Source organism: Dioscorea cayenensis, chromosome 15 (genome assembly GCF_009730915.1).
Source record: "Dioscorea cayenensis subsp. rotundata cultivar TDr96_F1 chromosome 15, TDr96_F1_v2_PseudoChromosome.rev07_lg8_w22 25.fasta, whole genome shotgun sequence".
In the NCBI taxonomy this organism is placed as follows: domain Eukaryota; kingdom Viridiplantae; phylum Streptophyta; class Magnoliopsida; order Dioscoreales; family Dioscoreaceae; genus Dioscorea; species Dioscorea cayenensis.
The window spans coordinates 12,357,036-12,429,124 of record NC_052485.1 but is presented as its reverse complement, the minus strand read 5'-3'; the positions used below and the strand labels follow the sequence as shown (position 1 = coordinate 12,429,124).

General features: G+C 36.0%; 3 protein-coding genes across 7 annotated transcripts; 1 reads left to right on the top strand and 2 right to left on the bottom strand.

Moving 5' to 3' along the window:
* Positions 1–42,328: 42,328 nt before the first annotated feature.
* LOC120277953 (F-box/kelch-repeat protein At1g30090) lies at positions 42,329–44,425 on the top strand. 3 transcript variants are annotated; one of them, XR_005541527.1, is made up of 3 exons: positions 42,329–42,544; positions 42,871–43,165; positions 43,248–43,331. XR_005541527.1 is itself a non-coding variant. In XM_039284834.1 (2 exons), exon 2 carries the CDS (start codon positions 42,979–42,981, stop codon positions 44,224–44,226), a length of 1,248 nt encoding a protein of 415 aa, XP_039140768.1. In that variant the 5' UTR covers positions 42,356–42,544; positions 42,949–42,978; the 3' UTR covers positions 44,227–44,425. The 3 variants fall into 3 exon arrangements, 2 of the variants coding, with proteins under 2 accessions (XP_039140768.1, XP_039140767.1); XM_039284834.1 differs by having other exon boundaries at positions 42,356–42,544; positions 42,949–44,425; XM_039284833.1 differs by having other exon boundaries at positions 42,356–42,544; positions 42,871–44,425.
* Positions 44,426–44,654: 229 nt separating this feature from the next.
* LOC120277373 (BTB/POZ domain-containing protein At3g05675) lies at positions 44,655–53,139 on the bottom strand. 2 transcript variants are annotated; one of them, XM_039284190.1, is made up of 4 exons: positions 52,931–53,139; positions 51,098–51,148; positions 50,695–50,750; positions 44,655–46,253 (listed from the first exon to the last, which is right to left on the bottom strand). In XM_039284190.1, exons 1-4 carry the CDS (start codon positions 53,108–53,110, stop codon positions 44,987–44,989), a joined length of 1,554 nt encoding a protein of 517 aa, XP_039140124.1. In that variant the 5' UTR covers positions 53,111–53,139; the 3' UTR covers positions 44,655–44,986. The 2 variants fall into 2 exon arrangements, with proteins under 2 accessions (XP_039140124.1, XP_039140125.1); XM_039284191.1 differs by having other exon boundaries at positions 44,655–46,270; positions 52,931–53,021.
* Positions 53,140–63,674: 10,535 nt separating this feature from the next.
* Positions 63,675–68,693, bottom strand: LOC120276785 (kinesin-like protein KIN-14R). Of its 2 annotated transcripts, none has more exons than XM_039283482.1 (16): positions 68,560–68,693; positions 67,955–68,433; positions 67,709–67,877; positions 67,508–67,596; positions 67,219–67,414; positions 67,059–67,135; positions 66,826–66,925; positions 66,540–66,647; positions 66,288–66,467; positions 65,931–66,216; positions 65,685–65,846; positions 65,382–65,597; positions 65,252–65,289; positions 65,006–65,169; positions 64,778–64,903; positions 63,675–64,687 (listed from the first exon to the last, which is right to left on the bottom strand). In XM_039283482.1, the coding sequence occupies exons 1-16, from the start codon at positions 68,600–68,602 to the stop codon at positions 63,923–63,925; spliced, it is 3,198 nt and encodes a 1,065-aa protein (XP_039139416.1). In that variant the 5' UTR covers positions 68,603–68,693; the 3' UTR covers positions 63,675–63,922. The 2 variants fall into 2 exon arrangements, with proteins under 2 accessions (XP_039139416.1, XP_039139417.1); XM_039283483.1 differs by having other exon boundaries at positions 67,955–68,379.
* Between the last annotated feature and the right edge of the window lie 3,396 nt (positions 68,694–72,089).

The following is a 72,089-nucleotide window of genomic DNA, read 5'->3' as shown; positions in this document are numbered from 1 at the left end:
GGTAGAGTGTTAATGCAATCTTATGAAGTATGGATTAGAAAGAGATTTCAATATATGGCCATATATATATGATTAATAGCTAATCACCTTGAGAAAGAGAAAATCATAGTTCAAGAATTCTTAAAATCTAATTAGCACAATTACCAATCCCATACCTAGTCTTGGGCTTATAGAAATTCTTAGGGATTCCCTTCTAGATACCTCATTCATATGGTTGACTATCTCCACATTCCTTTATTGTTTTCATAGAGTTCTTTCATTTAGTCTTCTTAAATTAGACACCCATCATAATTTGGTCAGGCTAGATAATAAAAGAAGAGCTAGAACTAATACTTTCTGTCCTTATGCAATTGACAACCCCACTGTTTAAACACATTTTATTACTTGATATGACACATGTACTTGCAGATATTGGCACATGGCCGATCAAATTTTTTGGTGATATTGATGAGCATTTGGACATTAGGAGTGCTAGGACTTTGTTATTCTATCAATTTTTCTTTCTTTTGTTTGTTTTCTTTCTTTTATTTGAATTGAACTTTGACTTATTTTCTATCTCTTTTGCAAGGAATTTCTTACCATAACAGATGTGATTAGAGACCTTAAATCTTTGATGGAAGCCCTCGAAAGGAGGATTAACAGTATTACCATTGGACTACTTGATTATAGTCATCTATATGGGAATCCAATTGTGAATTACTCTGAGGAATGTCAAGGATAGTCTCTTGTAAATCCCTAGCAGTATTTTTTTACACAAGGCCAAGGGTCCAATCTAGAGGCCTTGTTGACCAAATTCAACTAGGCATTTTAGCCTTGCTCTGAAGAGCATGGAGAATTGAATTCAGAGAAGGGATTAGCTAGATTTGTTCATCCATCCAAAATCCGATCTCCAGTGAGTGGTAGTATACAGAAGGACCAATTAGACCTTTTTTGTAAAAATGATCAGTATATAATTGTAGTTTTTGGTGAATAAAATTCTCACATTGATTGCTTCCCCGCAAGTGTACGGGATCGCCAAGTAATACCTTGTGCAAGAGCGCAAGGATCGTATTCCACGGGCTAAGGAGCTCTTATTACTCCTCCATCACTTATTATCCAACCTCACCACTTAAACATGATGAACTACTCTAATACATGCAAGAAGGTAAACAAAGACAAGTATAAGAATCACAGAGCAAGACAAGTGATTACAAGAGCAACAATGAGATACAGAGGCCTATGGATGAGGATCCTCTTGAGGGGTCATCATGATATATGGATACATGATAATAGCATATCAAGGGTGATTTAGACCGAGGGATCTCAAGATTAAACCAATCCCAATTTCTCGGCAATTGGACCCTAATCCCATACGAATGTTGATAGAAATCTCTCTCTAACCAACATCCCTATGATTACATTAAGTACAAGGAGATCCCGAAATAAGGACACACTTACCCTAAGTCTATCCTTAAGATTCAGAGGGCTCCCGACATCCAATTTCTCAGCATGTTGATACAAGCAACCCCATTTTAGTACATTAGGGATCTAATACACGTGAGTAGGTCACATCTACATGTACAACTCAATAAAGAACTACAGATCTCTCCATTTAATAGTTCTAGGCATTAAGAACAATGAACTAAACCATAAATCAACCCAATGCATTTCCATTAAAGACAAAGCATTCAAAATACATGATGAACCCCCCAAGGTTCACCTACATCCGGTGGCCTTGGGGGTCTAATGTGCCATCATACAAACAAGCATAACAAGGTTCATAAATGACACTCCCTAGTCCAAATGATGAAGAAGAAGAGCAAGGTCGGCCGAATGACGCTTCCTCTAGCCAAATGAATGCCGAATGACCCTTGGTTCCTCCTCCCTTGGTAATGAATCTCTCCCCTTGAAGATCAAGCTCTTGATCACCTCTCTAGCCTCAAGGATGTTCTACTTCAAGAAGTCTTCATTCTCCTCTATCCTCTCCCAAGTAATGGCTACCAAGAAGTTCCTCTTTCATACCCTAGAATGTGTTTTTATAGCCCTCATGTATCCCGACTGTATAGGGGCCGTATAGGGATCAAAAAGAGGCAACAAACTCTCCAAAAGGAGCCATCACGGGGTCTATCATGGGGTCAATGAGGCCCTCATTGAGGTCGTATGGTTTAAGCCAAACCCTTGCTTCTCTTGCTATAGTATCAATCTCGGGGTCAATCCCGGGCTGCATTGAGGTTGTATGACCTAAAACAATTTCTGCCTCAAAAATTCTCCAGGTGCAATAGTGATTTTTACAGTGTCATTGCTACATTGCTCTAGTAATCTGCTGCATTACATATGCTACAGTACCCTGACCTGGTTTTCTTCTCTTTTTCACCCAAATCGTAACTTTGTTTCCTCCATGGCTCCTCCATGCCCTGTGAAGGAAATAATAGTCGATTAACCATAAAACGGGGCATCGATTCTTATGAAAATACATGCTAGATGATTAAAATACATATGCTAAATTACGTACATCTAGACACTTATCACACATCTTATTCATTGATGAAGTTTCTTATATAGATTTACAAGAACAGTGGAGAGAAAAACAAACCTTCCTGTAAAATAGGACCTAACAAACAGCCTACTCCTAATATCTTTGAATCAATTTAAAACTGATTCTTTTATTTGAAAATTAAACTTGTATACTTGGCTAATTCCTACACTCGCCCTTAAGTTGGGGTAAAAATGTCAAAATGCCTAACTTAGTAACTTAAGAATAAAACATAAGTTTAAACAACCCTTTGGTAAGAACATCTGTTATCTATTGAGAAGTTGGCACAAAACGCGTACAAATAACTCATGTTTCTAACCTTTCTTTGATAAAGTGATAATCCACTTCAATGTGTTTGGTCCTATCATGTTGTGTAGGATTTTGTGCAATACTCATAGCTTCTTGTTATCAGAATACTACTTTATGGGCATGTTGATTTCCTTCTTAAGTCCTTAAGGCACTAAATCAATAAAATCACCTCACAAACTCCATTTGCCATGGCTCAGAATTCTGCCTCTGTGTTGTTTCTTACCACAATATTTTGTTTTTTACTCCTTCAAGTCATCAAGTTTCCCACACAAAAGTTCAATATTTTGATATATATTTTCTGTCTGTGATGGAGCCTGCCCAGTTAGCATTTGTGAAGACTTCTACCTCTTATTTTTCTCTGTTCTTAAAGTAGAAACCTTTTCCATGATAGCTTTTTAGGTATCTAAGGATTCTGTATTCAGCAATAAGATGTTATTTACAAGATGAATGCATAAATTGACTTACCAAACTAACTACAAAGGCTATGTCAGGCCTTGTCTGAGATAGATAAATTAATTTTCCCATCAACTGTTGGTATCGAGAGGCATTAACTGGAACTCCTTGCTCAATCTCTCCTAATTTTTATTTAGATCAATTGGTGTGTCAGGTAATCTAAAATTAATCATTCATGTTTCTTCCAACAAATCCTTCCTTAACCTAGAAATTTCCATGCTAGGAAAGTAGAGTAGTTCACCAAGATCCTTTATCTCAAACTCCTTGGATAATCCTCACATGAGTCTTGCCATTTCTTCTAAATCATATCCTATAAGGACCACATTAGCCACATAAACAATGAGAATATTTATTTCTCCAAAGATTGCAAATCTCATAAACATTGTATGGCCAAGTTGAGCTTGGTAATAGCCTTGATCTTTTACAAATTGAGTAAACCTTTCGAACCATGTTGTAGGAGATTGCTTTAATCCATATAGGGCTTTCTTTAATTTGCATACTTTTGCCCCAAACTCTTTTTCAAATCCTAGAGGTGACCACATGTATACTTCCTCTTCTTTGTTACCATTTAAGAAGGCATTCTTGACATCTAGTTGTTGGAGTTATGAATCTAATTTACGGTAACAAATTTTAGAACTTTTACAGTGTTTCCAAATAATCAATACAATATTTTTGGTGAAGCCTTTAGCTACCAAGAGTGCCTTGTATCTCTCCAAGGAACCGTCTTCATGGTGTTTAGTGGTAAACACCCACTTACATCGCACTGTTGGTTTTTCCTTCGGGAACTCTTCCATAGTCCAACTTTTATTTTTCACAAGGTACTCATCTCCTCATGAATGGCTTCTATCCACTATGGACTAGCCAAAGCCTCCTAAATACTAGTAGGAATTTTAATTGCTGAAAAATGTTTAGTAAAGGCTGAAAAAGAAGAAAGTTTATCACATGAAACAAAATTAGATAGAGAATATTTACTAGAGGACCTCTTTCCTTTTCTAAGATCTTTTGGATGATCAAAGCTAATTACAATCTCAGCATTAGAAGGGTCTGATTCTGGATTGGATTCTTGGTTCAACAAAGGCATGGTGTTCTCTATTCTTTGATTTGGGACTTTCCAAATATAAACCTGCCCAAAATACTCATCTATTTGATTACTACCCCAGTATTCAATTGATTCATGAGACTCATATATGATTTGAACTCTTTTTCAGAAGGTAATATTTTTTTTTTGTGGTTCAATGTTGTTCTACATTTAAATTCATGTAAATTTGACCTATTCTCAGAAATTCTTCCAGATCATTCTCCTTGTAATTCTCTTCTAAATCTTGAGTATTACTCTCAAGATCTTTAAATTTTTTTCCTAGAGAATAAGAATCACGTGATGTTGAATTTTTGTTTTCTTGTTTTGTAACCAAAAAATCAAGTTGTGAAGTTGGAAAAATTGGAAGAGAAAAATTGGGTTGCGATTGAAGAAAGTTTAAATGAGTAGAATCAGGGAGTTTTTTCTCCTTAGATAAGTCAATGTAATCCTTAAAACCAGGTTTGGCTGACCTATCATCCAAATTTGAATTTGAAACCACCAAATCTGAATCTTTCTTTCCTAAATTCTCCCTTTGAACATGACTCCTAAAAATTGGCTTGTGTTAAAAAAATATAGTATCCATTGTGATAAATAATTTTTTTATTTTTTATTCAAAGCACTTCCATCTTTTCTGACTTGGAGCATATCCCACAAATACACATTTCATATTACTAGGATCAAGTTTGCTAAAAATGTTTTCAGGGTTTCTAATAAAAACTGTACAACCAAATACTTTCAAAGGAATGCTGGATAATAATCTTGACTTAGGGAATTCTTATTGGATACTACTAAGAGCTATTTTAAACTTTAAGAGTATTGAGAGTATTATATTTATTAGATGCACAGCATTTAACACTTCTTCACACCGCAATTATGTTAGTACATTATTTGAAAACATTTGTAGATGAGTGACTTCAAGAATGTGTTTATTATTTCTTTCTTCCACTCAGTTTTGTCATGGTGTATTATTACAAGAACTTTGTTGTGCAATCAGCTTTTCCTCAAGATATTTCTCCAATACTTTTGTGAAATATTCCCTACCATTGTCACTTCGTAGTATTTGAATATGTACTTGAACTTACCTTTGAATCATCATATAAAACTTCTTAAAATCAATTCTACCTTACACTTTCCCTCAATAAATACATTTATATTACTCATGAGTGGTTATCTATGAAGGTTACAAATCATCATTTCCCAAAACATGTGGTAACCCTAGAAGGACCCCAAATGTCACTATGAATCAAAGAGAAGGGTTTTGAAGATTAATAAAACCGTGGAGGGTAAGAAGCTCTATATTGCTTTGCAAATGAATAAATTTCACATTGAAACTGAGATGGTCGTTTATTTTTAAAAAAATCCAGAAAACAAATGTTGCAATTAATGAAAACTAGAATGTCCTAATCTGAAATGCCATGAATAAATATCAGGGTCATTGATTGCTGAAGTAGTTTTCAAACAAAAAGTTATTTGGACTAATTTATTGGAAGAACTTCCCTCATCAAAGACATAGATTCCATTATGTTCTCTAGCAGTACCAATCATCCTTCCCGAGACCATATCCTGAAACTCATAATGAGAAGTGCAATTAGCATGGCAATCTAGGTCTTCAGTCAGTTTACTTATAGAAAAATTTTGTAGGACAAATTTGGAACACAAAGGACATTACACAAGAAAAGAGATGGTGAAATCCGAATTTTCCATACTACAACAATTGTAGAGAGTATGCCATCAGCAATTTTAATTTTTTTTAATGCCTACACATGGCTTATAAGACTAAAAAAGATTAGAAAATCCTCTCATATGATTGATTGCTCCGAGTCTATGATCGAGGAGCAATTTGATTTAGTATAGAGAAAAGATGAAATATTATCATTTTGCATAAAAGAATAACAACAAGATTTTGAAGAGGAGGTGGAAACTTGAATTAACTGAAGTAATTTTTGGAGTTGCTCTGCTAGATCCTTGATAAGTGCTATATTATACATATCTTAATGATTGTATTTTGCACTTAAGTATGTCTCAAGAGTGTTTTTATGGATAATTTGGTACTTAGTTTGTTTTGTTTATACTTTTAGGGCAAAAGAAGCACAACTCAAGCCAAAGTATGAAATTAGGAGTAAAATAGGGCCAAAAAACATCCAGAGGAGAACATGAGCTAAAGCAAGACACACCCCTGTGCATTTTAAGAGGTGAGAAGTAGAACCATCCAGAGATATACATGGCTAAACAAAGAGATACTCAACCATATACACCCGATCCTGTACCCTGGGAATTTTGGTTTTGAGCAATCTAGAGATATACACGAGCAAAGTACATACCCGCGTACTAGCTCGTGTATTTACCTAATTCCTAGGAGTATAAATAGAAAGTTGAAAAAGTTATTCAATGAGCTAGATTTTGGGAAAGTGACTTTTGGATGACAGCTAGGGTTTCAAGATGAATCAAAGGAAGAAAAAGAAGGAATTCGAAGGAGTCGACAAATTGATGATCCAAGGTGACGTTATCAACTCACATCGATTCCTACTTTGAAGATGTTGAGAGGAGTATTTCTTCTATAATTAGTGTTCTAGGGTTTTATTTTTATCGCTTTGAGATGAACATACACCCCATAGAGGGGTAACTTCCTTGGGTGTTCAGATTTGATGTAACATGGGATGATTTTATCTTAATATTACTTTTAATATAGATTTCTTTTGGCTTGTTGGGCTCATCTATGTCTTTATATTGTTGATTTAGCATAACAAGAGTGGCTATTTCATTATGATTGTGTGATTGAGATCGAGATATTCATCAAGTGTGATCACTCATTGATGAAGGGAATCAAGAGTGTGTACTAGAGATATGCCACTTGTGATTCTTCCAAGTAGAGTCATGTAGTGAGAGCTCCGATTTCTATCAGGGATTTCCTAGATCTCTATAAAATCATGTGAAAGTAGGATTAGTAGAGATTCAATTCTACCGTAGCATGGGATTAGGTATTGGGGTGACTTGAGAAAGTACCCAATATATTTTTGAAATCTCTCATTCCAACAATACTAGGATCTATATTTAATTAAATTACTTCAATTCAAAATTCCCAAGTGAAATCTTATCTGAACACCTTCTTATTCTATTAATTACTCACTTCCTAGACTAGTGATTTTGGTCCTTTTAATTCTTGGATTTTAGTTGATTTGACACCCATTGATACTTTGTTGTTAGCTAGATAATGAGATTAGAGCTAGTAATAGTACTATTTATTCCATGTGGATTTGGCACTCTATTGGCATTCTATTACTTGATGACCCATACACTTGCGGAGTAATGTGCATAACACCACAAGCACATCGATCCCTTGTGAAAGGTAACTATCTAGAGCTGATTTGTGTCTCAAATGAATCTTCAGGCATGGTTTGGAAATCCTTTTTAGGTTTTTTCTTTCCTCTAAATGGTTTACCATGTATCTTCCAACAATTCTCTTTAATGTGCCAGAAATTTTTATAATGATCACATCATGGCTTTTTCTTTTCATCACTTATCTGTCACCACCTCAAACTACTAGTGTTGAGCTCTCATTCCCAGCAAGTCTCATTCATAATCTTCTTTCTACTTTCCTCCATTCTAACTTATGAAAAACTTCATGGATTGATGGCAAGGGCTTTCTGCCAAGAATAACCCATTTAACTTTATCTAAGCTTCTAGGGACACAAGCCAAAAATATGTAAACATGATCAATCTTCTCTCTTTAATTGTATCTTGCCAAATCATTAGTGTTTTCCCGTTTATCATCATAACATTGGTCTAACCCTTGTCATAAAGCTACCATCTCATTGTAGTAGAAGGTAACATCACAGTTACCTTGTTTGGATTGCTAAAGTCTAGTTTTATTACAAAAAATCTGAGAGGAATTTTCCAGATATGAGTAAGTTTCATGCACTTAGTCCTATACCTCCTTTGCAGTCTTCATAAACATATGGGGTTTTAAAATAGAAACCTCAATTGAGTTAAGCAACCATGCTGTCACAAAGTGAGTTTTTTTATCTCCAAATAGTAAACATTCGATCTTCCTCTTCTAGTTTCTTTGTTTCACTAGTCAAATACCACAATTTTCCATGCCCATCAATTCCCAATTTTACAAACTGTGACCACTCCAAAAAATTCTTTCCTTTTGAGTCAATGAATACTGATCTGTACAGAGGAGCAAATAGAAATATCCATAATGCTTCCAAGTGCATGAACTAATGCAGATGAGACATCGGACTAGCTTACTGATAAGTGCTTGAGTAAACATATTTCTCTATATTTTTTACATGCATTGAGCATCATTTTTACCATGTTTTATGTCTCATAAAGTGTATTTGGTATTCCTTTGTACAAATAGGTTATGAAGGCCTTCGGAGAAGAAAATCAAGCAAAGATAGGTTATGAAGGCACCTTTTGGGAGTTTTTGTGCAACATAAGGATTAAGACACAAGAGGAGCTCATGCACATAGGGGTGAGTGCCAACTTCCAAGAGAATTCAAGCTAGATTGTAAGTTGGAAGGGCACAAAGGCAGTCACACTCCCATGTCCCGACTGGTGTGAAGAATTCAAGAACCTTCCCAATGATGGTTAGACAATGAGAAGCCTGAAAACCTACCACAAGGACGTGTGCCTATCCATGTGGCCTTAAGAGAAGAGTGTGGAAGCCTTCTTATAAAAAGCACTATAGTATAATACTGTAGTAAATCACTGTAGTAGTATTGTATGGACGGTTATCAAAACACTGTTTACTCGACCGGGTGAAAATTCCACTCAGTTGTGTGGATGGTTCTGCAGCCCACATGGGCACGTGGAAGGCTCACACAGTTGTGTGGAGGCATGTGATAGACCATGTGTTAAGTATAAATAGTGCTTTTGCCCTATTTTTTGGAGACTTTTTTTATAGCGTTTGAAAGACAAAGCGGCTAAGGTTTGGAGAGGAGGTCTTTGGCAAATTTGGGGGGCGTTCTTCACCAATTTTGATAGATCTCTTCTTCGTCATAGTATAGAAGGAGCCATTGTCGACCTAGGTTCAACGAGGGATTCTTCAAGATGTTGAGCAATCCATCAAGGCCATCATCACAATTTCAAGGGGGTTTTATTCCATGGTTTTTATTGATTTACACTGCATTAATTATTTTATAATTTGCCCCATGGAGGGCTAAACCCTGGTAGGTATTTGGGCATGTGAACACTAGGATCTTATCTTTGTATTGATTTACTTTATGTTTTCTGTTAAATCCGAGGTTAATTGAGTTTTAATCTTATTTTCTCATTGCTTGCATGTCGTATTAATCTTTATGATTAATTTATTTGTATGATATGTTTGCTTTGGTGAGAGAGATGTCTCCATTAGGGCTACAACTCCAAGTTTGTTGAGGGTTCAAAGGGTGAGTCATGAAATAGTGGAGTGTCCCTTTTTTCCTCTGAATAGTACATTCTATCTCCGTATTCCCTATGCTTTATATGACCAGATTTGGTGTGAGGCGTGAGACTGAGATATTTCTCCACTGGGACCTTGTAGGGGGTTAGGGATCTTTCACTTAGAAGTAGGGTTATGTCTATCCTTAAGAATCGAGTGTACTCTTTGGAATCCCTAGAGTCTATTACGATCATACGTGGTGTGAGGTGTTGAGATTAAGAGATTTCTCCATCGGGACCTCGTAGGGAACTAGTATCGGTGGTCTGGAGGTAGGGATCGATTATTCTTGGATTTTCTCGGCTCGATTAACTCAGTTTAGAGACACTTCTAAGTCTTGCGCTTCATGTTAGATCCTATGGGGAGCATTACCCGGGTATATCATCTTTATCGATTGAGACTTTTCTCATTTATATTCTTCTTTGCTTGATTGAGATATTCATATTCTTGTGATTGAGTTCATTTCACCATATTCTTGATTCTGACTGGATAACTCAGAAGTGGTTACTACTAATACTTCCATTCCTAGTGGATTCGACTACCGACTCATTAGGTACTTTATTACTTCAACACCTGTGCACTTGCGGTACACGCACTCAAGAGGTGTTTCACTTAATCCTCTAGATCACATCATAGTCATGACGAAATTAATTTAAAAAATCATTGCTCTGATACCATATAGTTTTTAGTGAATAAAAATCTCACACCTTATTTGATAGGGTCGTAAGTGTACGTGCCATTGTGTAATACAATACTAAAAAGAGGAATGTCAATCCACAGGGAAGAATGAGAATACTAGTAATAACCCTAGTTCTGAAAATTAGCCTAACCAATTAAGTAATATTGTGATAAAAAAAAATTAAAAGCAAGGAATACAGAATAAAACAAGAAAAAAATTAGGGGAAGGATAAGATATCAGGGCATAGCATCTCTCTAGGGTTTTATAAAATACAAAATAAATGTTGTCTAAGTATGCAATCATATTTGAACCGAGAGATTTTCTGAATCATACTAAACCCCTCGGTAGAGGGTGAAGAGTAACTAAATCAATGCAGAGATAATACAATCATCGACATAATCGCATTTACACCCTGTAAAACCTCACCATGGTCTAATGAGAATCTCTTAAGTAGATAATCTCTCTTTTGAGGAGAAATTATCCTTAATTAGAATACATAGTAGAGATGTGATTTCTACTAAAATTTACTCCACATGATTGCAAGGAGCACAAAAATACTCATTAACTCACATGGGAGAATTGAGGGAGGCAGGGTCTCCAAAGTACCCTATGTCTAGGCTTATTCACGATTCCCTCTAATTGTGGCATGTCTATGCTATTTGGATGTTTCTACTCATCACAAAGCAAATCAAATATGATAATTATGGCTTTTACAACAATAGAAATTAAGCATTCAAACACTCAATTAGATTTAAATAGATTGGATTGCAATAAAGAAAACAAGTAAATCACATGAATCCAACAACCAATGTCAAAAGATAAACTCTAGAGTTCAACTATACCCAAACACCTACAAATTAGCCCTGCACTAATGGAGGGAAACCATTAAAACAACAAGACAGGATGAGAGACATTAAAAACATGAAAACTCCCTTCTCAATCGTACTGGAGATGAATCATCGAAGAAACCCTAAAAAAGCTTCCACAAATACTGCCAAGATGAACTTGACGGCTGTGATCGACTCTTCTTGAATGTGGATCCAAATCTCCTCCTAGAAGTACCTCCTAAGCCCTGGAAATTCACCTCCCATCTCCCCTAGTTTTACCTCCAAGAGAAAGAAAAAAAAATTCTAAAGAATGGCCTAAAAATCCATATCATATCTATTTATACTCAGCTACTTACATGTTGCTTACGGGCCTTAGGATGTGGTAGTAAGGAGATAGAGAAGATGGGTCATGAGCCTTATGGGAAAACTTACGGCCATAAGTCCCATCCATAAAGTCTAGCTTACTGACATAAGCATTGGACCGTAAGCTTCATTGTGTTGTACCATGCGACTGCCTTTATAAGCATAAGCTTTGGTCATTACATCCTCTAGATGGTCCTTATCGGTATCTTTACTGGCATAAGTCCTACTTGTAAGGTTATCTAATTTGGCTTTGAACTCCTCCTTACTGGCATAAGCATGCCCATAGGGTTCTGTGAAAAGTGCTTACGCCCGTAAGCTAGGCCGTAAGCCATCCAGTTAGCCTTGTCCTTGTTCAGTTGATGCTGAGAGAGATCCAACTTCTTCGTTTAGGGTCTGGAATGCTTCTTTTGGTTTTCTCTCATTGACACACCCCTTGCATGTGTGTACTGTAAATGCACGGGTCATCGAAGTAATAAAATACCCCGGTGAGTAGACAGTCGAAGCCACATGGAATGGTTGCTCAGAAACACAAGTATTACTACTTAACTATAGTGAAAACCAAGTTGTGATGTTGATTCAGTGTGTTAATGCAAATAAAAGTAAAGAGAAAAGAGAACAAGTAAGAATAGAAAGGAGAGGCAATCGATGATAAAATGAGGTACTCGGACAATGCTCACCCTAGAACTATTGTTTCAAGTGCAAGGCTACTATTATGCCTCCTAATTGAGGTTTAATGAGTCATGGCAATCCAAAGGAAAAGAATACTCTCAACACCTCACACTGTGTGGGACTGCTTGAAGCTCTGGTGATTCCAAGTGATAAACCCTATTCCCTATTATAGATCTAACCATTTGGTCCAAGCAAAAGACCCCTAGTCACGATTAAGACCCAACACTAAGGATTACTTCAACGCTTCACTCTGTTGCTCATGCAACTAAACTCCAGTGGAGTTTGTCTCTTAGCACTTCACTCTATCATGACCACAAAGAACTCTTAGAATGTGGAGGTAGGATGAATCACGTCAGAAGAGAAAAGGGACATTTCGCTATATATCGGCTCACCCTCTCCAACCTCGCTAAGTCTAACCATAATGAACTTGTCACCCCTTCAAAGGATTACCCAGATAAATTCTCAGCTCTAGTGTCACTCTAAGAGAAAATCAAATCAACAAGCACACAAGATTGAAACTCAATTAAAACATTAATTTAAGGAAACATAATAAGAGTCAATGAAACAAAATCATCCTAAGGTATACAAGTCCAAGCACCCACTAGGGGTTTAGCTCTCCATGGAGCAATACAAAATCAACAATAAAATTGAAAGTAAATGCAAGTAATCCAAAGATAAAACCCCCTTGTAGTACGTATCGATGGTATTACGGGGCCGCCTTGTTTCCTCTAAAGATTCTCTTGTCAAACCTAGGGCACACCTCTCCAAATCAATGTCGACGAAAGCTCCTCCAATAGTTCTCCTCCAAAGGAACTCGATGTCGAATGCCATAAAACCGCTCCTGAAACCCAGTAAAAGGCTCTCCACCTAGCCTCGCTCACAAGAAAAGATGGGCAAAAGATAAGAAGAAGATCCCCAAATAAAACTCTCAAAGCGGTATTTATAGGGCTGAAATCGGGCGTCCACCCGCCCCTGTGAAAATTCCACACGGGCATGTGAATTTCTAGATTTTTGGTTTCCTGCGCGCTGTAAACAGTAACTACTATACAATAAACTGCTACATTACTTCATCAAAAACACTCCCGAATTCACTTTCTTCATTGAGGCCGTATAATTGGCCACACATCCATGTGGTAGATCATATCATCTCTTCAATGGAACCACATTGACGAAGCTCTTAACAATGTTGCAAAAGTCGGAACACATGAGTGTGACTGCCTTTGTGCCCCTTCACTTTATGTATTCATTTGAGCACAATGGAGGTTGGCACGCACCCACATGTATTTGAGCACAACTTGTGTCTTCACCCTTGTTCGATCCAAGAACTTCATCAACAATCGCGTCCGCAATCCACTTTTGCTTCCTTTATTCGAAACTTGTCTCCACAACCTTAAATGCACAAAAGAACACAAATACACACAAATGAGCTATAAAATCTGATAAAAATAACGCTCAATGTAAAAAAAGTATACTTCATATTACTTATACACAAGCACTTATCACTTATCTTTAAGTGTTGCCTGAAGCCCGAGAATACAAAATACACTAAGTTTAGCACCGAATTCTATAATATGATTCTAATACAAGGCAAATGAGTATACAAAGTGATATGAATAATAGAGCATTGTACACTCATCATTGTTCACTAATGAAATTTCTTATATAGATTTACAAGAGCAAGCTAGAGAGAAGCAAACCTTCCTATAAAACAGGACCTAACAAACAACCTACTAGTAATATCATTGAATCAGTTTAAAACTGATTCTTTTATTTGAAAATTAAACTTGCATCCTTGACTAATTCCTACAATAATGTTCATTTCATAGTAATGGTGTTATATTGTGCAAAGAAAGAGAGAATAATTTGAAAGAATGAGGAATTCAGCAACATGAAGAATTTGGAGACAAAGATATTGGCATAATTAAGTCATTCCAAAATGAAGACATAGAATAGGCCAAAAGAGTTAAAGCAGAGTTAGAGCGGAAGAAACTGCCAAATCATCTTTAGTATGCATTTATGGAATAAGGCTCAAAGCTTCTAGTAATTATCATGTCAAATTGAATGGAAGAACAAAAACGAAAATTGTTGATAGTACTCAATCACAACAAAAAGGCTATTTCTTGGAAGATCATAAATATTAAGGGAGTTAGCTTCATTATGCACACATTAAATTCCAATGGAAGATAACTACAAGCCTATCGTACAACATCAACGGAGACTGATAAGGCCTTGATTATAAATACTATCACATATATATATATATATATATATACACATCGGCTTTAACTCAAAGTTGTTTGCTGAAAGTTGAGGTCAAATAATGCTTGATGTAGCACCCTCCATGTTGGGTCTTTCATAGTCTAAAATATTGCATTGTGGGGTTGCCATTGGATTTAACTACTCAACCTCGACACTGACCTCAACAAAATCAATTCCTCTCAAGATGATGGTCCTCAAATTGCATTAGAAGATATGCTTATTTCATAATCTCCCTGTACAAGTCGAGAAGGATTTCCTTGGGTCATGCAAGAGTACTTTCATAATAGAAGAACAAAATTAGTCCTTAATTAAGACCAATCTTAATTAAAACATAATAAATGATTGTGAAGGATAAAAAGGTACAAAGAGAATAAAATTAAGTCTAGATTAATAGAATTGTAGGTTCCTAGAATGCCAATCCTCAACAATAATGCCAAAAACTTAATACACCCCTTGCATGTACTCTGCATGTGCATGGGTAGTAAGAAGTACTATATGTATCCGAATGTCTAGTAGTTGAATCCATAAGAACCAGCTCTCCTAGTACTAGTTAATCCTCTATTATCTACCCGATGAAATCTAGTGATATTGCTAACCCTAATTGAGAAAATCTAAAACTAAGGCAGAGAGATGACAAACTTGGGATGAAATCAAGAAATGGAGTAATGCCCCCTGCTCACTCCTCTTAAGACATCATGTATAGATTTCCTATATTAGCTATTAGTAGAACACTTTTGAACCATGGAAACTCCTAGAGTAGTTGGTTCCTTTGGTCCAAACAATCAACCCTAATCTTATACAGTAATAGAACATTACCCTATGATTGCATGACGCTTTGTGAATTCTTCTATTAGGATTAGCCCTAATCTAGAGAGTTCGACACCATGCACCCTATCTCTTGGTGTGCACTCAATCCCTATCTTCTATGTCTAACCTGACGTAATGGATTTCTCAATCATCATCATAGCAATCAGATAAGTAATTAAGGCTTTTACACAATATAAATTACAAGCATGAAGCAACATAGAAGATTCAAAAAAATACTCATAACAATATATGAAAATAAGAAGATCAAATACAATAAGTCTTGGGATTCATATCCACAAGTATCAAATGAGGTTTACCCTCTCAAGTTCAAAAGTAGCATGATATAATCAAAGATTAAAGACATTATGGAATTCATAGTGAAACTTCCTCAAGCTCCTCTCTAAGATTGCAATAGAATCTAAGGATGGAGAAGGCCAATTCATCAACTGTTCACCCCCGGACCTCAGAAGAAGCTTCAATCTCCCCTTGATTGATGGCATTTAGCTCTTACTTCAAAACCCTACCTATCCTCTCTAAAATCTAGCCAAAAATCCCATTATAACCCCAACTTTTAGGTTAAAATATTCAGGTTCAATCCATGCACGTTTGTGCTTGGCGAGTGCTTACAACCATGAACTTTCTTCACTATCATGCAAGGAGAAAATCAGTTGTGTTGACAAAGTGCATTATAAATTCTCAACTCTTGTGATTTGCAATACTTAAACACAACCATAACACAGTCTTGCTCTTCTCCGGAATCCTCTTTTCTTCCTTGTTTAGCTTTGAATTGCATGTATTCTCCTTCTTTTGCCCTGCAACTTATCTTTTTATAATTAATGAACAAAAATACCCAAATTAGTACTAAAATATAGAAATTGATTCAAGAAGACAAGCCGAGTGTATGCAAAATATATGTAAATCATGTGTATCATGTGCATTCATCAATGTCAAAATCTAGTAATCTTATTTTCTAGTTCAATGTTTTTCTCCCTCTTAAAGAGCCATATTCAGTCTAACATATCTGGCTTGGTCATCTTTCTCTAATTCTCCATTCACATAGTTTTTCTCTAGATTCAATAAATTTACATACCATCTAGCATGTTTGGCTTATCTACATTTATTTTATTGGAAACAAACCAATCTAGGTCCATCACAATAGTTGTGCGAGATTCAATTTTCTTATTGATAAGTGTTATATGATACAGATATTAATGATTATATGTTGCCCTTAAGTGGCTCTCAAGAGTATTTTTTATGGATGATTTAGTACTTAGTTTGTTCTATTTATAATTTTAGGGCAATATAAGCACAACTTGGGCCAAGGTACGAATTAGGAGCAAAACATGGCTAAAAACAACAATCAGAGAAATACACAGGTTAAATACATACCCATGTAAATTTCAAGTATTGGCAAGTTAAAAATCTTAGAAATACATGAACCATGTATATGACAGTGTACATGACAGCATACTCCCCAAACTAAAGTCATCTAGAGAAGAACATGGCTGTGCATATGATATACACACAGTGTATATCTAGGAATCCAAGGAGCATGTTCTAGAGGAGTACATAGGTTGAAATGAAGCACACGCCCATGCATCTCAAGAGTTGAGGAGCAAGTCATCTAGAGATATACACGGCCATATGAAGAGATACATGACTATGTTCACCCAGCCGTATAACATAGGGATAGTAGGTTTGAGTTCATCCAGAGATTTACATAGGCAAAGTACATACCCATATACATACTCAACTTCTAGGGGTATAAAAAAAGTTGAAAAGGGTATTCGAGAGCCAATTTTTGGGAAAGTCCTTTTGAGACAATGGCTAGGGTTCCAAGGCAAATTCAGGAAAAAGAGGAAGTTTGAAGGAATCACCGGAGTGATGATTCAAGGTGAAGATATTGGCTCACATCAATTCCTACATTGAAGACATTGAGAGGGGTTATTCTTCCATGAATAGTATTTCAGGGCTTTATTTCTTTTGTTTTGAGATGAACATGAACCCCATTGAGGGATAACTTTCTTGGGTGTTCGGATTTGATGTGGCTTGGGATAATTACATTTTTATATTACTTTCAATATAGATTTCCTTCGGTTTGTTGAATTCATCTATGTCTTGGTATTGTTGATTTAGCAAAACGAGAGTGGTTATTTTCTTATGATTGCATGATTGAGATCGAGAGATTCATCCTGTAAGATTACCCATAGATGAAAGGAATTAATAGTGGCCACTAAAGGTAGGCCACTTGTGATTCTTGCAATCAGAGTCATGTGACTAGAACTCCAATATCTAATTAGGGGTTTTCTAGGTCTCTTTGCAATCGTGCGAAAGTAGAATTAGAAGAGATTCAATTTTATTGTGACATAGGATTAGGTATTGAGGTGAGTTGAGAGAGCATTTGATATATTTTTAAAACCCCTCTGTCCAATAATACTAGGGTTCAATCTATTTCAATTACAATTACATTAATTCTTAATTCCCAAGTGAAATCTTATCTGGATACCTTCTTCTCCAATTGGTTATTTGCTTCTCAAACTCTTGACTTTAGTTAATTTTTTACTCATTGATAATTTGGTTGTTAGCTAGATAATGAGGATAGAGCTATTATTAGTAATATTTAGTCCATGTGAATTCGACAACCCCACACACACACTATCACTTGATGGCCGGTACACTTATGTAGCAGTGTGCTCAACACTAAGCACAACACTTATATATAATCAAACATAACTTAGTTAACTTTTTACTCTTGTGAATAGTCCCACCAGCTAGTTTTGTAGCCATTTGATTTCACCCCAACGAATCCTTTTTAAACCATTAGATAGCCTTCCGCCATATATAAATTTACTATATAGAGAGAGAGAAAAAACCATTCAATTGCTCTTTGTTTTTAGTGTGAAACTTTACCGGCCAACGCCTTATTTTCATCTCAATCTCTTACTCCTTTTACATACTTAAGTGACACTTTAGTGAAGAGATTCTATTGCTTGTGTTGCGCATATAACCTAATGATTGGAGGGACTTGAGAGATCGTTTAACAGAGAGGGGAAATCAGTTTTAGAGTAATGTTTAGCATGCCCAATCTCATCCTTATAAATTTTACTTGCATTTTTTGTTTTAATTAAATAGATTGATTCTATAATCTAGATTTATATTTATAACACTCTGAGATTGATTTTCTGTGATTATAAGCATCTTTACTAGAAATTGTTGTTCAATTAATTGTTGTCAATATTGTTTGAACACTATTGTATTAACTATTCTGAACTTATTAAGCCTTATATATAAAATTACTGCTATAAAATTGATTCTTTCCAAATCTTGTCGCTATTACAATTACTGTTATGAAATTGTCAATTCTATTCAAGCACTATAACTATTGCATAGACTATTCTCAAATGGTTAATTACTATGTAATCATAAATAGTAGAAAATGGAAGAGCAAATGAAAGAACAGCCTATTAGTATAGAGTAATGGTATATAACCCGACGAGTTTACAAGAATATTTTACACGACCCACATGGCAGCCACGTCAATCCCCCTTTTATCTCTCCTACTCATCATTTGTTTTTTCTTAAAAAAATGTCAGGTTAAAGAAGAAATTCCATGCCTTAATTCCTCTCCATCTTCATCCTCATCTTCGCACAAGCGTCTCGCATCCCACCCCACCGAATCCCTTGCCAGTCGTCTATCCCCTGTTGCCTATTACCTACCACTCTTCATCTTTATTTCTATACGAGTGTCTCACTTGCAACATCACCGAACCCTTTGCCCGCCGCCCGCCGCCTGCTTTCCGTCTCGCGTCGCTTACTGCCTTCGTCTTCATCTTCACGTGAGCATCTCAGATCCCACTCCAACGAACCCCTTGCCTGTCACCAATCAGGCAACCGCGTTTCTAGCTTGGTAACACACTCTCTCTATTTCACTCTATGTCTTTGTGTGAGGACTCTCTCTCTCTCTCTCCCTATCACTATATGTGTTTGTGTACGTGAAAGCTCATGTGCACGTGTGTGAGCGTGTGAGGGAGAGACAGAGGAGTGTGTGGACTGCTTCGGAAAGAGAGGATGAGTGCTACTGTGTGTGTGTTGAGTAAAAAAGAGAAAGAGCTTCTCCATATGTGTATGTGTGTTGAGAGAGAGAGAGAGAGAGAGAGAGAGAGAAACCTGATGAGTAAGTGCTCATGTGTCAGTTGTATGTGTGTGTGTGTGTGCGTGCGCCTATTATGTTGAGTGAGAGCAAGTGCTCATGTGTTTGTTTAGTGAGTGTGAGATAGAGAGAGCACCTGTGTGTGTTTGGAAAGTGTGAGACCGAGAGAGTGCTTATGTGTGCATGTGTCTTTGTCTAATTGTCTTTAGCAAAATTATATTGAATGATCTCCAAAATAAAATATATAATAGATATGAGCGGCTCACGCATGAAAACTTGATAATTTATTTAACTTGATAGTCCATTATTATTGAATTTGATTATCTCAAGAATAGTATTAGATTATGAAATTGTATATAATCAAGTAATTTTTGTAAACTTACTATGCTATTCATATATATATATATATATATATATGTCGTTAGCATTCATTGAAACATTGATAAATGTAAGCATTCATTACTCTAGATTTTAATATAAAAAAGAATTAAAAATTTCTCATTTAAATTTAATTGGAATTTAGTGGAAATTACTAGAAATTCATTTTTTTAAATCTTCTAAAGTTATTGTTTTTGACGTCTTATGTTGATTTTTTATAATATGGGAAAAAAAGAAGAAGAAATGTGACAATATGGAATTTCAAGTCACTTTGCAATAATTCAAGAGCATGGCATGCTCTTATTTTAAGACTTAACTAAATTTGAACCCTTATCATATAATATTACGTAATATAATTTATTAATTTATTATAATTATCATTATCTATCTATTAGATCTAAATCAAGATCAATATGGAAGATTTGGAAGTTGGGTTTTTTGAGTGGAGCAAGAATGAGATAGAAGTTGGATCTCCTAGTTTTGAAATATTGGACAAAAAAAAATTGGTATAATTAGAATTATCAGAAAAAGTTGTTTCAAAGGCCAATATGATGCTTAGTTCTTAAGAAGAAGTTTACAGTTTGTATGTTGAGTACACTCGTCAGGAAGGGTTTGCCATCACAAAAAGGAATACAAGATTCTGTGGTGATGGATAGTTAAAATATTGCACACTTCCATGTGTAAGAGGTGGCAAAAGAATATCCAAAGCAAAAAATCTCTTTCAACCCAAGGCTATGTACCAAAATAAATTGTCTGGCCAATATTAATATTGTTGTTGAAAATGATGGATATTTTACTATTTATAATGTTCATTTGCAGCATAACCATGCACTTAGTCCACAAAAGTGCAATAAAGAAAAAATATGCATATGTTAAAAGAAGACTCAGACTAAATGACAAAGCAGGCATAAGTTTAAGAAAAAACTTTTCATTCTTTGGCTATTGAAAGTGGGAGATATGCAAACTTAACAAATACCGAGAAAGATTGTTGGAACTATATTGGAAAAGTAAGGCTATTTAGACTTGGAGTTAGGGATGTTGAGGCTCTTGAAAACTACTTTTCTAGCATGCAATGAAGAAATTCAAATTTTTATTTTATTGATATGGATGAGGAATGCTAGTTGAGAAATGTATTTTGGGAAAATGCAAAGTCAATAGTAGCCTATGAAGCTTTTGGTGATGTTATTTCTTTTGATACAACATACTTATCGAATAAGTATGATATGTCTTTTACTCCATTTGTTGGCGTAAACCATCATATATAAATAATATTATTTGGATGTGGTTTATTGTCAGAGGAAGATACAAAAACTTATATTTAGTTGTTTAAAACTTGGTTGGAATGTATGTCATGCAAGGCCCCCAAAGAAATCATTACAGATTAATGCATGGATATTCAACATGCAATTAGGGTGGTCTTCCCAAATTCTCATCACCGTCTTTGCCTTTGCCACATTATGAAAAAGGCTCCTAAGAAGTTTGGAGGACTAAATGATTACAAAGAAATAATAAAAAATTTTAAAAACATCATTTCTAAAGTAGTAGATATTAAAGAATTTGAAGAAATTTGGTGGAAGATGATGAAAGACTATAATATTGAATAAAAAAAAATAAACAGCTAAATTTTGTATATATGTTAAAGGGGTTTTCTTGGCTAGAATTTCTACCAAACAAAGAAGTGAAAGCAAAAATACTTTGTTTGATGGTTATATTCGTCCAACAACATCATTGAAGTAATTTGTAGAACAATATGATAATGCCTTGAAAAGTAAGATTGAAAAGGAAAACAAAGCTAATTTTGCTTCCTTCAACTCAAGCTTTTCAATGATGACTAATTGCAATTTTGAGAAGCAAAAGTACAGAGCTTACATAAATGAAATTTTTAAGTTGTTTCAAGATGAGTTGAGAGGAATGATACATTGCAATCTTGCACTTGTTAGTTCATATGGGACAATATGTACATTTTAGGTGACAGACATTCTCAAAGGAAAAGAAGATGCATTTAGAAATCAAGTTCCATTCAAGGTTTATCACAATGAAGCTGAATTTGACATTAAATGCTCATGCCCTTTATTTGAGTTCAGAGCAATAATTTGTAGACATATACAAGGTTCTCATCAAGAAGAACATAAAAGAAATTTCACCTCTGTATATTTTACCACATTGGAGAAAGGATATCAAATACAGACATACTTATGTGATGAATTGTTATGATGATATACAAACTATTGAACAGAAAGTGAGATACAATAAATTATGTTCTCATTTTTTTAAAGCTATAGAAATTGGGATAGAATCTAGGGGAGGAATATGAATTTTTTATGAAATGTGTGATGGGCAATTATGAAGTTGATGGATAATGCAAATTTTTGGGTGAGCCATTCCAATGAAGTTCAACAACCAATGTTATTGGAAGAAAATGATGAGCAACACCAATCAACAACCACAAAAAAATTTTTAACTCCTTTAAAGGTGAGGGGCAAGGGTCTGCCACCTTCAAAGAGAAAGAAGTCAAAAGTTGATGAATAATACTTAGAAATAAGAAAAAGATACTTACATTTTAGATCATTTTTTATTAATTCTATAATTATGTTTTTCCCTAAAGTTAATGTTGTTTCTTGCAAAAAGCCCAACCAAAGAGAAATACCCAAACTCAAAATGACACACAAGTTGAACTTTGCACACAAGAGAGTGTGGTAATGCCATGTTATTCAATATTTATATTTGTTATGATTTTGCATATTTTTTTTAAAATATGTTGGACTTCAATTTTATTTTCTTAAGTGAAATTGAACTCTCTTCCAAATGTTATCTATACACATGCTGATCAACGTGATTTATAAAATTCTAACATTGACACCTCTCCTAAAGTAACTAGAAAGATCAAGTGATTTAATTTCCAATCAAATTTTTGTCTCTCAAAGATAATTTTTAAATTCATCCAACATAATGATAGGTTTCATTCTCTTCATAAGGTAATTGATAGTGTATAGAAGCATTGTTTCTCTTCGGGTTTCACAATCCAAGGCAATGAATAGGCATCCTCACAAATGCAATAATAAGATTAAGTTAAATTCACTTTGGTATTAGAAAACAAGATTTGTTCATGTATTTGTTAATTTGCTTCGGTATAAGTAACCAAGACTTGTTATCTTCATTGGAAACTAGTGTATCAGGGATTTCAATTCAAAATTGTTCTTTGTTTTTTTTTCCATTTTTTATTTATTTGGACAAAATAAAGAAGAAATTTTAATGAATATTTGGTTCTAATTTGTTGTTTAGAGTTTAAACAGATGGGGCATCATCAACACCATCATTATCATGGGAATCACCGTAGCACAAATGTTGACCATTGTTACTCGGATGTTGATCCATTGCTGGCTTATTGTTGTTGCCCTTGTTTCTTAATTTACTCTATTATTGGGGATTGAGGAGCTATGGCTTCAATGTCTTCTATACTTTACTGATGTGCTTTAACTTGGATTATTGTGGCCATCACAATCTTAATTATTGATTCTGTTTGTTTATCTTTCATTATTTTTAGGATTTTAGTACTTGTGTTCGACTGGCACTTGTAACTGCTCATATATCTCAGATTTGTGCTATGCTGCAATATAACACATCAAAATCTTCATGCATCACAATCTGGGCTTTATGCAAACAGCCATTTTTCCAATTAGAAAACAATTTTCAGAATAAAAATGTCAAAGAAAATGTATTAGAATTTGTCATTTGGTTTGAGTTTCATGCTAATGTTGTATGAATACCACTGATAAGTGCTTGAGTAGACATATTTTTATATATGTTTTACATGCATTGAGCATCATTTTTACTGTGGTTTATGTCTCATATTGTGTATTTGGTGTTCTTTTATGCATATAGGTTGTGAATGCCTTGAAGAGTAAAAAGGAAGCAAAGATAGGCTATAAAGACACAATGTTGGGAGTTCTTGTTCAATTCAAGGACCAAGACACGAGAGCGAGTTCATAAAGCGTGGAGATGTGTGCCAACTTTCAAGAAGATTCAAGTCAATTCACCATTTGGAAGGGCACAAAAGGCAGCCACATCTTCATATTCCTTCTCTTTGTGAAGATTGCAAGACCTCTCAAAGATACGTCGATGAAGAAAAAGTTTTATAGCCTACCACATGGGACGTGTGCCCGGACATGTGGCCTTAAGAGAAGAGTGTTCGGATCGCGGTTTTGTGAAAAATCATTGCAGACAATTTCACCATGAGCGGTCTGTAGCGAGATGCATCGCTCAGCGCCCGCGTGAAATTCTTGCGACCCACGCGGACGCGTGGAAAAATCCACGCAGCGCGTGAGGGCACGTGACAGACGAGATCTAAGGCCTATAAATAGCCGTTTTGCCCTATTCTTTCTTATCTTTTGTGCGGCTCTTGAGAGGTGAGAGCGGCTAGGGGTTTGGAGAGGAGGTCTTTGCGGCTTTGGAGGCGCTCGTCACCAACTTTGATCGATTCCTCCTCCGTCATAGCATCAAGGAAGCCACCGGTGAACCTAGCTTCGGAGTGGGTCCTTCAAGGCGTCGAAGCTCTCCATCAAGGCCATCGGTTCATATATAAGGGGCTTATTTCTATGGTTTTTAATGTACTTTCATTCATTGATGGTGTGTTTTTGTATGTTGCTCCATGGAGGGCTAAATCCCTAGAGGGTATTTGGGCTTGTGAACCCTAGGATTCTCATCTTTTGTGGATTTGCTTTGTGTTTCTATTTAATCCTAGTTTGATTAAGTTTTAATCTTGTATTCTCATTGCTTGCTTGTTTAATTAATCCTTGTGGTTGATTGGATTTGCATGATTTGTTGCCTTGGTGGGAGAGAGATCTCCATTAGGGTTAGAACCTCAAGATTGAAGAGGGTTGAGAGGGTAAATCATGAGATAGTGAAGTATCCCCTTTCCCCTCCGATTGGTGTATTCTATCTCCATTCCCTAAGCTCTATGCAACCATATTTGGTGTGAGGCGTGAGATTGCTCGATTTCTCCGTCGGGACCTTGTAGGGGGTTAGGATCCTTCGCCGGGAATTAGGGTTGGATCAATCTTTAGGAATTGGATACACAATTTGGAATCCCTAGAGTGCTTTGCGGTCATATGTGGTGTGAGGTGTTGAGATTGAGCGATTTCTCCACCGGGACCTCGTAGGGGACTAGTATCGGTGATCTAGAGATAGACCCGATTATGTTTGGATTTCCACGACTTAACTTACTCATCATAGAAACACTTTGCTTATCCGGTACCTAATACCTGAATCCTAGGGGGAGCAATGCCCGAATCCCCCACTTTTACTGATTGAGATTCTTCTTCCATTTTACCCTTGCATATTCGTCTCCGGTGTTCATCTCTTCGCACATTAGATCACCACACTATCCCATTATCATTAGGCTAGATAGCAGAGAAGAAGTTAGTACTAGTAGCCCTGTTCCCTGTGGATTCGACTACCCGACTCACCGGATAATTATTACTTCGACACCCGTACACTTGCGGTTTACGCACGCATATTCGGACGTGTCAACCACCTTATAAGTTGTCCCACAATCCCATTAAAAGAGCATAAAAGAATCTTTAGATAAGTTTTACATCACTTGAAGAGGATAGCAAATCAAATTGATAATAAAGAAGATGAAGGTGTGACCGTTTTTTTCTTCATTCATAAATTAGGCATGTCTTTTATACTGAATTTGAAAATTATTACAAAGTATTCAAGTGATATGATTATAATGCATTAAATGAAATAAGTAGAAGCAAAATAACCACGCAATCAATGTATGAATGAAAAAGATAAAGAAGGGGAAAACCCTTTTGTATGTATAGCTGGTTCCTTTCTATATTCATTCTTGTCACTGAAAACCAAATCAAAAACAAGAATTAAAAGAAGAACCTTTGCAACCAAAACTAATCTTTACAATGCTTTAAATCACTTTTGTGACTAATATGGAAACAATAAACCTTATAAATTATCAATAACAACTAAACAATCAATTAATATACAAACAGAAAACAAGGAACAAAAGCAAAAAACAAACTTTCCTGCATTCATTGCTGTAATTGGAAAGCAACATAGAGAATCTTAACTCAAATCATAAAAATTAACTACTAAATCAATAAAATTTTCTAAATTACTATTGACAAAGCATCAAAATCAGTAGAAAAAGAAAGAAAGGAAGAACCATTGTACTTAAAGCTCTTCAGCAACCTCTCAATGACACTATTATCCACAGCCATAATATGAGGGCCTTCATCCTCACTTCCACCACCACCTCCACTATTCCTAAAATCACAATTTTTTCACAAGAAGAAGAAGAAGAAGAAGAAGAAGAAGGATTTGGTAGCGTGGATTGTCAGGGTGGCAGCCAAGGTTGGTGGCGTGGGATGTGAGATGCTCGCCTAAAGACAAAGGCAGTGAGTGGCAGGCATTAGGTAGTAGGTGGGAGCGAGGGGCTCGAAGGCGTGGAATGTGAGATGCTCACACAAAGATGAAGACAAAGGAGGCAGGGGCGGAGCTATGTAGGTTTTTGTGGGGTTAGATGACCCCCACAAAAAATTTTAAAGTTCTTTAATATATATTAATATATTAGTTTAAAAATTCTAGGTTGGCCCCACAAAATTAAAAAGTTGGGGTCAACCTAACTTTTGAGAATAAGAACATTGGGCTTAGCATAAAGCATCAATGATAGATATAATATTTTAATATGCTTTCTAAAAGGTTGTTGCCTTTCCCCAATTCTCCATCTCTGATTTCTCTCCAGCCATGCAACCACTAGCCTTTTTTTCACTATCTCTTTTCTCCACCATCTTGATTCTTGGCCATCTATCCAAGACTCTCACTCCAAGCTCTCAAAATTAAAATCTCTCCATGACTGAGATGACTCCACCAAACCACCGATAGTGCAGCACCAACCACCATCCGCTGACGGCCGATACACCCTAAGAGTCTTATAAGTGTTGCAGCAAGTGAGACAACAAAGGCAATAATTAATGAGTTAGGAGATAATTTATTTGCAATCTTAGTAGATGAATCTCGTAATGTCTCAAATAAAGAACAACTGGCACTTGTTTTACATTACATGAATAATAGAGGGTGTATTGTTAAACGCTTTTTAGCTATTGTTCATGCCTCTGACACTACTGCATTGTCACTAAAAGAAGCAATTGAGTCTATGTTCTCTAAGTATGAAGTTTATGTAGATTACATGGACAATGTTATAATGGAGCTAGTAATATGTGAGGTCAATTTAATGGTTTGAAAAGTTTGATTTTGAAGGAAAATGAGTTTGCCTTCAATATTCATTGCTTTGCACATCAACTTCAATTAGCTCTTGTAGCGGTCGTTAAAATGAAGATTTTGTTACTTCACCTTTTCAAAACTTTGGTTGTTTACTTAATGTTGTTGGAGCTTCATGTAAGAGGTATGACATTCTTAGAGAAAGTCAAGCTGCTAGAGTTGCCGAGGCACTAAAATGATGAGCTTGTAAGTGGAAAAGGCTTCAACCAAGAAATTAGTCTTGAACGTACCAGTGAGACTAGATGGGGCTCGCATTATGGAACATTATTAAACTTAATTATTTTGTTCCCTTCTATGATTGATGTACTTGAAAATGTTGGTGAGAATGGTTTGAATTCAGAGCAAAGGGTGGAAGAACAATTCTTATTACAAATGCTTCAATATTTTGATTTGTATTCAACTTACATTTGATGAGAAATGTGCTAGGCATTACAAATAAATTGTCAAAATCTTTACAAAGAAAGGATCAAGACATAGTTAATGCTATGGAGTTGGTTAAAATATCTAAACAAAGGCTATACATGATGAGAGATGATAGATGGGATCCTTTATTACATGAAGTCCTTTTTTTTGTGGAAAATGTAGCATTTTGGTTTCTAGCATGGATGACAAATATACACCTCCTGGAAGATCATGACATAAAGCTGTTGATGTCTCTAATTTGCATCATTATCGAGTTGAGTTATTCAATGTTGTTATAGATAAACAACTTCAAGAGCTCAATAACCGTTTCACAGATATTAATGTGGAGTTACTTCTTTCTGCAGCATGTCTCAACCCAAGTGACTTTTTTCTGCTTTTAATAAAGAAAAATTTATTCTCTTTGCTTGTTTTCATCCGCTTGAGTTTTCAATTGTGGATGTTATGGGGCTTGACAGTCAACCTAAAAATTACATTATTGATATGCTCTCTAATCCTGAATACTTGGGTATTAAATAAATTGGTTAACCTATTGAGAATTTGGTGGAGACAAAGAAGAATATTGTTATCCACGTGTGTTTCTATTGGCTAAATTGACTTCAATATTACTTGTTGCAACTGCAAGTGTAGAAAGGACATTTTCGACAATGAAAATTGTGAAAAATCAACTAATGAACAATATAGGAGATAACCTGATGAATGATTGTTTGGTTACATATATTGAAAGAGATATATTCAACAACATTGATAATGAAACAATCATCCAACAATTTCAAAATATGAAATCTCATTGTGGACAATTGTGAATGACAAGTATAAGTTTGATAAACAAATTTTTTTTTTTCGTCACTTGTATTTTTTATAATGCTTTAACTATATTTATAACTATATACATTATTTGCTTGTTTTATAAATTGCAATATTATATTAAGAGACTTTTTGTAGGAGCATATGAACCTTTTGGTTTTCTATGTCTAAATAAATTTACTTTTTATTTTGTTAGATTGCATTTAACATGTTCAAGGAAGAAGTCGGAAACAACATCTTCTTATGGTGGTATTGGACCTTTGCACTTTGGACATCTTCTCTCTGTCCATTGCACTTTACGGTACTATGAACCTCTGTTTTTGGATTTGTAAGTTATTGTCTACCCTAGCTTTAAATTTTGTTGAAAACAATTGTTTATTATAGTCATATTTCCAATGTATTCATTGTCATTTGATAGTATGATGAAATCATTGCTTGAAGAATACCAAAAGATGCTAGAGGCATGACTTATTGTTGCATAAATTTTCACAAAACTTGCTACTTTTTATATGTATGTGTTATCCATATGAGATTGTGAGAAAATAAATGCAAATAAAGAAATGATGTATTTTTGATAAGTGTTTGTGTATTAATAATACGAAGTATTCTTTTCTTACGATGAGCATTACTTTTATCAGATTTTAGTGCTAATATATGTATATTTGTATTACTTGTGTGTATTTAGGGTTGTAGAGCCAAATATAGAGAAAGGAAGCCAAAGTAGATTGCGATTGCACTTTGTTGATGGAATCTTGGAGTGAACAAACATGAAGACACAAGTTGTGCTCGAAGATACGTGAATGTGTGCCAACCTCCATGTGCTCAAGCAATTACATGGTTTGGGCTCGACATGGTCAGAGCATAAGCGCGTCTGGACCGTGTTATGTCGAGGAAGTTCTGAGTAAAATGGTCAAGTGCTCACCTGGAAGATTCAGTAGGAGGGACATGATCGAGTCCCAACCATTCAGTGGTAGATTATGATCGTGTCAGGGGCACCCAGCACATGTCTCTTCCTCTTGAAACAAATCATCTTTGGGCTGGGTTTTTCAGCAGCAAGGACACGATCGTGTCGGGACCGTGTTAAGCTTGAGAACACCCTCCTACATGGATTTCTCACTGGAACATACACCATGCTGGAATATTCATTGGAAGGGCATGAGTGTGTTCCACCCGTGTCCAGCTTGGACACTTAGCACTTACAAAGCATTTTTCCTATTTTCTTCCCGATTTCACTCCAAGTTGAGACGAGCCCCCTATTCCTGCACAAACAGCAGAAACACCCAAAATAGCATCCCACATACACAAAAGTATGCTTGAGAACAAATGAAATGGTGGATTTAGGGTATGAAAACATATATATAAAGTGCACTCATCAAATACCCCCACACTTGAATTGTTGCTTGTCCTCAAGCAATCACCAAATACTCAACAAAAGAAGAGATGAGTGCAATGCTTCTGATCTTAGGAAAGTGGTAAAATTTTAAACGAAGAGGGAACAACAGTAGTTAGTAAGAATGTAGATGCTCAACAATAACTATGCTCTTACTTCTAAAACCTAGTGCGTGGTGTTTAAAACCCCTAAATTATGTCCCCCACGGTCACAAGGAATTAAAACGACACAATACTCAATGGGTAGTAGCTTCATGCACCCTAGAGGTGGCCTTTTCTCCTGGTAGGTCATCAAATGTACATTTGTGATGCCCAAAATTTGACTACTTAAGAGTGACTTTCACTCATCTAAGGTGATAGCTCTTTCTACCATCTTTTCACAAAACAAAACTTTACCAATTAATTGGCAGGGCTTTCCTATAGAGGAATCCGACTTTCCAATTTATTTTTTTTTATTTTATTTTTTTTTAACACTGGACATGTTGAACCACAATTAGGGTCAGGTGACGAGATTTTTAGGTCAAGGAAGTAAAAGTAAGTCATGACTTAGCTAAGATGGTTACCCACACAAACATGTCCTCCCTAGGTTTAAAAATCACCAATAACTAATCATAGATCATCATTATCAAGGCACTCATCAATCACAAGCATGCAACCCTCCCCCACACTGGAAAATTACATTGAACTCAATGTAAAACTGCGATGCAACATGAAGAGAAAAAGATAAGGGAGAGGGTTAAGCGACTGCCCTGGATGTAGAAAATGATGGTGCTGCTCTCAATAGGTGTGCTATTCTGCAAATTCAAACACAGAGAGTAATGATGCCGCTCTCAATGTGTTGCTAACTCCAAGCACCCACACAATCACCTGAGATACACTGAGGTACACAAATGAAGTATACATAAGTGAAATAGCGAAGCAATGAAAATATAGTAGATACGAAAGTAAGCAAACCAAAATGTCAGTACATCAGGGGACTCCCCTTACCAACTAAACTACACAATAAAGATGGAAAGTAAACACAAATCACTGAAAGAAAGCAACAGGAAACTGGGATCGCTGGAATCAATAAGAGGCACTCTCAGCTCCAGAATTATCGTCGGAGGGGGTGGTAGAGGCATCTGACTCCCCCAAGTCTGCAGTATCAACACCAACATGTCGAGTGGGGTGCACAGGGGAGGTAGGCTTTGGAGACAATCGCACCCCCCAAGTGTTATGTGATGCACACCACACTCCTCTGTAACCATTGAAACTCAACTGATAAACAAAAGATCTGCTTCGGATGGTGGGGGAAAGTGGGGTGGCGACTGTAATGAAGGGGCTGGGGTAGCGGTGTCGGCAGTAGGTGGATCATCGGTCGACCTGACCCGATCCTCAGTCCCTCGGATGGTCTGAACTTTGTGAACCATCCTCATTGAACGCAGTGTCTTGAGGGATATAGGAGCCACACCTCCTACCACTCTCATCTGGTCTGTCCCTTGAAGAGCACCCAGATGGTGAACTAAATGAGTAATATAAGGACCAACAAAGAGTGCCCCGATACAAAGGGATGTCCCCTAGTGTTAAATGCATACGGCAACCTCATATCCCAAATGCATGTGGAAACCGTCCACCATGCACAACAGAAAGTTGAAATCTCACAGACAGATGACGCCAGTATTGTTACAGTGACTCGTTAAGGTGTGACTATGCATAAAATAGATGTATCACAGTGCTGGGGATCAGAGTGTTGTGGCCTTAGTCCGATGGGGCTTGTAAGTAGGAGAGGAACTCAACCATCACCAGGCATCAATAAGTGGCTCCCCTGCCGGTCTGGATGTCAACAAAGCATCATAGGGAGAAGTGCGCGCGAACTCTACATCATATAAGCCCAGATGGATGGAGAACTCAGTGAGGCTCATACGATGTAGCGCGCCAAAAACCTGGAACTGAATGAAGTCGGCGTGGTGAAAAGCAATGGTGCCTCGCGATAGCTCGAATGTGGCTAACACCTCGAGCGCCATCTACTCATAGGTGTTATCAGTGATCTGAAATAGTTATCGCCACGCCCCAGCACTAAACAACTGCTATACTTCGGCCTCCAGACCCACATCCCGTAAAACATCCCAATCTATCTCTCTTGATTCACCGAAATGTCGATGAGAGAGACGTGCATATCACTCTGTATGTCGTTGAGTATGGAATGTGGGCCTATAGCCTGCTGTGGAGGGCGAGTCATCGGTCCTAGGCCTCTTAGAAGCCCCAAGAGCAATATGCTTCCTCGGCATTGTCTGCAAAAAGCAAGTGAAACAACTCAGTTCAAAATACAAAAAATCAAGCCGGACACAATCGTGCTAGGAGCACAATGGCCGTGTCCAGAGTGATAGCAGGATCGTGCAAGAAGGCTTGTCCAATGATGACACAATCATGTCAAGTGGAATAACACGATCATGTAAGCATCGATCATCGTCCCCAAAAAGACTACATCACACACACCACCATCGATTCAAAGACTAATGTACATCAGAAATATAATACAACCATGATTGAACTCTAGAGGTCGTGAATCACAAGTTTAAACCTTGAAATACTTAAAGAAAAACAATGGCCACTTACCGGATCTGGAGAAACGATGAAGAAGAAGAAGAAACCAATGAAGAGATATCTCGATGGAAACCTATAAAAGAGCGCACCATGCTTTATAGACCAAACGGGAATGAGGAGGATTGAACATTGCGAGAGAAGAGGCTTGATGAAAGGGCGTGGCTATCAGGCGTTAAGGTTTAAAAATAAAATGGCAGAACCCGAACAATCACGCCTAAACACGCATGCGATACGTCCGTGCTCGATCACGGGGATTAGGGTAGAGAGAACCAGGGTAAGCATGATCGTGTCCCCGAGTGTGTTTAACCCACTGAAACTCTCAAAAGGGTGATGAAAATTCAAAACAGACATGACATGATCGTGCAAGGCCAACGGAAAATATGCTACTTCCCCTAACATGCTCGTGCCCAAAAATTGAAATTAGTAAAATTCAGTGGCATTAGCAGGGGCATGTTTTGCCCGTGTCATGCCTGAAAATTTCTAGGATAATGGTTCTTCTTCCCCTATGAACACTATGGTACATGGTCTAAAGCAAAATAAATCCAACATGATCATTGAATCAAAGGAATACCAAGAAAATCATAAGAAAATGTAGATGAAACACACCATGACAACAAACAATCCGAAAACAAGATAAACAGACAAACGAGAGAAAAACAAACACTCAAACAACCAAAACTATTAAATGACTTGGGTTGCCTCCCAAGAAGTGGTTGTTTAATGTCGCTAGCTCAACGTACCTGTTTTGCGCTTAAAGAGGTTCGTGAAATTGAGACCTCTCTTGGCCACCTATGACACAATTGCAAGACTATAGTAATAATATGTTAATCAAATTGATCTCACCAAATGTCCAAGTAGTGGAATGTTCAGTGTTATTTGGTTTTGGCGGTGAGATGGGTGGCTTCTTCTTTCTAGATGTCACTTTCTTCCACCACTTCTTCGCTACGGAGATCCATTTCCTTGGTGGTTCCGGTGGTTCCATGTCCTTGCTGTCCACTAAGTCCAAACCTTAAGCTTCTTCTACTACCCCCTCAAGCCCCTCATCATCCATGGGAGTATCTTCCAACAATTCTACAAGTTCATCCTTCATGAATGTATCTTGTACAAAACAAAGATAAACTGATCAACAACATCGACAAAATAACATGTATCATCGAAGTCCATAGTATGTCTCATGGAGTCACAAAGTATGAAAGTGGTTTTTTCATCACTAACTTGAAATGTCATTCGGCCATCCTTGACATCAATGAGAGCTTTGGAAGTTGCTAAGAATGGTTGTCCCAATATTAAAGGCACTTCAACCTTGTCATCAACATCTAAAATGACGAAATCCATTGGGAAGATAAACTTATCCACTTTAACCAAAACTTCTTCAATTATGCCCCTCAGTCGTCTGGTGGATCTGTCTACCAATTGTAAGGTCATGTTGGTGGGTTTCAATTCCCCGAGCCCTAATTTTTGAAAAATTTTGTAGGGCATAAGGTTAATACTCGCCCCAAGGTCGGCAAAGGAATTCTCATCAACTAGACCCCCAATTGTGCAAGGGACAATGAATCCCCTAGATCTTTCTCCTTCTTGGGAAGTTTATTGCATATTAGAGCAGAACACTCCTCACTGAGTGTCACAAAAGACATCTCTTCCAATTTCCTTTTGTTAGTGAGCAGCTCTTTCAAGAATTTGGCATACCTCGGCATCTAAGCAAAGGCTTCTACAAATGGGACATTGATGTGCAGAGTTTTGAACATGTCGAGGAATTTTCTGTACGGCTCCTCTTACTGGTATTTCCTTGCCTTGATAGGGTATGAAAGCTTTGGTTGATACTTGGGTGTTTGAGTTGTGTCCTTACCATGTTCCTCTATTTTCCTTCCGTAATGGCTGGGGTGTTAATATCGGTACTCTCCGTAAGTTCAACAACGTCCTGGTTAGGCTCCTTCTCAAAAGAATATGGGAGCTGCTTTCCACTTCTCAACATTACACCCTTCTGGGATTCCTTTGGGTTCACTACTGTGTTGCTCGGGAGAGTCCCTGGTAGCCTTTCCTCCAACAGCTTAGACATTTGAGCTACCTGGTGCTCCAAGTTCCTCACAGTTGCATTAGTGTTCCTGATCATCTCCTCATGGTCGGCGAAATGAATTTCTGTACTCTTTATGAACTGAGCCATCAAACTAGTGAGCTCATTGGAGGGTTCTGAGGATGACGAGCACTGTGATTATTGTGCAATCTGAGGAGGGGGCTTGTACTGTTGCTGTTGTTGTGCCGACTGACCCTATCCCAACTGACTCCATGAAAAATTTGGATGATTCCTCTATCCAGCATTATATGTGTTGCTATACGGGTTATTTTGATAACGACGATTCTGACCAAGAAAATCCACCTGTTCAGTCTATTCTGCACCTGTGTCCATGGAGGAGGGATAGCTTGGGTCACATGAGGGGCCAGAATGATCATAAGTGGGTCCTAAACTTGAAGAAGGAGATTGCATGGTGTCCAACCTCTTAGTTATTGCTTCCACCTATGTTGTAAGAGTAGTGATGACATCCACTTGATAGATACTGGTAGTCTTCACCGGTTTGTTCCTCTCAGAACTCCACTGATACTCGTTGTTTGCCATCTCTTCAACCAGGCTATGTGTTGCACTTGGTTGATTGTTACACAATGAACCTCCAACGGCTGTATCAAGCATCTGTTTGGTGGAGGTATTCAGTCCGTTATAAAAAATTTGGATTTTCATCCATTCAACAATTTCGTGTTGTGGACATTTTCTCAACATTTCCTTGTACCTCACTATTGTATCATACAAGGACTCAGACTCTAATTGGTAAAAAGAGGAGATGTCGCTTCTAAGGTTGGTGATCTTAGCAGGGGGAAGTACCCTGCGACGATTGCCTCAGTAATCTGCTTCCATGTTATGAGAGACCCATGGGACAAGGAATTTAGCCACTGCTTGGCCCTTCCTTGCAATATGAATGGAAAGAGTCTCAAACGAACTGCTTCCTCAGAAACATTGCTCACCTTGTATGTGTTGCAGATTTCTGAGAAGTTTCTAAGATGCTCATAGGGGTCTTTGTCCTGAAATCCATCGAACTGACACATCTGTTGCACCAATTGGATTAAATTTGGCTTCAATTCAAAATTGTTTGCTGTAACAGGAGGATGAACAATACTCAACCCGACTCCCTCATGGTTTGGTCGTGCAAAATCTGAGATACTTTGTGGCTGGTTTCCGGCCATTTCTTCTTCCTAACCCACTTCCACACTTATCTCAACAGACCTTGTCTCACTCAAATTAATCTGACGGATTCTTCTTCTAAAATTCCTTTCAACTTTTAGATCAGGATTTGCTAATGGAGAAAAAGTGCTTCCATGGGTCATGCAAATATACCTACGCGAACAAGATAGAACAATGTAAGCTCAAAAGAATCTGAAGAATAAAGCTAAAGATGAAACTAAAATGAAGAACACGATGAAAAGAAAGATATTCACAAGTATACACAATTTAAACAACCTAGAACACCATATTCTAAGCTTTCCTAAAAGTTGACAATCCCCTGCAACGATGCCAAAAACTTGATGTGTTCTCCGTAAGTGCACGAGTCGCACACAAGTAATACAGTGGTACCCCGTGAGGGGTAGGGTCATCGAACCACAGGGATTCAACTAAAAGTACTGGTTTATCACTGATCTCTAGTTGTGAGGATTAGATTAACAAAGAGAAATAAAATTATAAAAGCGTAAAAGGAAAAGAATGGGTGAACAATGCCCCAGGATGATTCCTATGCACTTAGTAATGCTCACTCACTCACTTGATTTACTAGGTACATTCTATAGTTCTAGTGTGTGCTCAAGAGCAATGTTACAACTATGGTTTTCAACTACGCTGAGTTTTGTAAAGATAACTATGGGTTCATGCTCACCAAGTTTTGCCATTGCCTATGGCAATAACAATTGTGATAATCCACCAACAAGTTTTACCTGTATAACTATGCAGATCCAACACATTAAGTTTTACAAACACAAGATTTAACACAAGAACTAAAAGAACTCCGTAAATCAAGAAATGCAAGTTTTCACAACATACAAGTGTCATAGTTCCCACCCCAGGGCACCGTAGCCGGCTAACCTCTCATGGGTAGGTACAACATGGAGAAAACAACAATAGATCTAAAGAAAGAAGACATTACTCCCTTCTCTTCAAGATTCACCTCCAATGTTGAGCTCCTTGTGCTAGCACTACTTTCCTAGTGCCTCCAACTCGCCCTTTGTTGCCTTAGAAAGTGTGGTGAAGCTTAATCTTCGCTCTCATCAATGTCCTCCCTATGGAGAAGAAGATCCCCGAACAAAGATGCTAGAGAAACCCTAGAAACTTGAGTTAAAAAGATAGATCTCGAGCTTGACACGGTCAGAGCATGAGCTTGTCTGGACCATGTTATATAGAGGAAGTTTTGAGTGAAATGGTCAAGTGCTCTCCTGGAAGATTCAGTAGGAGGGACACGATCGTGTCTCGACCATACAATGGTAGATAACGATCATGTCAGGGGTGCCCAGCACGTGTCTCTTCCTCTTGAATCAAATCGTCTTCAGGCTGGGTTTTGCAGTAATAAGGACACGATCGTGTTGGGACCGTGTTGAGCTTGAGAACACCCTCCTACATGGATTTCTCACTGGAACATACACCAGGCTGGAATATTCAATGGAAGGTACGAGTGTGTTTCACCCATGTCCAACTTGGACACTTAACACTTACAAAGTATTTTTCCTGTTTTCTTCCTGATTTTACTCCAAGTTGCGTCGAGCCCCCTATTCCTGCACAAACAGCAGAAATACCCTGAATAGCATCGCACATGCACAAAAGTATACTTGAGAGCAAATGAAATGGTGGATTTAGGGTATGAAAACATGTATATAAAGTGCACTCATCAAGACTTCATTGTATCATGCTTATGAAGCCTTCAAGTCTTTGACTTGTGAAATTCCTTATTTCTCAAATTTCTTTATGCCTTAGAACTTTAGAGCTTCATTTATCATTTATTTTGAGTCTACAGTTTTGACTTTTCCATGCCTTAGAATCTTAACTTGATAAGTATGTCATTAAACCATGAACCTCTAATACTTGTTTGCTTTTGGAACTCTCTTGAATCTCAAGTTGTGACTTCTTTATGCTTATGAGTCATGAACTGGATGTTTTTTTATTAAGACCCTCAAAAACTTTGGTCTTTTATGCTTGTGAAGCCTTCAAATCTTTGACTTGTGAAACTTTTTTGGCTCTTTGGCATTTTCATGCCTTGCGACTCCAAAGTTTATTTATCGATCATTTGAGGTTTTTCAAGCCTCAACTCTCACATGCTTTTGAGCATTAACTTGCATATTGTCAAAACATGACCTCTCGCATAATTAGATCACTAACATGACTATTTTTACTTTTTACTTTTGGAATATCTTACGGATCTCAAGTTGTGATCTTCTTATGTTTATAAATCATAAACTTGTTTTCTTTTGATTTTGATGTTTGAAGGCTTCTATGTTTTATGCTTGTGAAGCCTCTTTATCAATTATGGCTAGAGAAAGGTCTTTCTTTCTTCCTCACTTTAGTTAAAAAAACTTTTTTTTTTTTTAATTTTCGGAAAAGCTCCCTCTTACCCTTGCTTGGAAAGCTTTTTCTTCCCACTAGTTGAGGTTATTTTTTTTCTTTTTGCTATTTGAGATAATTCCTGATAAGTGCTAATTAGTTCATATTTTTCATATCATTTACACTGTATTCAGCATGGAATTTGACATGTTTAGTACCAAATTAGTATGTAATTTCATTCTTTTGTTTACAATGGGGTCAAATTGCGTTTCAGGGAAAAAGAAACAAATATTGAGGTGAATCACTGTAGTAGTAAATTTTAATCAGCTCCGATCATGCCAGAGAGCAATTTGGCTTCACAACGGGCATCACCACGGTTGTGATGAGGCCGTTGTGAACATAACGGGCATGAAACTACACCCGTTACACTCATTGGAAGCCTGTGCCAGAGATTTCTAGATTCAAAAGCTCACAACGGGCGTGGTGACATCTCACACTGCCGATTATAATTCCCGGAAAGGCCGTGCCATGATGTTACTTAGAGCCCAAGCAATAACTTACTCACCACGAGCATCACAACGCCGATGGTGAGGCCATGGCGGAGCCGATTACTATAAATATCCCAGTATTCTCTAAATTCGGGGAGACTCTTTTGCCAAAGAACCTAGGGTAGCCAGATTTCTGGAGATCTAAGCAGTGGAAGATGGAGTTTCTTTCATATTCCAACGGATTCCGGTAGATTTTTCAAGAGTACATCAATGAGCATCATCGGAGAAGATCGCGCATGACAGGCATCTTCATAGATCATCATCAGAGAGGCATGAGTAACACACATTATTAGACAATCTTGGGATTCTCTAATCCCTATCTTCAGAGAACTATTGGAGGAAGTTAGTCTAGGAATACATTAAATGATTTTTTTTTTTTCTTTATTTGGTCTTGTGGTTCTCTTGTGCTTTGATGCTTTGTTTTGTATGATCCATAAAAACCTAATTTGAAGGGAATTGTATGTCTAGGTCCCTCAATTATTATTTATGAATCTTAATTGATTAATATAAATTGTTCTAGTTTTCATAATCATTGTATGTTCTTAATTGATTGTTACATGTTGATGTGGATGAGGAGGATATGCCTCCATATTGATGACGCCCATGCCATGATAGATCTATGCATATTCTAGGAGGTTAGGCATAGCTAGGTTTCCGGATTAGAGATTGATTGACCCTTAGGCTTAGGATCTGATTTGTCTCTTCTTGTGGGATTCGCGCACTTAAGGCAAACCTAGGAGGCTGATGTGGAAGAGATTCCATCTTAAGTTCATAGTGGTTTAGACCTAGTCGCCATGGCTTATTGGGGCTAGTAAGCCTTTGAATTCCCTCTGTTTGAACCTAGAACACGATTGACACATAACGCCTACCATAATTAATAATCAAGATAATTTTAGTACATACTCCCAACTCCTTCTAAGTGTGCTTAACGTCGTCTCCAATTGTATTGTTTAATAGTGTTGTATAAGTAGAACTAAAGAAAGAGCATAAACGATTAGGCTATTGACCAAGTGAAAATGAAGTAATAGGAGCCTCTCGCTATTTCTGGGAAAATAAGACCCTCGTGTTCATCCACAAGGTATTACTTGATGACCCGTACACTTGCGGCATAACGGACTCATTGTAGTATTAAGTGCATACGTGTATGCTTATATATTTGCATAATTTACACACCCATAACCCGCCCTTTAATTCCCTTTACCACTTGAAGGGTCATAGCATTATCCTCTAAAGTGTGGGTATTAAATGCAAGTGGTAGACCATATCAATCATCTTTTAAACTTTAATCCTCTGTGATCATTAAGAAGACAACAGTGAGACTCTCTAATAACAGTTAACCATGCCTTGGATATCATAATGAGCTTCAAAAAAGGTCTTTGAGAAATCTTCATCAACCCTATCAGCCCATGTGACTTTCAAAAGGTAATGTTATTATTGTAACATTACCGTGTGGCTTTAGAGTAGTCAACATATATTAGATATCATTATAAGCTTCAAAGGCGGCCTTCAGAGTCTTCATCAACCCTATCAACCCATGTAACTTTCAAGAGGCAATAGAAAGGCCTCCTCAAGAGAGCAGCTGCCATGCATTGGACATCACAGCAGGCTTCATGGAAGACCTTCGAAAATTTTCATCAACTTAATCAGCCATGTGACTGTCAAGAGGTAATAAAAAGGTCCTTCTTAAGGAGAGTAGTCCCCATGTATGACGTATTGGAAACCACAACAAGCTTCGAAGGAGGTCTACAAGAGTGTTTGTCAATCCTGTCAACCGTGTGGCTATTAAGAAACAATGGAGAAACTCTATTAGTCTTGTGATTGTCAAGAGGATATAGAAATACCCCCCTCAAAGTAAACAATTAAGGAGGTATACAAGAGTTTTCGTCAATCCTGTCACCCATGTGATTATCAAGAACTAATGGAGAGACTCTTCCAAGGAACACTGTCACCATGCATGGGACATTGCAACAAGCTATAAAGGTCTTTGAGAGTCTTCATGAACCCTGCCAATCGTGTGATTATCAAGAAGCAATAGAAAAGCCCCCTCAAAGAGAACAATCATCATGTATTGGACATCACTACAAGCTTCGAGAGTGTTGCAGACGTACGGAGTTTCCATGAACTAGGGAAGCCTTTGAGAGTCTTCACATACTCTATTAGCCATGTGACTATCCAGAGGCCCTAAAAAAGATCAATGACCATGCATTAGACATCACTATAGATCTTAGAGGGTCCATAAATTTACTAGAATACCAATTGCCTTACTAAGGATTCTCATTTTCTCCCTTTTTACTGTTTTTTCTTTGCTATTTTTACCTAATGGACCTAACTTCTTCATTCTTTTTTTAACAAGTTTTCACAATTTATGCAAAATAAGCCCCAAAACTTGTTGCTTTTTCACACTTGTTATCCAATTTTGTAAATAAATTCCTGAACTCTTCAATTTTTCACAGTTTTCATATTCTTTTGCACATAAACCTATATATTTTTTCACATTTCTCTATTTTTCATCAAATTTTACAAAAAAAATCAAGATCTTCTCATTTTTCTACTTTTGTACCAATTTTTCACATTCTCAAATATTTCATTTTTACATTTCTCTATAAATTTTGCAAATAAATCACATTCTTTTACATTTTTTATATTTTTCAGAAAATTTTGTAAATAAATCCTTAACTTTTCACCGATTCATATTTATCTCACATTTTTTAAATCATGTCATCAAACATATTTTTTATTTATTTTCACTACTTCATATATATATATATATATATATATATATATATATATATATATATATTGATCTGAATTATTTATCAACTAAAACACGTCTTCATTTTATCTTGGTATAGGTTATGCATGACAAGAAAGAAAATCTACATATTCATGTCACATATGAGATCACATAAACGATACATATTTGATCATATGACACATCTTGATTTTACACAAATGTGGGTTATATATGGCAAAAACCAAAATTTACATATAGCTAAATAGAGAAAACAGGGGCATGCTGATAATGCATATATTCATAGATTTTTTAAACAAGTAAAGAAAAAAAAAACCCCTTAATTTTGGTGATAATGATTTCCAATTTGTACTCCTTTTTTTTTCCTTTTTTTGTTGTTCATTCTTCTCTCTTTTGTCACTCTCTTCTTCTCATCGATCTTGTTTTCCTTATCTTCATTTTCTTTTCCTCTCTTTTTTCTTCAATTTTTTCTTTTTCTTCAATGTTTTGTTTCTTTGTTAATTTTTTTCTCAAGCTTCCTTATATGGATTTCCTTGCAAGTTTTTTTTACATATTTTTATCATTTTATCTCTCATTGACTTTTTTTTACTATTGAGTTTTTTATTTATCTTCTCTATCATTTTTTATTTATTCTTGCTGTTTAGTTTTCTTTCTTTGCTCTCCTCTTACTTATTTAATCCTTTTCGTCTCCTCTGTCTTCTCTCTCTCTTTTTCTACCCCAAACACACACACACACACGTATGTTTTTCCCGGAATTCCCTTTTCTATTCCCACTATTTTTTTAATTTTTAAATCTGAATTAATTTTTTAAAAAATTTATTTAATATGAATTTTTTATTTCTGAATAGATTATTAATTAACTTATTTTGTTTTTAAAAAATAATAAAGTATGAGTTCCATAATATGAAAAGAATAAACCGAATAAAAAACATAATGAAACTAAAACGATCAATTAGTGCACACATACATAGAAACGGCCCAATAAGGGCCATAGTGATTTTATTCCAAAAGGCCAAAAAGGGATGGACACGAAGCATCGCTAATCTCTGAAATGGCACGATGTGGACGTGTGCGCTATATTGATGCGTTTCCTTGATATTAACACTTGTTATTGATGTGGTCTTCGCCTTGTTCTTATCTTCTTCAACCGGGCTGCAGCTCCGCGGCAGGACATGACTTTCCCAAACTACCCTACCAACCCACTTCTTTCAAACCTGGATAGATAGACAACGACTTTTGGAGAAGAAATTTTCAGCTTTTCTTCCCTTCTTCGTGTAAGTACTCTTCTTCTTCTTCTTCTTCTTCTTCTTCTCAATTTATCTTTGTGGCCTTTTTATTCTTATCTTTTTTATTATAAATTTGCAATCAAAATTTGGTATCTTGATTTGACATCATTGGTGTGAATTTTACAAGTTAATGTGAAGAATTTGTACCAGAAATGAGATCTTGAGTAGTTTTGTAAATTAGGTTTAAGTTCTGTAGCAGGGCATCAAAGTTTTGGACAATTTGTGGTGACAGAATTTTGTGCTGATTTCCTTTGTTGAGTTGATCAAAGCAAAATTAAGAATAACAAGAACCCCTTTCTTTTGTTTTTCTGTAGAAATTCCATGACTGCAATTGTTTGGGTGTTTGGTTTATGCTCTTGTTTTTTTGGTGGTTAATTGGTGCATATAAAAAGTCCTTTGGAGGAGAGATTGAGAAGGGAATTATGCAGCATGTTAGGATTTCTTCCTATCAATCTCCAGTCCATAAGCTTGGTGACTCACAGATGACTCTGTCCCCAAAGTTTAGATTGACGGCAACCCCGGCAACGTCATCATCTGGTTTATTTTCATCCTCATTGCCACTAGAAATAGAAATGGAACCATCACTAGGACTACAGCCTTTTATTCCAGGTCTCCCTGATGACCTTGCACTCAATTGCCTCCTCCGCTTGCCTGTCAGCACTCACCAAAAGTTCCGGGTGGTGTGTCGCAGGTGGCATGACTTGTTAAGGACCAAGGACCGCTTCTTCACTGAAAGGAAGTTAGTGGGCATCTGCAGTGCATGGATGTTTGTCTTCGCTTTCAATAGGTTCACAAGAAAGATACAATGGCATGTGCTCGACCTCACCCACTTCTCCTGGCATACCATCCCCATCATGCCTGGCTGTAAACATGCTGGGCCTAATGGGTTCGGCTGCATTGCTATTCCACAAGATGGTATTCTTATTGTCTGCGGCAGCATGATGTCTGATCTTGGCTGCCCGCTGCATGTTGTGTTGAAGTATGAAATGCAGAAAAACCGGTGGACTGTCATGAGACAAATGCTCGTTCCTAGGTCGTTTTTTGCCAGTGGGGTTATTGATGGTAAAGTTTATGTTGCTGGAGGGTATAGCACAGACCAGTTTGAGCTCAACTCTGCTGAGGTTCTCAACCCTGCTGATGGTAAATGGCAGCAAATCACGAGCATGGGCATGAACATGGCAATGTATGATTCAGCAGCTCTTGATGAAAGGCTTTTTGTTACTGAAGGTTGGGCATGGCCATTCTTGTTTTCTCCCAGAGGGCAGGTTTATGATCCAAAAACCAACGCTTGGGAGTCAATGACTGTTGGCATGCGGGAGGGTTGGACTGGATTGAGTGTGGTTCTCGATGGTCATTTGTTTGTTATATCTGAACATGAGGATATGAGGGTGAAGGTCTATGACATGAAAACTGATTCATGGGATATTGTTGAGGGGTCTCCGCTGCCAAAAAGAATGATATCAAAGCCTCTCTCTGTGAGCTCGTATGGTTCTAGACTGTTTGTTGTCGGCCAAGGCCTTCATGTTGCAGTGGGGCATATCGAAAAGAAGAGTTGCTGCGTCTTGGATGATAGGAAAAACTGGAGCTTCTCCATTCAATGGCAACAAATAGAGACACCAAGTGAATTTTCCGACTTAACACCATCGAGCTCCCAAATTTTGTTTGCTTGATGATGTGTTTGTTCAAGTTTAACTTGTTCATTCTTACTTACTTTCTGCTGAATGACTAAATAAAGCTACTGACATTGTTGGTTCTGCTTGTAAATTGTGGCTTAAAATGGCATTGGTCAAGTTTAGCTTTTCATATTGATGCTATTGGAAACTAATTGTTCTATTTCTAATGTAAGAATATGAGGTTTGGTCAGTTTTATATTTTTTGTTTTTCTGCAATTGGACAGCGTGGAGTAAAATTAATTGATTCAGATTGCACATTCAAAGCGAATTCTTTATCTGTGCCTAGCAATATTTGTATCTGCAAACCATGTGAATGGTGCATAATCTGCATATGCTCTTGGCTCAAAATAGAAAATAAAAAATGTAAACTGATACTCTGATTGTATTTGTTGTACAACAAAATATTTAAACACAACGAAATGGATAAACAAAAAAAAAACACAATCCCAACTTATCCTTAACAAAGATAAACGCATGGTTTACATTTTGCAACCTGACCCTTTTGATAATATGTTAACAAAGCATGGTTTAGATTTCCAACCTGAACCTTTTGATAGTATATTAACAAAGCATGTACAACATCAAGGAAAAGCCATATGCAGCTAGAACTATTTCTAATTGCTGTTAGGGATACAAACCCGAGACAATAGTAACACAAATATATATACATGTGAACTATACTCTTAACTCTACATTGTGTGCCAACAGCAGATAAAGTGGGAACACGATTGATAGATTAAGAAGAAACTGAGTTGGATTAAGTGTTCCTTCCCTTCAAAAACACGCACCTTCTGTACGCAATCTTGGACCTGTAACACCATACTTCAAAAGCCTCAGTAAGATCTGGGTATCGAGCAGCCTCAGATTTTAACCATTCTGCCAATATTTCTGCTTGGACTTCTGATGGTAAAGTCAGCACAATCGAAACAAATGCTGATTCCATAACCTGCCAAATTTCAGCATCCATTTTAACTGGTGACCCAATTTCACAATCAGGATCAACTGGTGAGTCCTCATCATAATCAAGAACTGGCGCACTCGGCTCCACTAATAGCCTAGTTCTCCGAGCAAACGGAAGCCAGGCATTTACCACATGAATCCTGCTTGATGTTGGCAAAATAACATTTCCAGAACTAATTGCCTCCAAAACTTTACAGGTCACTTCAACCACTTTCAATCTTGAATCCAACACGTTACCATCTGAATTCAAGCAGTCCAAAGCCTTGACAATGTTATCAGATGCAGAAACCCAATAGTGCACCAAATCTTTCATCATTTCCATCTTACACAAGATCTGACAAACCCATGCAATGTCAGACAAAAGGGAGAGCAACTCTTGCAACATACTTGATAAAGATAATATCACACAATCAAGTCTACTCAATAAATCCTTTACACAATTCCTCACTTCTGATTTCAAAACTGCATCTCTTAATGATAAAAGAGGAATGTCATCATCCTCGGTAAGCATATATTCAAGCTGCTCCTGGACAGAGGTCTTCAATTCACGGAGGTGACAAGGAGGAGATGATGTAGCAAAACGGAAAGCTGAGATGAAAATCCCGGTAATTGCCATTGGATCAACTGGCTGTAGGCGTGCAAGGATGACCTCATACTGTGACCCAAGAGTAGGTACCATCCTTAAAATCTCTTCTTCCTCAGCCTCCTCCCAAGGAACAGCTTCCAAGTAATCCAAGCATGCCCGTGCCATCTGATGACATCCAAGGTTAACGGCAACCTGAAGTATTCCAAGGGTGTTCCTAACACCATACCAAGTGTGTGGTTCTGGTAAATAAAGAAGACGAAGCAAACTAACATGAGAATTGAATTCCAGTTCTTGGCAATATACTTCGACACAGTTGCGAGAGTCAAGTATCTGGCAAGTTGGCCAGTTTTCAGAAAGACGATCAGCAAAATACTTGCTCTTCTCAATAAGAATTTCAGAATGACAATAAACCCAATTATCTCGCCCTTCAGGTGTCCTTAACCTCACAACTACATCACTAGTGGCCCGATCCCCAATCCTAATAGAACACATTACCTGACAAAACATCAATATTATGAAAATGAAAACAATAAGATGAGGTAAAAATCAGGTGAATCATAGGAAAATCTTTAAATTTCAAGTACATTCTCTGTGGCCAAAGAAAAGGATACTTGCACAAGATCAAAGTTTTCTTTACACTAAGAACATGTAAATAAAAGCACATACAAATACCACATAAATGTACCCTAATCATATGATCTGCGTATCAGTTTTCAACAATATCAATCGTCAAGCTTTCTAAAACAAAAGAACAAAACTGGGCCTCCATAACAATAGTATCAGACTTGGAACTAAGCCTCCTGCCAGTACAGCAGTGAAACAAACGTGATTATTTATCACTGGCCAAACCAGCCAGGCATCCGGCAACACAGCAGACCTGGGCACAGGCAGGGTAGGTGAAAATCCCCAGCCTGTTGCTGACCATGGCTGAGGATTAGAGATCAGGCAAGGTGGCGGAGGAAAAGGGTGGGTGAGGCAACAAAATAGAATGGCAGATGACTATTAGGGCAAATGCAATAGAATCAGTTAGTGATTAAAAAATCAGTCAGGAGCAGATTAGTAATTTGCTTTTTAGGGTTTAAGTATAAATAGGAGATTAAGAGTCAGATAGGGGTTACACCGTATTTCTTCATTTTGTTCCTAGGAGTAGTTAGGGATTTGGAGAGGTTGGCCTACCTCTCGAATCACAGGCCATGCTTTGGTGTTCTTTGATTCAATTATCAATAGATTTCCAATTGTTTACCTTTAATTCCAATCAAATTGATTTCACAACTAATTCTTAGGATGATAACAGCCAAGAAGATGGAAACCCTAGAGGAAAAACTTAAAAATGAGGTAAAGGAGATGAATCAATGATAGAAGGACGATTCTCATCAACAAAAGATCAGTTTTCAGCCATGGAGGAGATGTTAAGGAAATTGACAGAACTATAGATCAATCCACTAGAAGCAACGTCTCTGTCAACGATGGCCCAGGACATGGCAGCGACCTTCAATAACCTAAGAGAACAAGGGGGCAAGAAAGGGTTGGAACCATCTATGGCGGAAGTCATGGGTTCGTCATTAGTGGGACCTAAGGTTTCTTTAGGAAGGGTTGACTACCAAGACAAGGGACCGAATTCCAGTGGTTTAAGACTAGGCAGGGGGGATTTTAGACCGGGGTTGTTTTCATTGGGTAGAGCAAAGCATAAGCGCGCACTATATGGTTGTGCAGGATGGGAACCGTAAATTTTTGCCATTTAACGAGGTGAATTGTGGGAAAATGGTCTACCCGAGTCCATAGGGTTTGTGCAATGTGGCAAGATGGCTGGGTATGGAGTGAACTTGGATCGGCAAATAGATATTTGGTGGAAAATAGCCAATTGGACAAGGGCGAGCGAGACCAACTCCCTTGCATAGTGAAAGGTTCCAAGGCTGGCCAGAACATGTTCTAGTGGAATACAAGGGTGAGAAAATTGCAGATGCCTATTTTTGAGGGTGAAGATGCAAATGGATAGATATACCGCATCGAGAGTATTTTGCTGTTAATGGACTAACAAAGAATGGAAAGTTAATGACAGCGGCCTTATGTTTAAAAGGGAAGGGCTTAGCATGGTTCTCATGGCTTGAGCAACAGCAACCTATTAAATATTGGGGAATCTAAGAACTGTTTGTAGCAACGATTTCAAGCCACTCACGAAGGAAATTTACATGAGCAATTTTTTGCCTTAGTCCAAGAAAAGTCAGTCATTAATATAAAAAAAAATTAAGCTAGTTTCTTATCATTTAAGGGGAATATCCAAAGTAGCATTAGAAGGGAATTTGATGAAGGACTAAAACCAGAGATTCAAGCATCATTAAGACTATTAAAGCCGAGAAGGCTAGGAGAACATGGAGTTAGCCCAGATGATTAGGGATAAAAACGTGGTTGAAAGATCAAATAGGAGTATTTCGAGTGAAATTTTTCAATGAAGCTACACTCCAGTGGAGGAACAACAAGCTCAAGTATTGGACGTTCAACAGAACGCGGTAAAGGACTAGGTTAGTAGAGGATGCAACTAGATGCAAAGTAAAAAAGCTATAGGGTTGTGTTTTTGTTGTGGTGAGAAGCACAGACTCCAAGACACTGTTGCAAGAACTGTTCCCTATAAGTTCTAATAGTGTGTGATGAGGATGGAGATGCAAGTGAAATGGAAGAAGAAATAGTGGTCGAGGAAGGATATCCCCACTCAACAACAGCTCCTTAAATTCCACCAACCTCAAAGTCAAGGTGTCTTTTTGAAGGGGAGTAATGTTAGGCCCAGCCTATAAAGATTTATGTTAGGCGTAAATGCAATAAAGTCGATCAATGATTAAAGAGTTAGGGGTAGACTAATAATTTTTTTTTTTTAAGGATTAAGTACAAATAGAAGGTTAAGTCAGATGGGGCTCATGCCGTATATGTTCTTTTTGTTCTTAGGATTAATTAGGAATTTGGAGAAGTTGAGCTCTCTCTCGAATTACACGCCAAGCTTTGGTGTTCTTTGATTCAATTATTAATAAATTCCAATTGTTTATCTTTGGTTCCTATTAATCATAGTTGTCAAAGGCGTGCCCGAGGCGCAAGGCACACAAGGCTCAAAGGCTTGCACCTTTATGCATGTCAGGCGGCGGTATAAAGAAGGCACGTGCCTCTGCACCTAGGCGTGAGGCACCAAGCAAGGGCTAAGGCATGCCTCTGTAGCATCTACCAATTTTGTTACGCTTTTTTTAGTTTGACTTTTAATTTTGTCCACACATCTTGGTGACTGAATATAAAAAGAGCCTACATAAAACCAAAACATGCAATCAAAATCCACTTAGAATTAAAGCAACCACAAACAAGTAGAACACAAAGCTCAGCACTTCAATTCGAGGCCATCAAAGGGCAAAGATAAGGCATCTGCTAGTTTGAGAGCTCGCTTAATTCTTAGAGATGGTGATAATGATGAAGAAAATTTCGGAGATGATTATTTAGATGAAGAGAATAATAAATTTAAAGAGAAAATTGATGATGTTGGTGGTGATGATAATGATGATGAACTTGATGATTTTGATGAGTCACTAGATTTCGAGTTAGGACTTAGGACTTAGGACTTAGGACTTGATGGATGCATTATATAATCAGCTACAATTGAGTTTGCAATAGAGGAATAAAGACGAATTTCGCCGTTGAGTCAATAGCCAAGAAGGGATGACCCAGTTCCAAATATAATCAGCTACTCCAAGAAAGCACATATTCAACAGTGATTAGCATAATGATTATATAATCTAATGTAGATAGATCAGCTATAGTGTTATGTTTCTAATCAGGTTTGAATTTGTTCTACATATTGCATTCATGTAATTCATAATACCAAATATATTTCTTTCAAAGAACTGATGACTCAGATCATTAACCTAAAAGTGCATGAAGAAGTTCATAACCTAAAAGTGCTGTGAAAAAATGTGGTTCAAGAAGGGACCATGGACGCTAGAAAAAGACCAAATATAAATAGGCCACCTGTGGTGAAGAAGTGTATCAACAACTACAACAAATATAGGGAATGGGAAAGCTCTAGCCTACACCAATGTACATGTTGTGAAAACAGTTGAATTGAATGATCTAAAACTAGCACTAGTGGGAACCTATTAAGACTTTCACCATCACTTACTGAGAAAAACGTTATTTAAGTCCCTAAAGTTGAAAGTCTTGATCTTTTTACAAAAGCCTTGGTAAAATATATAAATGCAAGGTGATACAATCTTGATTGTTTTTTTTTATTTTTTATGAATCACATGCATGAATATAAAATATAAATGCAAGCTGAGGACAATCTTAATTCTGTTTTTATTTTTGATGAATCACATGCATGAATATTAAATAAAAAGTTACAGTAACATATCACGAAAAACACACGACAAATAAATTACAAAGTTAAAATCTAAAGAAATTTCTGACAGTAATTGTTATGTATTTTTTTTATGGCGCATGTTTCACATGCAGGCAAATTAATGCAATTTCAACTATTGCCCTTTGACTCAAGCTTATGCCAACCAGAAGAAAAATAAAAATAAAACATTCTTATTAGCCCCTGAACCAACTTATGCAGTCCAACCACAACCAAAAAGAAATAAAAAAAACACAACAATTCTTATTGTTAGCATCCGAAGACCATCAACAAGATAGGTTGTGAGCAGTCATCATCAAGGAGTTATGGAAATTATATTATTTTATTATATAATTAAGTTAATAATCATTCATCATCTAATTGGATAATATTACATTAGAGTCTTATTACTGACTTTGACATATTAACTACTTTAAAATTTTCACTAGTTCTTAAAATTGCAATTATTTTTAACTGTCTACCTTAATGGTTATTGTTGAACAAATTCAACTATTAATATAAATAAATAAATAAAAGAACATATATAAGTTACCTTCCACTCATACAGGGGGTGACTAGATATATTCCTCTGCATCCCATAGAAACAACCTACAAACAATCACACAAATTAGAGCCGGAGGAATTGCTACTAATAACCTTAAGCCCACCACAATGGAAGACAAGGAATTGCATGCATTGTTCTGAGTGACTTTTTTTTAAAAACAGAATTAGTCTTAACTCTATTTAGTGCTTATAGAGTTTACTTTTATCCTATGATTATCTTATGCATCATTGTCTGTCTGTTCACACAGTGCTCCATAAGTGTAAAAATTCAGGTAAGTCAAAGTATCAAAAACAGGAAACTATTTAAATAAATAAATAAAAAGGGAAACCAGGCTGAAAGTTCTCACACAAGAATTTCACAAACTCAAAACAAAAGGTGGGAAATGACTCACAAGATGATAGTTTGGCTCACAGCAAACATGGCATTTCCAATTGTCCATATCCTGCATGAAACAAAATACCTCTAAATCAGATATACAAAACAAATTGACCTTCCTAATAGCATATAAGGATTCAACACATTATTATATTATTGGAGAGGGAAAAGAAAACGAGAAATTAATATGCAAAAATAAACAAATAAGTAAATAAATAAAGCAAGAAACCAATCACATGTAGCACATGAACAAGGCATTAGCAATAGCCTGGCAAAAGAAAATATTAATCCTCTTCCCTCTTCTACTCAATATAATATAATCAATGACAAGAATCTCCTCTGCCCTTGCTACTATCTTAGATAAATATATGAAGCAGAGACCATGTGGAACTTGCATATGGTTTAGAAATTGAAGTAGGTGTTCATGCTTGCTACCACATTGTTCTACAATTATTTTGTATTTCAACACACCAACCAAGTCCAGATTCTGCAGCATTTCATTATTAAAACACAACTCTTTCGAACAACTTCATTTGTTGTTTCAGCTCCAAAATAAATCAGTGTGTTCAGGAGCTCAGCAAGCAAGCACAGATAAAATTATTTGGCTGAAGTGAAGCAGAAGGACTTAAATGCTGTTGTGCTGAAGGAGCTTGCACAGATAAGCAATTTTGCAGATGGAGATGACTGCAAGCAATCTGATGTCAAGCCTGCGGAGCCGCTCAGGCTGGCAGAGCTGGAGTGCCAGTGAGATATTCTCACTATCTTCCAGGGATCAGGATGATGAAGAAGCCTTGAAATGGGCAGCACTAGAGAAACTTCCTACTTATGATCGATTGAGAAAAAGAATACTGACGGTGTCCACAGGTGAGAAAATGGAGATTGATATAGCCAATCTCGGGTTTCATGAAAGGAAGAATCTGCTGGAGAGGCTAATCAGAGTGACAGAGGAGGGCAATGAGAAATTCTTGTTGAAGCTCAAGAACCGATTAGAACGGTGAGTGCATCAATCTGTCTGCACTTTGTGTTCTAAAAAAAAGTTCCTATTTTTGAATTGTTCTTTCATTTCAGTGTCGGGATTCAAAATCCGACTTTTTAAGTGCGGTTTGAAAATTTGAATATCAAAGTAGAAGCATATGTGGGAAGCAGTGGTGTCCCTACAGTTCTTACCTTCTTCCTTAATAATATAGAGGTATTAATGTTTTAACTCACATGCATGAAACCATGAGTCCAGCTGATCTTTTTTTTTTCTTTTCACTTAGTCATGTTTTTGCATATTTCTGCAGGCAATCCTGAACTACCTTCATATTCTACCAAGCAGAAAGAAACCGATAACAATCCTTGATGGTATTAGTGGGATCATTAAGCCATGCAGGTAAACTAGTGATCATCATAATCAATAACAAATCAAGTGAATGTATTTCAGATTAAAGACAGATATATGCTTTCTTTCTTTCAGAATGACCTTGCTCTTAGGCCTCCAGGCTCAGGAAGCTTGCACTAGCTGGAAAGCTCAGTAATGTTACTACTGAACTATTATTATCATCTAAAGAGCTCAGTTCTCATTATGAGGCATTCGTCTAACACACAACTTCTCCCTCCCACTCCGGTCAAAATCTAGACTTCATCACCATAAGCCACCTTCACCTTATGGCATCTAACAACCCACAAATTGTGATAAAACGAATAAAACCAACAACATTTCTCACAATTCATGAAGCCCACGATTTTAAAATACGATTTTTCAAAGAAATGAAAGCACAAAATGCATAAAATCTCAGATTAATGCCCAATAGAGGCAAACAAGAAGACAAAACAATTACAATTATAATATGTTGAGAAGAACGCAGACCTTCTGATCCTCGAACTCGCACTCGTACTCATCATCGGAGAACTGCTCGACGGAATAGCTGGAAAAGCCTCGCCAGCCTCCAAGAGAGACCGAGCGGCAATCCCTCGTCCTCCTCGCAGGTTTCCCTTTCCTCAGAAGAAGCCCTAGCCCAAACCCTAACCCTAATCGGGGAGGCATCATGCCACAAAGCGCATGGTCCCAATCTTAAACCCTAATGAGATAGAGAGAGAGAGAATTTATAGGGTAATACTTTTCATAAAAGTCCTTCATCTTTGTCATATTTAGATAAAGGCTCAACCATAAGCACTTCAACTGATCAACCTTTGGTTTGGTTCACAATATTTAGCTTTTTTTTTTTTTTTGAATTGATGATAAATTATTATAAAAGATAAAATAATTTAAATGTATAATACCTCATTTTAATTTTTAATACAAGTTTCTTTTCTTTTTCTTTCAAGTTTTAATTTTTTAAATAAGTATGATTAATAGTTATTTAAAAAATACTAATGAATAATCATTATTCATTAAAAAAAATAACATTGGCATTTAATTAAATTTATTTAATTTCCCAACGAGGCCAAAACTTGACAACCCTACCATGTCATACAAACAAACCACACCACATCCACAAAGCAAGCAATCCATGTTCACAGAATCACAAGCATAAGCTTGCAAATACACCCTTCACAAAACTTATATTATAAATTAGTCATTAGAAAAAGTTTTTTTTTGTTTTATAATTTGTTATATATTTATTTGAAATATGCATTTGATCCCAATAATTGCTCTGTTATCAAGATAGTTAAAACCAATTGCATTGCAACTTGTTTTTTTAATATTGTTTTATTAATTAAAAAAATCCAAAAAAAAAAAATCAAATTAAAACTGAATTAAATTTTAGTTAATGAGAAATTTTTTAATAATAATAAATGGAATATAATTATAAATGTTTTTAGGGATATTAAAACATAGAGGCTAGAGTACAAGGAGACGTTGAGGTTATTAATTATTTTATTTTCTTTTGATGCAATTTTTTAAATAAAAATCATAGTATTAAATTATATATATATATATAATAATAATAATAATAATAATAATAATGAAGTTTAAACAATTAATAATAATATTTTTAAACTCAATAACAAATCTAAAAAAAAAGAATTGAATACTCTTATAAAAAAATCAAGTTACTTTATATTTACCTAGGGATTAGCTATGAACTAAACATGATGGTTATAGTCCCTAGCTAATCCCTAGGTAATTTTTAAGATCAACAATTTTACTTAGGGAAATTAATCCCTTGCTAAATAAAAATCCTAACAAATAAAAATACCAAGGGATTAGCTAGGAACACATAGCAACGAACGTTGCCCTAGTTAATCCCTGGGTAATTTTAAAGCCGTTCAATTTACCCAGGGATTAACTAGGGAAAAATAACAACGAAGAATTTACCTAGCTAATCCATGGGTAATGTTAAAATTGTTTAATTTTACCCAGGGATTAGCTTGGGTATAGATACCAACGGATAATTTTCGATGGTAATTTATTGCTAAATATTAGCCGCGAAGTTCCCGCGATATTTAGCAATAGAATAGCTTGGGAAAGTTTTGTCGTTGTTAATTCCCTAGGTATTTCCCTGTGTAATCCTTGGGTAATGTTTTTAAACTTTATATCTAATCATTCCTTTCTAATTCTTAGCTATTCCCTGGTGAAATTCCCCAGGAAAATGTTTCCTGGGTAAATTCCGTTGGTAATTAACAATTTTCTTGTAGTGATCATGTTATTGCATTTTGTATTGAACATTTGAAATTATTTTTTATGTTATTATGTATGTTTTTATGTCTTCTTTGATATTAATCTTTCGAACATTCAAAAAACCTAAAACATATAACATGAAAATTATTTTTCAATTTTTTTTAGTTAGTGCGGCTAGCGTCTCTTAGCCTTGCGCCTAGGCCCAGGATCCCTTGCGCCTAGATGCGCCTTACGCCTCTGACAACTATGCTATAAATGAACTGGATAAGATTTAGGCATTAATATAAACTACCTCTCGTGCCCTCTCCAAGTTTAACTTGGCCTTCTTACTGGTATACTTTCATATAGCCGATCTCTCAATAATTTATAATTTTGATTAAATACTGGAGATAGATACAAAGAAATCACTAAAAAAATAAATAAAAGAAGAATGAGAAAAGCTATGGAAGGGATTTGTTGTATTGATAATGGGTGAAAAAGCAAAACAAGATGAAAACCAGCAATAATTAAAGAGGTTGCCTCCTCTCCCAGACAATAGATAGCACCACCTAATAACCAAAATTAGACCTACCCCTTCCCCAGCAGCGGCACGTAAATATTCCCTTCCCAACATACTTACAATAAAACTCTCACTACTGGCACCATCTTTTAGAAAATGACAAGGTGTTAACAAACAACAAAAGCCGAAAATAGCCTAATGACTCTAGCAACCAAAACAACATTGACAATAAAAGGAAACCAACACATAAACATAAAAGGACCAACATCAAGTGCAATTCAAGCCTAATTCAGGCTTTTCAATTTCAGCCCATCCTCATTCAGCTTCAACTCATTCTTACCTCTCCTCTTGTAAACCCACTCAAAAGCAGACTTAACAAGTTACTTTATATGTGATGAAATTGACTGATGATTATAAAATTTATTATTCTACTTTTAATAAAAAGCTAATGGTAAGTTTCACTTTCATTTTTGTTTTAAAATTTATGTTGATAATTTACCGTAGTCTAAGGGAGACAAAAAGTCACTGAAAAATTATTTATCTTCAAAATTACACTATGTCATTTCTCTTCTTCAAGAAACCAAGTTCTATTCTTTATTGAAAATTTAGCTTGCTTTTATTTTCATTTTTAGAATCATCCTTGAATATGTGGCTAAAAAAAACAAAGAGTGAACCAATTGTTAATAGGTGCCACTATTTGCTGCCTCTCATAAAGGTTTTTTTGGAGTTGTAGATTGAAATGAATGAAAAGCATTGTGATCTTCAGATGACGCCATTTTTGTATTGTTTAAAATAGGATTTTTATTATCTAAGAGCATAGTCTATTGAGAGAACTGTTCTCGGAAACCACTCATTGTCTCACTCTTTCTCTTTGAATTTGTGAATTAGGATTGGCATGACTGAACAGCTCTTCCAATAGAGTATGCTTGTAAACAATATAAGAATGGTGTCATCTGAAGAAAATCACAGTGCTTTTCATTCATGTTAATCTGCAGCTCTACAAGGTCTTCATGAGGGGCAATAATAGTAACAATATAAAGTTTTCTCTTGAATGGAGAAATGAAACAATGTCATTTTGAAAAAAAACAAGTTTTCAGTATCTCTTTACTTTCCCCAAATAAACTCTGAACATAAATTTCAAAACAAAATTGAATTTACTGTTGCTTATTTACTAAAAGTAGAATAATAGCTTTTAAAACCATTGGTTAACTTCATCACAGATAAGGTCAATATGCAATTGAGTATATGAAAATATACTAGGAAAAGGGTCAAGTTGAACTTCGAGAAGGTGTGGAAGGTACTTTACGCAAATACCTTAATCCTATCTAGGTCATTTGCCACTACCATTTTTGGCTCATCTCCGCCATTCTCCTTACTGCCCCACTGTTTCCCTCTGCTGTCTCACCCAATCTCTAATCTTCCACTGAGGTCAATAATAGTCTAGGGATTTTCACCCAATCCGCCCATACCCAAGTCTGCCATGTCAACGCATGTCCAGCTGATAAATGATCAGGTTTGTTAGATTGCTACTACAGAGGCCCAGCTTATGTAAACTAACTATTGTTCTTTTAGTTTAGAAAGCTTAACCATTCATATGGATAGTGGGCATTTTTGTGGTATTTGTATATGCTTTTAAACTGTAATTCACTGACCCCATCTAGTTGTGCCAATGAGAAACATATTGCAGCTAGCAACTAACGACGACAGGTAAATACCAAGAAACAGTTTGGAGTTCAGACAATTAAATCAAATCTAAAAGATTCATTATCAAGATTAAAAGTTTCAATAACATGAGCTGAAGTTCCTTGATTCAAATGTCTTATAATCGCTATTTTGATCAAATATAAACAAGTCAGTCAAAACAAATCATTAAATTGTAATTCAATGTCAGGTCATGAAAATAGAAAGCAAAGAACATTAAAAAGTAATTAAACAAGCATAAAAAACAAAAGTGATATGAAGAAAAATATCCATACACATTAGATGAACAAGCAACATGATTTGAGTCATTTAATCCAAATATAGATGATTGATCATCTAATAAAGGAAAATGAGTCTCCAAAGAAATGAAACCAACTTCGTCAGATCCGCAAGCTATAAAAGAGGACCTTTTTCATCCTAAGCTAGGTAATGAGAATATCGCAACCAAAATCTCCTCTCTTATATCAAGATCATTAATCTAAATTAGGCATCAACGAATCCAACCTTTATTCTCAAGAATGAAGGCATCATCATCACCACCACCACCATTATTATCATTTCATCTAGTGTGTTGGTTGGGATCTATCCTAATCCCAAGAGAATGACAGATTTTCAAGACAACACAAACCAAATTCAATAATTGTCAACAAGAATCAATGCCAAGGCATGGAAAATGAAATTTAGCATGCTAGAAGATTTATGGGAGAAAACATATACAAGTAGCCATATGCACAAGTAACAACTCAATCCCAACAACAAAAGAAAGACAAGCCAGCGAATAACAACAATGGGCAAGTAATATACCTCCGGATAAAATAAAATAAAATACAATAAAAACTGATTTTAGGTATGCACCTAATAAATTGGTCAAGAAAAGTAACTGTATAACCATTAGTCGAATTAGATTAATTAAAAAATGACATTATTCAAACTTTAGAGTCTTACCATCTTAAGCCCTCTTACCACAATGAGTATCTTGAAACCTTTAAAACTCCAAGCAAGCTCAAAAGTAAATGTCAAGCAAGATAATTGTAATTTAGCTTGTAAATGTAAAATTAAAAACAAAACAGGCTATTCTCAATTCTAAACATTATCATTAGGAATATAGATTAACAATCATCATCATCATCATCATCATCATCAAGTTAACACATTTAAGCAGCATCAATTCATGCGAAGAAGCTAATTTAAAGCATCATTTAGTCTCAAATAAAGTAAAATTAAAATAGTGGAAAAAGCATCAACCTACGATCAGGCCAAAGGAGGAGGGGAGAGATTGGGCCAATGCTAGAGAATGGCTTTAGCAAGAATTGTGGAAAAGCTGGACCTTGAAAGAAAGAGCAGCATCAAGATCGTAGAGGAAGGCAAATGATGATATAATAAAAATAAATGAAAAAGGAAGTTAAGGAAATGGTGCCCTGCAATTGATGGCTGTAATTAAAAGATAGGGACTGAGAGGCACTCCAACAGGCGGTTTGCTTGACCTTATACAAAGAGGAGCTCTATTCTGCCAGGGTTGGAATTAGGGTTAGACATAGAGAAAATATATCACGTGATATTTAGTTTTGAATTAGCAAAGAAGATTTTTTCATTGGTTGAGAGATGGCCATTGTGGCCCCTGCATAAACAGTGTCGTGTGTTGGTTTGGCACAGCCTATTTCACAACTTTGTATTGTTTAAAGATTTGGTTAGTTAGTTTTAGATTTAAAAGGATGACTCACGAGTGATTTCTCCATGAATGGTTTTATCTACCCTAGGTGAGGTATGGTTATGGTGCCACTAGGCCTATTAACCACCACAACTATTAACTAGCACAACGCACTTCCACTCTCAATTCATGGATGAGCCAATAATAAAAAGTGTACTTATCCACATTGTCAAATATATGGGCTAAATTTGATTCATTTATAAGAACAGCACAAGCAATACAATACAAATGATTGAAGTAAAGTACAAGTACTTGTGTTGTTCGATGTTTGATGTTCATTGGACTGTTAGAAAATAGTTGATCTAATCAGGAAAAATCATTCTAATCAAATTAGGACTGTCAATTACAATTAATTGATATTTAATCAACAATTGATTAATTATCAAGGATCGATCACATGAACACATGACACGCAATGTTCTCGACCCTTGATCCGTAAGAAGTAATGGCTCCTTTTGCTCCAAGAAACTAATGTGAATATTAGGGTTTTTACCGTAGCCGTCTTTTGCTGGCAATCACCAATTAATTAATTGAAAACCGCTAATCTCATGTCACATATTTATAGGGAGTATATATATTCCGATAAGGTTAGAACATGAAGCGTGGACCCGTTTGGATTACTACATCTTTAGCAAATTAGTCCATACTAATTTTATAATCACAATCATGCCCATCAACAAATTGCAATTTAATTCAAAAATTAGAGATATTCATATATGAGACCCCAATATAATATTTTACATATTAGTCATTCTATCAATAAATATTCCATATAAGTGGGATAATTAGACCACCAGTGGCACCGTCGATCTCCACTTATATGTGTGTTTCTTTACACTATTGGACATAAAACAATTTAAGAAAAATGTATAATTATAATATATATTTTATATATAATAAAATACTTTCAAAAAATTAACTGGCCGGATTTATCCAATACATAAGAAACACAATCTAGAATATTTTATCCTACAATAGGAGTGATAGATCCCATCTTGGATGACTACAAACCTTCATGTATTTATTATATAACCCAATGTGTCCGTATATAGCCTGTAATTTGCATCATCGGTTGATACTATCAAAGTAATATAATTTATACATAAGATTTAATAACATCCTCAGGTAATAAGGACTTTCTGTAACAGAATAACTCTTTTGTTCTATGACAGAGTTTGGTCTAAGAGTTCTGTATGGTCCAGTTCAATATTTGTCAACTATAAATATCCACAATGTTACTAAGAGTCTTCACTCTAATGGTTGAGACATACCACTCTATCACATATAGTAGTACAACATGTGACAATCAATAATGAATACAAAATCATATTTTATCTCAATAGGTTGTGAACTATTTTGGGTTGCAAGGAACATAGATAATCATGTCTCACACTTTAATGATCACTATCATTAATTTGAAATCTATACAATGCAAACCTCATAATAATATATCATCAAATATGAATAATACAATACCCATAATTATGCATGCAATGAAATAAAGCTATTTTATCATTAAACAATAACTAAAATTGGCTTTGTAGTGTTTTTCACGGACGGTATAAACTTTTTTGTGTTGTTTATTGTTTGATTTACAAAAGTATAGAAAAAAATTGTACAATTACTATAATACCTTTTTACTATTTATGTTTGTTTTACAATATAAAAATATTCACCACAATATTTTATAAAAATCCAAATATTTGATTCAAACACAACACAATTTAAAAAACTTTTAATCCACAACCAACACTCCCATTAAAATCCTAATCCAAAAAACAAACAAATAAATAGATAAATAAATAAAAAATACAATCACAATGCTCTAGAATAAATAACTTAAAAAATAAATTTCATCTTCATCCAAAAGGAAACAAAAACCTAGTTACATCAATTTGAGTTTGAAAGGGACTGAAAGGATGTCTTATAAATTTTTGGAGTAATTACTCGGAGGGCAATCGCGCAACATTGGCATTGTTTGCTTCGACGATCACCACATTGAAGAAGGGAAAGAAGTTCATTTCAACCTAGTAAAACCTAATCCCCTTTCAAATATATTAGTGTAAATTTTAATTTTAAGTCGGGGGCCTAGGGGCAATATGATCTTTAAGTTGTTCCGTACTTAGATAGAATTTTTGTACCGTGGTTTTAGTGGTACAAAAAAAAAATAATAGTTGTGTTGCACTCTCACTCTATTTATAAATTAAAATAGGTAACAATAAAAATTGTTATGTGTTATCCCTTAAAATCTTGCGTATCAAACTGACCCATAAAGTGTTGTTAGTACAAAACATTTAGCTTTCTATCTTCACAATAACACTTATCCAAAAGCTAAGCTATTGTAGACCAAACGGCCAAACAATTACATTTATGGAATTCCAAATTCAAAAAATAATGTCAGCCTAATGTCCAAAAGAAAAAAATAATAATAAATAAATAAATAATAAAAAATAAAAAAGTAAGGGCATCGGCTAAACTCCCAAACAATTATAGCCATGGGATTCCTACAGAAAAAACAAAGAAAAAGGGTTCTTGTTATTCTTAGTTTGGCCTTGATCCAAATTAACAAAGGAAGTCATCAATCAAAATAATACAAAATTTTGTCACTACACAGTGTCCAAGATTTTGATGCTCTACTACAGAACTTACCCCTAATGTACAAAACTACTCAAGATTGCCATTTCTGGTACAAATTCTTTACAGAACATGTAAAATTCACACTAATAATGTCAAATCAAGATACCAAATTTGATTCATAAAGAGATGAGAATATGAAGGTCATAAAGATGAATGGAGAAGAGGAAGAAGACTTACAAGAAGAAGAGAAGAAAAGCGGAAAATCCCTTTTCCAGAAGTCCTAGTCTTTCTATCTTGGTATGTATAAGTAGTGGGCTGGCGGGGTAGATTAGGAAAGTCCTGTCCTGCCGCCAACCGCAGGTTGGTTGAAGAAGATGTAACTTTCAAATGAAGGAAGCCCAGCAATATAGTGGCTATCCAAGGGATTAGTGATTTTTTCCCTACGTCCTCTTTTGGATTGAAGTCAATTTGGGCCTTCTTGGGCCGATCAATATAGTGGCTATTTTTTAATTGGGTTTTCCCTTTTCATATAACTGGACTGAACCAACTGAATAAGTTGTATTCGCACTATAGTAATTTTTTAGTACCAAAATAAGTTAGAAGATATTACTTCTAAATCTAGTAACTTCAGGTTTAGTGACACTGGGTCTTTGTGTACAATGCTCAAATATTTGCCGAAAAGGCATGTTCCAACCTCAACTTATGCAAGGTAAAAGCACAGGTAATTGAGGTATTAACTTTACATTTATGCTCGGCTTATGATATGACTTATCCACTTTGTCTAAAAGAAAAATAAAAAAATAACTAAAAACTATAAATATATATATATATATATATATATATATATATATATATATATGAGGGCGCGTCTTGTATGAACACCCATAGAATTCACAGCCATTGAATTTCAATCTAACGGCTATAAAGCATTCTCCTTGTGAATAGTGATGATGCACAGTGCACAGACACCATTATTTCAACAATGGAAGGAATAGGGCAAAATGGGATATATAGTGCTATAAATAGTTACACAATGAAAATGGGACAAAAACCAACAAACACTAAAAGACAAAGGTAGAGAAATATTTTTTATTGATTGTGTATTTGATAGTACAATCATATACCTATTTATACAAGAGTCTAGTATTTACAATAGGAAACTAAATAAAAGAGAATGTTGCAATTGCTATCTTTATGTAATTGATTGATCCTCAAATCATACCAAAGAATATATAATTGATTTATTCTCAAATTATACCAAAGAATGAGTGATTGATTGATCCTCAAATCATGCCATAAGTATTTTGATCTGAACTGTTAGATAATAATCATAATGGTAACTTAATCAATAACAGCCATTCAACCCAATTTTTACTAGCACTCTCTCAAAAAATGTATACAAAAACCACTAGACACCCAACCACCTATGGAGATAGTTGCACAGTAAAAAGTGGAATAAAAACCAATAGACATCCAACCACCCATTCTTCATACAAGTATTTATGCTACTGTTTTTGCACCAATTTATCTTTATATCTTTCTAACTCTATTTTGATAGATTTTTATTTAAAATCATTTGTTTAAATAACTTAAGTCTCAGCCATTAGACCAATCCTTATAGGCATTTCTTTATCTTTTGCAAGCATGTAATAACACCTTAAAAATAAATATCAATTCTTTTATTTTATTTATTTAAATATTAATAAATTATTTATTTTTATAAATATAGACAAATCACGAGATCAAAGCCGTAACATTTGAGTGGTAAAGGAAAATAAAATAACATCTCCCCTATTAACTGTCGTAGAGTAGAGGCAGTCCTATATAATGATTTAATAAATTATACTTGAAATTCATGCTTTGTAAATTTATTAAATTAATTGAGTTTAACCACTATTATTATCTACTAACACTTATCAGTAGCTAATTGTTGTATTTATTTGATTAAAGTTTTATATTTTGATGGTGTTTAAATCGCAAAAATTTAAATTTATGTCAAAAATGTTAGTTTAGTTTTAATAAATTCAAATTAACAGAGAAACCTAAAAATCTCAAATTTACTAAAACCTACTGCTTTGCACAGATACTTATCCTGGGATTTATTTTCACTTCATATATCAAATTGAAATGAATTTTTTGTCTTGATTAAAAATGCATTTTCATGTCCTGATCCGGTAGTTTTCCAGTTCAATGTTTTTATGCCTTGTAAAGAACCTTGTTCCATCTAGCATATTTGGCTTGGTCATTTTTCTCGATATTGTTCACATAATTTTGCTCTAGTTTCAATGAAGTTTTTTTTTTAAAAAAAAATGAATAAACCATGTTCATCGTAAAGTAAAACTTCAATAAACGTGGCATATACCATTTGGCAAATTTCGCTCATTTAAGTATGTTTTTGAGCTGAAATTTTATAAAGCCAAACGCAGTTCCTAGTGTAAATCACGGCTGATGTGGCCTGTAATCAAAATGCAGTTTGAGTTGTTATTGTTGTCTGTGGGAAGGCGTTGGAAAAAACCTGTTTTTCTTTAATCTCTGATATTTCACCGTTGAACAACATACAAGTTAAGAACCTTGGACTATAATTAGTTAAAAACAACATAAAGTTTAACATAAGCCACAACAAGTGAAAGCATCACCTAGTTGTGTTCAAACAATCACTACAAACTGTCAGCAATTCACAAGCCTTGTGCCATATGAAAATGTGGGAATGCCCAATTTCCTCAGGAACAAATCAAATCAGGCCTAACATAAGTCAGCATATGTTCTTCACTGCTGTTCCATTGTTCCATCCTTTTTCCTTCTGTTTGAGCTTCTGTAACATTAGTTTTTCAGCTCTTGCTGGTTCACCAATTGTGCCTCTCCTAGCCTTCCTTCCACTACCACCAATAGATGTTCTCAATTTATCCGTTGTTCCTCCTGCCCTTCGAATGTTTTGATGCATCGGGGATCTGATAATCACCTTCTTTTGGAGGCTTCTTCTTAATATGCTGTTTATCTTCCTGGTATTTCTTGGCTCATGACCACTGTTACCAACTTCAACTGGCATTGGTGTCAGCAATGGCGGCGGTGAAAGGTTTGCAGTGTTCATGACTAATGGCAATGGTGGAGGCAGTGTTCTTGTGTAAGGAACTGGAATGAGAGAGTTTCGACGAGTTGTTGGAGAGATAGGAATTCGGTTAACTGCATTGCAAAGTGAAGCCCTGCTTGGTTTCTTTGGTAGTGAATCCTCATTGCTCAGCTTTGATATATTCTCCTTGTCTTTCAGTGCGGAATTGCACTTGAAAATATCAGTTGGTGGCACGCTCTCAAAGACTGGTGGTCGGATCACATTTCCTATTTCTTTGAATTCCTCATGGTTGTCACGTTTTTCTGATAGAATTCTGGCTGGAGATGAAGGAATTTGTGACTGAACATTTGCTTCTTGTTGCTGCTGTAGTTGGTTTTCAGCTATTCGGGTGTCTACGTGCTGTCTAGCTAATTTTCTTTCAATAAGTAGCTGTGATTCAAGCTCCTTGATCTGCACAAAAGTTTGCATAATTTATATAATGCAAAACTTGCTAAAGAATTTATCAGAAATTTAGCTAAGATGGAAATTTGTGTTCCATACTTTCTCTTGAAGGCTTTTATTGATCTGTTCTTTGATCTTGTTCTTTGAATCAAGAGAGTGAACAGTTTCCTCCATCTTCTTTATTTGACAGTCTTTGTTTCTGTTATCCTGCTTGATCTTCTCAACCTGAATATATAGAGCAATGAGACAGAACCAACCAATATGTATCGTTGCAATTGAATAATTATTACACATTGTAATCAGGAGACTATAAGTTTGATATGCTACCATGTGCTTGTATCTGAAGATTTCACTAGCATCAACTTGCTTCTTGGCAGGACCAAGCTCTATGCCCCTCACCCTACTAGCAAAGTTCAAAGAGCACAAGGTTTCACCGACATCATTCTCGTTGGGACTAATTTGTACAAACATCAAGGTCTTTGAATCTCCACCTGGAAGATTCGTGCAAATTAACTATTTAAGTAATCAATAACCAAAATATATATAAATTGAACAATTAGATAAAATGAGTACCTAGAGAGTCTTGGAGCAGGTGAGTAAGCTTCGAATTCCTACATTCTCAGGCAAGTTTATGTATATCAGAAATACTATTAGAGAAAAGTAACCTCTATGATAATTTACATGCAAGTTTCATTTTAACAACCTGAAAGGAATATGTGGACTCTTTGACGCAAGAGCAGATACCACATCGCCTAGAGCAGATAGGGATCGATTAATGTTTTGTGCTTCTTTGAGACGTTCTCCTTGTGCATCAGTCTTTCCCACTCTTTCACTTCCAGCTAAGTCAATGAGCCATAACTTGCTTCTTGTGCACTCACCATTAATCAGGTTCTCCCCTTTCACCATCACACAAACAATACTAAACAAAGAAAGCACACCCCTGAGTTATTAATGTGCCAATTACCATTTTAGTGGGAAATTTTTTTGAAGTAGATTCAGGAATTACCAATGTGATCGACTACTACGCTCATTTGCATTTGTTAATCCAACTGCTCTAGCTTTGCTGCCAGTCTGTAGAGCATTCCAGACCTCATTCATATTATTTACATGAGCTTCAACCAATCCTGGAACATGATGAACTCCATCTGCCACTTGTCGGACTTCTAATCTGCACATAAGCAATGGTTATGACGTATGGACAATTTCATCAATTTTTTCTATGTCATTAGTTCAACTATTTGATGTAGGCTACCTCTTTGCAGTCATGCCCGGTTGAGAACCTGATAGTAGTAGATCATGTATTTGTTCATTGTAGACCTCTAAAACACTGACTGTTATTTCATATAGATACTGCCCTTGCCTTTCTTTAATGATTCTAAATAGTTCCTCAAGAGTTCTATAATTGACTCCACGAGCTTCTTCTGTTCCTTCCATAGTAAATGTCTTACCTGTTCCCGTCTGGCCATAAGCAAATATACAAACATTGTACCCGTCCAGCAAGGATGTAACCAGTGGTGAAGTTCTTTCAAAAACCTTTTCTGTATGCCAAGTGCAAATTCATTCAGTAGGTGATTCGTTTAAAGGAATGCAGATAATTTCAGATTGATACCTTGATCTTCTTCAGGGCTGAAGACAGCATCAAACTTGAAGGCTTTTTTATGTGCACCATGGGCAGCTTTGACGGAAAGCTCACCATCTTTAGCAAATTCAAAATCAATGGCCATGGAAGCTCCTTCAGCTGTCTCTTCACTGCTAAGTGGACGACAACGACAAAAGACTCTAATGTTCCCTGCAGCATAAGCAGTTCAGCTGTGCGAGGAAGGAGTTTTTTATGTTTTTCAGCATTTAAAAAGTAAACAACCTTTCAACTCCACTATTTTGTTGTATAGGATTTTTCGTTCCTTTATCTCAGCAATCAACTTCTGCTTCACAATCTTGCATTCTCTTTCCAAATCCAAATAACTGTCCACTGTCCAAAATATCAAAATTATGTGTTATTCTACTCTAACTTGCCGGAAGTTTTTCTCAGAAAAAGATGCTATGACAGTCAAGAAAAAAAGAGGAAATCATTCATCTAACAAATGAGACATGATATGTGACAAATATGAGTTATTTATGTCTAGAAAAAGGTGATATAGACATTGTACTTGTAGTTTGAACTGAGTTTGTCATGTGGATCATGTCTGTAAGGCATCTGCTGTATCCTGATGCTTCCTCTAATAATCTGGAGTGTTCTAGTTTCAGCAGCTGATGGTCAAGCAAGAAGATACATATTAATAAACACTATCTTTGCTGTGAGCTCCTTGATAAAGCTTTAGCAAATGCAGAGATATATGATTAGTAAATTTATAAGATTTAGATTAAGAGTATATATCATTACTCTAAGCTTCTCGCTCAAGTCAGTTAAAGAGGAAAACCATTTACTTTTCTCCTTCACTTGTCCCTCTACAGCAAAAGCTGCAAGATCAATGACAGATAAGTTCCACGAGGTGAAAGAGAAATTTCTGTTAGTATCATGGTAGACAATAACACTTAGTTACCTAAGGAACCAACATGCATGGACTTGCGCATGAGCTCCATCTGAAGTTCACGCAATGACATTGAGGCCTCATGGTATTCTTTACTCTTGACTTCATTCTCTTCTTGGACGCTCTCCAATGCCTTCTTCATTTCTACTAGTTCTTTAAATAGCAAATCATAATCCCTTTGAAGTTTCCTGCAGCCAGTGCATTTACCCTGAAAGATATGATAATGAAGAAGAAATAAAAATTCTAAACTAGTCACTATTCAAAGAAAATGCCACAATTAGAGAAGGGTAGATGCCATTACTTGCTTTAGATTTTCCTTGTCAACATCTTCACTCTCCTTTCCTAATAATGCTTTACTGTTTTGAACAATGTGTCTATGCAAGTTCATGCCTAACATATATTAAATAAAAAAAAAAAAACACTATCTTTAACCCCCCAAAAAAAAAAACAGACATCCTGGCATGCAATGATCAAATACAAGTTGGAGTCCGGAGAAAACTACCTGAAGATGAATCACGTTTTATTGAAATGCCACTTACAATAGGCACTCCCACAATCCCTTTGAATTTGATTAACAAGCCCTCCTCCCTTGTAACTGAAGCTTTCAAGTTATACAAAATAAGAGGCCGCTTTGGACCCACTTCTGCATAGATATCTATACCAGAAACAACCTGCCAAAAACCAAGTCACACAGATGGAACACAATTAATGAGAAACTAGCACATATTTCAACTAGAACTTTTCACACCTTCTCTTTCTGCATGAAAACATCAAATATTCTCAACCCAGAAGGACCACCAGTGAATACAATCTCTGCAAAATGAAGGTCAACCAAATAATCTCCAGCTTCAAGATTATCAAACTTATATGAGAAATTCCCAAATCTAGCAGACTGGTACAATGGCGAAAATTCCTCATCTCCAACTTGTGCATCAGTGGTGACAACATCTCCACCACCAAAAAATTGATCTTTTTGGAATTCAGTCCTGCCACAAGGTTTGAAGCTACCCATTCCTCCTGCATTTATGCCCAAAATGATAAATTTAGCATCTTCCACATCATTCTTCACATGGTAATCATGTCTGATACAAGGTTCCACTTTTCCCAGCCTTCTTCCATTTCTCATGTCATTAGGCGTCTCTTGATTTGAATCACTAGCATTACCAGGTGAAACTGCGCACATATCATGATCTATCATCATTTCCCCAAAATCAGAGGTGGAATAACCTGCAAAAATTCTATCCCTTTAGGAATACAACCTAATTTGCAATTATAGGGTTTATCACTGCAATTGTAGCTAGAAATCATGGTCAAAATACAAGAAATACATCAAAAAGGAGACAACAAACTTACTTATGATTGTTTTGCAAGGATCGAAACTGCAATGTTTGGCCATCTTGGTCTGGTTTCTCAGATAAATGCCGCCAAGAACATTTGAGTGGTCAAATGGAAAAGGGGAGAGAGAGAGAGAGAGAGAGAGAGAGAGAGAGAGAGAGCTTTTTGTTTTTGCTTTGAGGAAACGACCGTTGCGGTTTTCAAATTTAAATAGTAGTAGTGCTTGAGGAAAGTAATTTACTCGTGAGCGCAAATATGTTGTGGGCTTCATGGATCTTGGAAAGGCTTCATCAAAGGGTAATATGATGCAAAATTAAGATGATCTTCACCGTTGGATGTGAATCTCCGGAACGGAATGTGCGTCGGGATAAATACAATCCTCGACCAAATGATTTGGGATGAGTTATAAATATATTTTTATTATAAAAATTTAACTTAATATTTTAATAATTAATTTTAAAATTCTATGAATGTGTACCATATAGTAATTTATTTAGATTTGATGCTCATTTCTATTAAATTTTATATGTAGGGTCATTTTACATGTTTAAGAACAAAAGAACCATGATTGACAAATTTTGAGAAGTAAAGATAGAGAAAACAAAAAATCAAAGTTAAACACTCTCGTATAGAATGCGTCCATGTTTGTGTTCTGTGGGTGCATATTCAAGGCCATGTATTTGCTTGCCAAATGTCATTTCAAGAATCTTAACAGCCTAACACACCTATTAAAAACCTTCGTGTTTATTGGCCCTATTTAGCCTTTTACAAGACCCTATAAATAGATGTTCAAGAGCTTTTTAGAGGACCTTTTGGAAAACTTTGAAGAAACCTTTTTGGAACTTGAAGGAGGATTTCAGAGCAACTTTGAAAGGGTGAATCAGAGGAAGAAATCAGAGATTAAGCAAGCATTGGAAAGAGAGTGTCAAGCTCAAATACTTTGGAGTATCTTGAATCTCCATTGAATTTTGAGGGAGGCATTCATCAAACTTTTTATTTCTTGGTATATTGATAATGTATGCCATGATATTTTCATCTATGAGTAGCTAAACTCTTTAGTGCTTGGATTCGATAACACTTGCTTGAAATATGTTTCTTGACTTCTTCTTCTATTGATCTATCTTGTTTTGATATTGTGATTCAATTGTGGTAATGCTTCATCCATTTGTTTAGTTAGAGGGAGCCCAAGCTTGTAAGCATAGCTTCAGTTAGCGAGAGCCCGAACTTAAGATTGATCACATGCTTAGTGAGAGCCCAAGTATGCTAATGATCTCCCACAATTGAAAGAGTTTGAACTCATTTTCATAGATAAAATGATAAGAACTTTCAGGACTATGGTGACATAGTAGAGAGGATCACCAAATTGAAATGCATTTGTGGGGAAAAGTGTGAAATACCTACCTCATCATGTTTAGAGACTAGCCACTTAGAGATAAGGACTAATTTACATAAGGAACCTCTACGGCCCAATGATCATGGTAAGTTAGGTTCAAGAATCCTTAGAAATGGAAGTCTTTACTCTTAACAACCATGGGAAATCTTATACAAACACCATTCTTATCATCTTGATCTTTACTTGATTACTGATGAGTGCATTATATATATATATATATATTATATACCTTCTATTTATGTTTTGCTTGCCTTTTAGCATTTGATTTGTATATTTCGGTACTATTGTGGGTATTTTTGTGTTTTTGTGCATATTAACAAGTTGTAGGATATTAGAACAAGTATTAGGGCAGAAACGACATCAAAAGAACTCATTTCCAAGCTTCCAGGATGAGCACAAAAGTGCTTTTGGGCCTTGCAAATCACAGGTTTTCAAGAAAACATTTGAAGAAGGGAAGCATGATCACAGAGCCAAAGAGCACGGTCGTGCTTATGGAAGCACGGACGTGGTTTTGGGCTGTGCACTTTACTGCTTGGAGAAATTCACTTTGATGCAAAACCCTAGATCTGGCTGAAAAGCTCGGGGGCAAGCACTGATGTGCTTAGCTAAAAAATTACTTTTTAAGTCCTAAAGTTAGGGTTTTGAACGGAGTTCGGCTTGAGATTTAGGAGGTGACTTTTGGACGATCTTCACCACCATCCATCCAAGGATTAGAGGTAAGGTTTTGAAGCCTGATTTGGAGTGGAGCTAAGTGTAATACTCTGAACCTTTATATACTTGTTGGAAAAAATATTCAGGGTATTATCACAGTAACAGTAATATTATCCTGCAACGCAGTTCTATCGAGAAACCCCAAGTAGAAAACTCATGGACCTAAGTGTGAGGGTTATAAAAGATTTTGGGTTCACAAGTAAATGAAAAAGATTTGATCTGAAATATTTCCGGAGACCAAGGACTGAAAGGTAAGTTTGCAAGGACCTTTTGGAAATACTATTTCATGATTTGGGGACTATTGATGACTTTTCAGGAACCTTTTTGTAAGAAATTAAATTTTTAGGGACTAACAGTGAATTTCAGAAGAAAACTTAAGTTGAGAGAAAAATCTAGAGATGGATGGTTTTCTTCTCCTTCTTCATGAGTGCTATAATACCCCGAAGGAAAAAAAAGAAGAAGAAAAAGGAAAATGGTAGGCTTGAAGGAGTTTGGGGCTTGGAGATCGCCGGAGAGAGTTCGCCGGAGTGGTGGCTTGGCTTGGTAAGAACTTCTTGGTGTTATATTTTCATATTTAGATGCAGGGACGGAACCAGGACTTGATGGTAGAGGGGGCTGAGGCCTAAAGGCAAAACAAAAAAATAAAAAGTAAAAAAATAATCTAACAAAATAATTATTTTAAATGAAGAATAATGTGCTAATATAACCAAAATTTGAATACACATATTAAAAAAATATAAAGTATAATTTACAATTTTGTTATTACCGATAGAAAATATATGAGATTTTTAATAATTCAACTAATAAGAATACATCTCAAGTTTGTATTTTTTTTAAAATATGGTAAAATTGATCCTCCTCACTACAAACAACCAAACTATTATTTATAAAAAACTTTTGTTGTTTCACTCTAGCATATAAGATTTATTTGTATATAAGATATATGCTACAATGATAACCAAAATAAAAAAATTTTTATTTAGGATTTATTTTATTAAAATTTTGAAATAATAGTAATTTTTAAATTTAAAAATAAAATGTGAAAAAATGCACCAAGTGGGATTTGAACTTGGGTGGATCAAAAGGTCCAAAATCTTATGGATAAACCCACTAACCATTGAAACACTCCCACACTCCATAAATTTATATGTCCAAATATTGTAATTTATATGAAATTAAGTATAGAAAAATCGAAAAACACCAAATCTTATATTGTTTAAAAAATATTTTCTCCGGCACCGGGGGGGGCTTCAGCCCCTGCTAGCCCCCCCTTGGTTCCGCCCCTGTTTAGATGTATGTATGTATGTGTGGGTGTATTTTGGATTGAAAAGTCTCATTTTTCTTGAGAAAAAAGAAGGGTTTATGATGGAAATGATGAGATTGTTGTTAGTAATGATAGTTGCTTCAAATTCCTTTGGAAAGCCTTTGTATTTGAGTGGATTCT

Coding starts and splice junctions, on each gene's coding strand:
- LOC120277953 (XM_039284833.1), top strand. CDS start 42,907: ATGCTCTTGTTTTTTTGGTGGTTAATTGGTGCATATAAAAAGTCCTTT.
- LOC120277373 (XM_039284190.1), bottom strand. CDS start 53,110: ATGATGCCTCCCCGATTAGGGTTAGGGTTTGGGCTAGGGCTTCTTCTG. Junction 51,149..52,930: donor GCGAGTTCGAGGATCAGAAG/GTCTGCGTTCTT, acceptor TGTTTCATGCAG/GATATGGACAATTGGAAATG. Junction 46,254..50,694: donor ACCCCCTGTATGAGTGGAAG/GTAACTTATATA, acceptor GTGTTCTATTAG/GATTGGGGATCGGGCCACTA.
- LOC120276785 (XM_039283482.1), bottom strand. CDS start 68,602: ATGGCCAAACATTGCAGTTTCGATCCTTGCAAAACAATCATAA. Junction 68,434..68,559: donor TCCTTGCAAAACAATCATAA/GTAAGTTTGTTG, acceptor GAATTTTTGCAG/GTTATTCCACCTCTGATTTT. Junction 65,847..65,930: donor CCGGGCATGACTGCAAAGAG/GTAGCCTACATC, acceptor GCTTATGTGCAG/ATTAGAAGTCCGACAAGTGG.